Source organism: Melanotaenia boesemani, chromosome 12, assembly GCF_017639745.1.
Source record: "Melanotaenia boesemani isolate fMelBoe1 chromosome 12, fMelBoe1.pri, whole genome shotgun sequence".
Classification (NCBI taxonomy): domain Eukaryota; kingdom Metazoa; phylum Chordata; class Actinopteri; order Atheriniformes; family Melanotaeniidae; genus Melanotaenia; species Melanotaenia boesemani.
In genome coordinates this window covers 24,362,920-24,424,632 of record NC_055693.1, presented here as the reverse complement: position 1 = coordinate 24,424,632, position 61,713 = coordinate 24,362,920, and the positions used below count along the sequence as shown (strand labels likewise).

The window sequence follows — 61,713 nt, the reverse complement described above, 5'->3', positions numbered from 1 at the left end:
TTTTTTTCTGTTGGGTGCAAACTGTCAGGACTTTAAACCAGACTGAACACTAATACCAGGCAACCAGTAACCTTTCACTGCATTTCAGCTATTTAAATAAAGTATTGCAACACAAAGCTGAGTATCACACATCAGTTTCACTGTGAATTCTAGATTAATTCTGTTAAGACATTATACAGTAACCTAATACAGATTAATTCATTTCTAATTTGCTCAGATGGAATATTTCTGACCCAACCTTTTGTTCAAACTCATGTTTCGTGGTTGGGCTAATTACAACCATTTATCCAGCATGAGGCGGGAGTGATTTGGTAATAATAACACTGCACAGAGAGGCACTGTTGGGACACATGGCTCAGCAATCTGTCACGTGTTGTGTTGCTGTGATTAGATCCATGCACCGCCAAAATACTGAACTGGCCTACTGGGCACAGGCTCAAACAGGCATGTAAAATCGAAGAAAAAAATAAAACATAAAAAGAGGCTAATTTAATGCTAAATGAAACATTGAATGACCAAAATGCTACTTATTTTATTATCGGTGATGCTGCTAATGAATGACTGCTGTTTAAGTGTGTTTTAATATTTGGTGATAATAAAGAATCTTCAGTCTTAAACTTTAAAAGTAATTAAAAAAATTACACAAAAAGAAGAAAATGGATTAAATATATGCAAAATATTCACACAGAGAGATAATGACTAAAACTAGACAAACAAGTGAGACACATAGACATGCCAAGAGAAAATACTGCTGCATAGTAAGTATTTAAAGGTATAAAACAACCACAAGCAGGATCTGCATGATTTGAAGTTTTGGGTCAGTAGGTCTTCTGTAGGTCAATTTTGGAGTCTAAATCATACCTGTGCCCACACTTTTTTTTTTACTATTTTAGTACTATTATGTACTATTTTAGAATTTTTTAAGAGTCTGTCAAGTTGTACTCATTGATAATAATACCTTAACAGATTGGTTTAGTGCTGCAGCTGAGCTGGAGTTATATAAGCCTAATGTGCCAGATAGTTTCTATGAATCTAGGGCTTGCATCTGTACAGATTTAATGTGAAATGTACTTCAAGTTAAGTTAGATTAAATTAAGTTAAGATAATGTGTTTTCTTTAAATTATTATTCATTTGCACCCAAATCATTTACCCTACAATCACATCAACCAGCTGACTAAAGTAAATAGTTGTGATTGTTTCCAAAGTATGAGGTGATTCTGCTATTTAACCACATGGTTGTGCTATAGCCTTACAACACCTTCTGAGAACATTCACTCTGCTGCTTTATGGTTTCATTCATCTTCAATCCAAAGGATATCTCCCCGTTTTAGTTTTATCATAGCAAACAGTCTCTAAGCACTGCACCATTTTTATCAGTGTCTATCTGAAATAAGCTTGTCGAATGGAACAAAAAGTAATTTTCTTTCTTCAACAGTCTGACAGGTGCATTTTCTAATTCTTGTTTTGTTAACCACATTTTTTTTACACCTAAACTGATAACAGTGTGGTTACACTTTTGTTAGCCAATTAATCAAAGCTTATCATAATCAAGTGACAGCATTATCAAGTAACCTTATCAACCTTTTAAAAGTGTTGTAAGCTGCTGGCTGAAATCCAGCTCATGTGGAAGGTCAGTGGCAGCCTGATATGTGTTCAGAGTTCAGAACAATGGAAATGATTACCATGCTAGCATACAGCACTATGATTATCATACAGCTCATTCCAACTGTAAAGAACAGATTGATGGATAGGGGTTTTAGTTTACAGATACTTTTCATATCTATGAATACGTGACTAGACAATTTGTGTCCAAAGCAAGTTTTGTGAACTCTGACTCTTTCTTTGTCAAACTGCTTTGCGTCTTAGATCAATTGTGGGTGCGCCTCTCTAGGATGGACATTTATATTGGGGTATAATCAAATCAGTAAAGTCATTGTATTGAACATTGGTTTTCTTATCAGGGTTCCAAAATCAGTGGGGACTAAACAGTGGTGTAAAGTAGCTAAGTACATTTACTTAAGCACGTAATTAAATTTTTTAGGTACTTACATTTACGTTAAGGTGTTTGAATTTTCTTTAACTGTATATTTCCACTCCCTTTCAAAGGCATAGTGTATACTTTCTGCCCTACTACATTTATTTGACAGCTTGAAGTTTCTTAAAAGATGAAGCTGTTACACAATGAATGATGCAACCAGCTTTTCAAATACAAAATATTGTGAAAATCTAACCTTTCTGGCTCTGAAACAAAGACAATGTGGTGGTTTCAGAAAAGCAAAGACATTCCCTACCTGGAACATCCAGGTAATGGATAGTGAGGAAGTGAGCTCTTGTCGGAGCTCAGGTTGTGGTCATCTGTTGGGATTGCTGCAGCATTCTGAATGGCAAGAGGAAAAGACTACAAACTGAGTTGAAAGGCAAGCTCAGTCCTGAGATACCACCTGGAGCTGGTGCAGGTGGAGGGAGACAGAAGACTGCTAAGCTAAGCTAGCAAAGCTTAGAAACAATGTGTCTTACATCATCCATGCCACCCTGATGATGCTAGAAAGCTGCCAGACTACTGTGTGTGACAAAAACCACAGAGACTATATCTGCTTTGCTTTGAATTGTAAAATATTTTCCTATAAATGTGGAATTACTGTTGCAATCTTTTTTGTTGTTGTATCTGCCCATGTTTCTGTCTTCCTGTCCTTAGCTTCTTTTTTTTTCTAGTTTCTTCCTTGTTCTTCCTTACAACTCATTCTTTAATTATATATATATATATATATATATATATATATATATATATATATATATATATAAAGATCAATAAAAAGCCACAAGCAATTCAAAGTGATTCAACTATTGTGTATTACAGCTTTTTTTTCTTTTTCTTTTTTTTCTGTGAAACATTTCACCACCTCACAGATCAACTTCTACATTGTACTGGATGTGAAATTACTGTAAGTAACTAGTGCTGACCTCCTGCACACTATATGAACTATATTTTGCTTGTAATGTGAACCATAAGAACCATAACTTGTAATAGCCTGGATTTATAACTGTACTTAAGGATCTTTTTTCTTCTTCCATCACTAAATCCAACAGAAGCACATGCTGTCATTTAATGAAATTTAAAGAGTAACATGTTTTACAACACATTCAAGGTTAAAAATTAACTGATGTACTCTTTTATTATCCCAAGGAATATTATCACTATCATATGTTTTATCGGAAATAAAAAAAATGTTTTTTCAGTTTACATGCTTAACATGTATACAAGAATATTAGGCCACATTGTGTGTGTGTGGTTATTTAAATAAAATTAACAGCAATGTCAAAAAAATGGGGAAGGACAGTGACTTTATTGACAAAGCTTTGCATGTGTACCAGTAGAATAGGTGCTTAAAAAGTGGAAGTAATTATGCATATTCACAATCTATTGACAAAGTTGGTGTGATTATCTCCACATAAGTAATAAGATGGGAAATCCTACAATTGCCCAAAAGCAGCATCCAGTTAAGTAGCGATGATGTAAATAGTAGGGAAATGTGCTCAGCATAAGTTGCTACAGCCTCAGTGGTTAGCTTTTCAGTTTGACATTTACAGAAATGTTTGGCAATGATCACTTATATTCTTATTTAAACACAAAGAAATGTGTTTTAAACAAAAGGCAAATAGAAAGAAATTGCAGCTTTAAGTAAGTGTTTAGGTCTCAACGCTGCAAACTTGCTGGATCTCTAAAGGCTTTTTGCATAAAGTGAGCCTCTCGGCTGTAACCACATGGTGGCGCAGATGCCACATTGATCCGTTGATACCAGTCTTCTGTAGCAAAAGATTCACCGAACTTACACAGCCATGAGAATAGTGCCAGCACACAGTTTGACCATTTGCTGTGGGTTCCTGCGTGGTCACGTCTGCTCCACCAGTTAATTACCAAATAAATGAAGCAACACTCCCCATCGTGTTTTTGTTAGTAAGCAGCTGTCCTGTCTACAGTATAGGTTTTCAATAGCTAAACTGCTACATAAACAAAAAGTGACAAAGTTCTGATGCAGACCTAAAAGGGATCGGATCACAGCAGCACTGCTTGTATTTACTCTCGTGTTCTCAGACATTTCTGCATTTGCGTGAGATTACCCACCACCACGTTTAAGGGGTTAAAAACCTGGACGTGTTGCTGAATAGAACCGGAACCCAGTGACATCAAGGCTCTCGCTTATCTCTTAAACGAGGAGAGTGAGACTTCAGAGGTAGATGTTTAGGTCCTGACTCTCTGAACGGATGCGCGCCGATCTTGGAGTCTCCAGGCGCGCAGCGAAGGATTTTGCGCACTGAAATTAAACAGAGCGCACTCAGCGAGCGGACTGCTGCCAATCTGACTGCAGTCCTGCTACTGGGATACAGGCGAGAACTCAAAGCTAATATCTTCCCGGATTGAGTCGAAGAAAATAATAGTTTATTGCGGTTTGGCTGGATTTGAAACTTAGAGGAGAGCGCTGTTTGTACCGACTGATTTCAGACGTTTCATCCCGTTGTAGAGTCCCAGCTACTCAGAGGAAATTCTGCCAAGATCCTGAGAGACGGAGACAATTTGAGAGGATTTTAGAAACTGCCGAAAAAGTGGACTGAGAATGATTCCAGCGTGAGGTATTATCTTTGCAAAACAGTAAGGGAAAAAAAGTTAATTATTTCCTCACCACGATAAGAATCAAACGCTATATCCGTAACACTTTTTTTATCTAATATAATGTGGTCTGAAGTGGTTTAACTGGGTTAATATGTCCACTTTTCTCGCAGGTGATCACAGCGATGTTTGAGCGGCACGCGCGTCTTCACCTCTCCAAGTCTCCCAGAGAGGATTTAACCACCGCTCATCTTGAATAAACCAAGAAAGTCCTGGAAGATGAGTGCCCTGCAAACATTCTTGCTGTTTATCCTCCTGCACCAGGTGAGACATGAGATTACCGAATGCGAGGAGAAGTGTGCGTGTGGACGAAGTGCTTTCAACACGCTGTTGTCTCGTACTAAACCCAGAGCCTCTTTTTTAGGGCATGTCATGTTGTTTATGCTCCACTCAAATCCATTTATTATCTTATTAACTAACTTCATCCAGTCTTACAGAGGCTGTAAAACTGAACCATAGTACACAATGGTGATATATATATATATATATATATATATATATATATATATATATATATATATATATATATATATATATATATATATATGTGTGTGTGTGTGTGTGTGTGTGTGTGTGTGTGTGTGTGTAATTCTGAGTTTTTTTCATCCTAAAATGGAACATTTTTTAAAACCTTTCCGATTCTAATATTTAAACCTTTCTGTAGCCATTACAGTATATTTTAGAAAACAAATAATTTGAGAGCAATTGATATGCATAATAGGGTACAATTTTCAGTTAAATGCCTTAATAGCATCAGCTTTATGGTATTTAACTATTTAATTCAGGAAATTAACATATTAGGAGTTAATGAAAGGATTATAATGTTCAGACTTAATAACACTGCAAATTTCTTAATAGAAACGTGGAGCTGATGTAGTTGAGGAGATAAAATCAATGCAGTATTTACTTTTAACGTAGTCCTGAGTGATCGACTGTTTTAGGTTTTTTTTTATAAATTTTATACTTCGGTCTCAGTTTTCTGCCCAGCCAAAAATTACAATCTTCATTTCTTCAACAGTATCAAGTGCACACTGGTGCATGGCGACAAGTATAATTTATTTTGCTTCCAGGCGAGAACAAGGTTTGACCTCCACGTTGAACTGCTAACATCTGTTAAATATATTTGCTCCAACAGAAATGAGGCCAGAACTTTTTTTTTTTTTTCTTTAAGGGACATTAGAACAATAGATGAAAATTGCAGAACCTGCTGATTTATTGTATAACTTATACAATGATTGATGATCATGTCCCTGCAAATATGAAGAGAATTATTTTGTCTGTGCTAGAAAGTGATTGTGTTAAGCTTCTGGACATAATCTTCCTCTGGTGTAATTTTGTTTCTTTTGCGGTAAGCTTTCTAAAGAAAGATTGTAGTCTTTGGGGAAATTTAAAGGTCTTTGTCCGCTTTGATCAACATCTGCTGATGTTGTCCCTCAGTCTTTCTTGTCTTTTTTTTTTTTATACAATGTGGGTTTTATCATGATTATCCCTTTCCATGATCAGACTTGAACTTGAAAAATGCCACGCGATTGAAGAAGTTTTTCACATCTGCAGTCATCAAAAAGGGCTTCTTTAAAGATAGCCTTGAACTGTGCAGCTGCAGCAGCAAAGTGCTGTCTGCTCTGTTGTAATCAGCGGTGTGTCTGTTGGGAGCTTTGCCTCCTGAGAGAAAGAGGCAGGCTGCCTCCCTGGAGAGGCCCTCTTTATATGCCTCAGTGCCTTCCCTCCCAGCACACCCCCCCCCCCCCCCCCCCTCCCTACTGTCTGACTGGGAGACATATCAGCCTTTATCAATATTTTCACACATTCACAGGCTTAAAAAAATGAAAATAAATATTCTGCTGATATTCACTGAAAGCATAAAATGAAAGAGCCAAAACCCTCGTTTTAATTTATTTTCTGTAGACATTCAGAAGATGTATGTGGATGAAACTGGGCAAAGTTGTAGCCAACGGGATATACAGTTTGATAAGAAAGTTCAGATTTTGTGTAGGAAAAATCATAAATTCAAATAAAAACACACCTTTATTGCTCTTCTTTGAGCACAAACATTTAAACTAAAAAAAAAAAAAAAAATAATAATGCTTAGTTCATAAATCAAATGGGGAAAATGTAACCCCAGCTCCAGCATCTGTGCCAAACCCCAGGGACAATAAGGGGGTCAAAGCTATCCTGGGAGAATCCATTCTACCCCATGACATCTGCTGCAGTTATTCTCTGTGCAATGACAGCAGAACAATGTAGATGAAGACAGAACATATTTGACCGCCCTGCTCTCTGCCATCTCCCCTTTGCCTTCCCTGTTCCGAGTTACTCTTCAGATTGCATGCAGGGAAAGTTGGGGGGGGGGGGGGGTACTATGGATTAAAGTGTGAGAAGATGTTTGACAAAGACTATAATGTCTATGGGGTAAGAGTCTTTAGTGATACTATGTGATGACAAAGCATTGATGTGGCCCATGCTGAAAGGATCAGGGGTGGTGTTAAACGTATAGCACCAGAAATTTACCCCCCCCCCAACACGACACAAATGCTCTTTCTGCCCTCCCCAGGATTGGACCAAGCAGAGAAGGAGTAAGCATCTTAATAGAAGGGTGTGCCGCAGTGTGAGACTAAGCTGAGCTGGTTACGAGATGGCAAAGTGTGTTTTGTGCTGGGGATCATGCCGTGCTCAAAGTTTGTCCACGCAAGTTTGATGTGCAGTGATTTAAGGGATTACAAGTGATTTCTCAAAGGATTTGGCATCAACTATTTAAAAATAAATATATATATTTATCAGGAAATTGTTTGACAATAGTTAATCTATTCAGCCAGGGATTTGCAAAAATGACATTTAAGAGAAAAAAAGTCATAAAATTATTGCATTTTATTTTTCTCATAAAATTCCGCCTGAAGATATTTTGCCCCCACTTTTTTTTTCTATGGCAGTGGCAGAAGCTCCATTCAAAGTCAGAAAGGGTTCTGGCAAGGACAACAGTTTTATCCCTGACTTCATAACAAAACACAAATTCTACACAAATTCCCTCTCTAAGGACTCTTTAACCCTTTTCCCCTTCCCCATGCTCAATTAGGTTTGGTTTTATTATTTATTTATTGTATATTTAAAGGCAACTAACACTGGGAAGTGTAATAAAATGTACAGTTGGGGGATTAGGAGCAGCTCTTTAATCTCACGCTCCTGATAATACTGCATGGGCTGATTGATTAGTTTTTCAGGAAGCTTATGTCAGAAAAACCTAATCCGTCTTTGGATTGTGCCAGCCTTGTAAGGTTTTCCGCGCTGCCACTTTATCATGGCGGCGAATTACAGAGCTGCTGGGCTGTGATAAGGTCCGCCGTCTCTTTTACAGACCCCACCACCCAACCCCTCTGCACACACACACACACACACACACACACACACACACACACACACACACACACACACACCCCTTTCCCTCTGGACAATAAAAAAAAATTGTGTTTATATTCTTCACATCCCTGCTCTGCCTGGTCTTCACATCAACCTCTCCCAGGATTTGCCTTGTAAGAAAAGAGAGGAGGAGAAAAAAAGAGAGGAACTTAAGTCTTCAAAAAGCCACCAGAGGAATTGGGTGGAGAGAGAACATATGAGAGAAAATGGCAGGCAGGCCAGTGAAAATTTCTGTAGAAGTGATTAAAACATAGTTTGACGGAGTGAAGGGGGCATGTATGCAAGCGTTGCCTTCCAGGAATCATTTTTGGAGCTTACATGGTGCTGATGTGTATCTGTGCTCATATTGGGGTCACAATCTTTCCAGCCAGAAGGCTTGACTAGATAATCCCTCATAAACAATACTGTCTGTGGCATTTGCGGTCCTCAGACTGTATGTTGTCTCAGACCTCTGAAGGAAAGGTTGTTGTTTCTGCAGGTGAAATCCCTCAAATGCAGCCTGTAGCTAATACAAGTTGTTCTGACTGTACTGAGCCCTGCAAGCTATTCCTTCTCCAATCGTCAGTCATAACTATGTGTATGGGCAATAAATCCATGATAAAGGTCTTGAAATGAAGAAACAGATGCTCCAAATGATTGATTGCTATGGCAGAAATGCCCTTTTGTGTTGACAAAAACCCTAATGTGGATGCTGGATAGTCCATTAAAGACTTAAGTCAAGCAGTTATTAACAGCATGATTACTTTCCCGATTGCTGCTCTGATGATGTGAACGGTTCAGGATGAAGTGGAGTGGTGCCGGTGCAGGAAACATTATGTTAAATATGTTGTTGAGTTTCCTGATCGTGGTCCACAGCTATGAATTTTTATGGCTGTGGTGCGGCCCGAGGGGGTGGTAGATCCAGAGGCTCAGCTACCTTATAGCACCATCATTACCGCTCTGCAATATCAGAAATAACCAGCATGTACAGCTTTGCTGTTTAATAGACTATTAAGTGCATTGCTTTCTCTGTCTTTGCTGCAATAAAATGAAATGTAGCACAGACTTAATATACAACTAAATCTGCTGAAGAGGAACCATTTAATTTCTTATTCAGCTAACTGTTATAAGGCTAAACCAAACTATAATCACAAAGAAAAAAGAAAAAAAAGTTACTGTTTTTTACACTTTAAAACACAAAAGTTATTAATTATCACCTGGTTTGCTCCTGGAGACGGCAATGCCAACACGTGTCAGAGCTCAGGAAATTGATCAACCTTTTTAATTAAAACTGCATGGCTTTCCTGTAAAAGGCAAGTGGTGACAGCTTCAGATTAAGTACAATAAATCTCCTCTCTGATTCTTCTCACTTTTGCATTTCCTCCTGCCTGTGAGCTTTGAGGCCCTTTCTTTTCAGCTTGTCATTTTCAGCTCTAACAAAGCGCTGTCAGCTCCCTTCTGTCTTTGTATATTTCTTGTGATGTACCTGTCTTCAGAGCTACATGGAGAAAAAGGAAGCAACGTTTTGCCAGCTCTTGTTTCTTCTTCAAAGGGAGCTGTTTTCTGTGAAATCAGCCGCGGCGTAATCAGCTTTGAGAATGGAAACATTTGCTCTGTCAAATTTAGTGGATGTATGTTTGAACAAATCAAGCAAAACATTTTTTTCTTTTTCTTTCTCTTTTTTTTTTATCATTTCCAGCATAGATTTAAAAAGAAGAAATTGCTAAATGGTCGCCTTCATACACACTGATGCAAAATAGCTGAGTGAGAGAGGCATTTAGGTAATGCCTTCCAAAGATGAAAGCAAAAAATAAAATAAAAATAACCAAATCCCTATAATGGTCATTAAAGAAAGTCGTGCTATGCTTCTTGCTGTATTAGCCATAGAGCTTTACAAGCATGTTGACTATCGTTGTGAGTCGTTAAAACTGGTCAAGAGAAAGATAATTACACTGAGTCCTGTGTGCTTTGTGGTATTATCCATCCCAATCCCTGCTATCAGAAATCCAGAGGTGTGTGGCAGGTGTCAGGAGCCTGCACAGGAGTTGGTGCTTTGACCATGTAAGGGGATTATGAAAGTGATGATGTGTTGAAAGGTAACGCCTGCCTAAAAGTGAAGTGTGCAGGGCTTTGCTGCTGTCGTATGTGGCAGGTGCAGAGATAACACAAGTATCCAGATTACCTGGAGGCGCTCGTCCCAGAGGATCCTGCTCACTCTCTCTGCTCTCCTGGTGGGATCTTTGTTAACACTTTCCAAACGCCTGACAGCATCGCTGAATTTAAATCTCCCACACTGAGCCATGCTCACTAATGTGCAGTTAATTCACAAATATATGGAAGGAAAGATATCTGTGAGTAGAACTATTATGTTCATCTGTTTCATGGAAGGAGATGATTTTGATCAGCAGTTCAATGTAAAAAAATGTGTTGTCTTTCCTTTTATATGTAGTATTAAGTCAGAATCATTGGTGGTAGTAAATCAAGTCTTAATTTAAATGTGGGGCTCATCCTATAGTTTATTGAATTGATTTAGTAGGTTTCCTAAAGAGCTTAAAACAATTATAAGTAGATAAATGTACTAACTTGTTTCTTTTTTTTTTTTTGCATTCTTTTTTTTACCTTTGAACAACAATAGGAATTAATGTTTTTCTAACAAATGGTTTGACAGTTAATAATAAAGTAACAATAGTAAAATTGTCAGCATTTCAAACAGTAATTAGATAACAAACACTTACTGTTGGCATTGCATACCCAAACCTAGTGATAGAGGTGGCTCTGGTCGGTTTATTTCCATAGACTGCCAAGATAGTCACTACAAATTCTGTTCTACTGAACTGTAAATTAGCTATACTATTTTTTTTCTTTAGTTTTATCCAGTTGTTGCAAGTTTCTTTTGCAGATTAATATGTAGGACTTTAAAACCATGAAACGGATAAATGAAAATTACATGTGGTGGAATAAAACATTATACATTATTCAGGCAGCGACTTACATATTCTAAATAAGCTTCCGCCCTCTTCCGGTGTTAAAATGCAGCTTTGATGTTCATAACTATGTAACAAAAATCCAACAATGCAATAAATGATGAAATACCAATACTGCATAAACCCAACTACAAAACTATAATATATTTAGTCTCACTTGATTCATAGATATTTCTCAACAGACCAAGAGTGAATCTTCTTTATCAATCTTATACAAATTCAATACTCTACAGTAAGAGTGTTTTCAATTTAAATGCAATTTAATGGTCATTTTCTGAAGGATAGATACACTGATGTCAGCTGTGCTTGCTCGTCCTCTCTTCTTTCTGACACAAACACTGCAGTGCCCATGCAGCCCCGCCAGCCCCGCCTCCTCTCACTCCAATGCTGTTTTCTTCTCATCACTTGTCTCATTCGCTCGAGTTGAATAGCAGTTTGTTGTGATGTTAAAAAGATGGTGAGCGCACGGGCCCACGCGATCAGTTCTGTTTGCCAGAGAAAACAACAGCAGTCCTTGTCCAAAACATTTGCATACTGGTATTTTTTGTGGGATTCAACTGTTATTTAATGGTGAAAGTTTTCTGTGAGGCTTCAAAACTTGTTGTGACCTTATTTGAACCTGAGTCCTGGATTGTGGATTAGCTGCATCAGTCTGCTTGCTATGAAGATGGCTGCAGGCTGGTTAACAAGTAGATGAATTGGTTGTCTTGTAAAACAGAAATTTCTGCCCCTGATTGATTTCGCATAATTTCACAAATGGAAATTCTGTAACTTCTCTTGGTAATAATTTCGACAAAATGTTTAACATAAAACAAACGACTCCTTACTTATCTACTTTTAAATAAGAGCAAACAAGTAGCACGCTATAAATTATGCAGGCAGTGACTTACATACAGGTGCACATGTAGGACTCTTGGAAGAAATTCTTTAAGAAAACTGTCATTTGAATCCAAGCCAAGTTCTAAACTAATCAAGAAAAATGTTTTATGTATTTATAGAACACTGAGGTATGTTTGATTCTGCAATAACAGCAAAGGAAATTGTGTATATTTTGTTCTGTTTAGTGTATCACTACATTAAGAGAGGTGCTCTTTAATGACACAGAGGTCCAGAGTTTGTACACTTCAGCCAATTTCAGTAGAAGTGGATCAATGAGTAAATAAGATGAGGTGAGGCTTTGTTTTCTTCACACTGGTCAGAAGCAGAGGAAATGACAGGACTGGGTGATTGAACCAGAGCAAAGCAGCACTGACACTGTAAACATGACTAATGACTCATATCATATGATTTATGTTCACCACAGGAGGGTTAAGATCCATCCCATAATTTATGCTAATCACAAAGCAGCCTGAATGATATCATGAGCTGTCAGGTAGCATTTTACATAAACATGTGTTTATAATCAGCCTGTCTAGAGCAGTCGTTTTCAAACTTTTTGAGCCACGACCCCCAAGATAAGATGCATTGAAGTCCACGCCCCCCACCCCAATGCGACAACATAATTGTGATTAATTGTGGGATTTATCAAATAGGTCATCTAGCAGCCATCCTTTATGTAAGACTAGAAAACTGTCAGAATCGTCACAAATAAGGAGGAGAAAGTGGTTTTTGGTGGTTTAACGCTCTGACAAGGCATCTACATGCCCAAAATCAGCTTCTGTTGCATTCAGATTTTTAGTGTGGCTTGTGTACTAACTTTGTTGTTTATGAGTTAATGTGTTAATGATTAAGCTGCTAATTTCAAAGATTTATCTCTTCATTAATGGTTTATTTTAACAGCCCTTTTAAAAATTCCAAATTTATTAGATAAATGTAGGCTATAGATTTTCAAAATTATCTGGCGACCCCCATGGGGGTCCTGACCCCAGTTTGAAAACTATTAGTCTGGAGTATATTTTTGTTGTACTTTGTGTGTGGCAGGATATAACATAACTTGCAAACTAATAGTCTGTATCTTTAAGAACTTTCCAATACATTTCACTGCAAAGGAATCAGACTAATAATTTAAAGTGTTTTCTGAGAGTCTTTCAAAGTTTTTTCTGCTTTCTGTTCATTTTCAGTTCAGTCCCTGACTATTTTTAGAGGAACTTGTTTGTTTGTTGATCCACTTAACACTGATATACGTCTCATTCAAGCTAGAAAATAAATAAATAAATCTGTATAACGCTTAAAGAACTTCTGTTGAGTCTATACTTGTAAAAAGTATAAATCTTTTCTTAAATCAAAGTGTAAATCTTAAATTTCTTATCATTTCTTAAATTGCATCAAAGAAAATGTTAAAGATTAAAAACAATTTGACAGGTACTAAAAAGTTGTTTTACACCAATAAAACAACACTTTAAAAAAAAAAAGAAAAGAAAATGACAGAAAAAAAACCTGGCAGACTGGGTGCCATAAATATACTGTAAAATAAATTAACAGAAAAATAAAAAGTAATAGCAATGCAGTGTATACCTTTACATTTACCTGGGATTTTATTTTATTATTTTATTTATTTATTTATTTATTTGCTTTTCAATGTTTAATGAAAGATCACATTTGTTTTCAGTCTGGCATCCATCCGTCCTTCCATCTGTCTCTTCGTCCGACCGTCCGTCTGTATGTCTGTCTGTATCAGGCTGCTCTCACAAATGGTTAATAAGATTTCTTACGAAAAATGATGCATGAATATTCGTACGTATCCTGTGAAATCCTGAGGTCATCAGAGCAATGATAAATCAATAGAAGCGCTCCATCGTGTCGTCTGCCGGGCTTTTCTGGTTCTGAAGCAAAAAAAAAAAAAAAAATGGCAGAAGATGCAGAAAATGTTTTCAAAATTTTTAACATCATTTCGCTGATTTGGTACACTATGAAAGTTTCGCTCTCTAATACACAATACAACCCTCTAATGTATAGGTTTCCTTTCTTTCTTTCTTTCTTTCTTTTTTTTTTTGTTTTTGTTTTTTTTATTATTGATTGATTGATTTTCTTGATTTCAGGTCATTTTGAATGAATTCTGACCACTAACTTTTGGATCAAATATTTACATGATTGAAAAGATCATTTAATTATTCTATTATCAATTTACCTCTAATACTGGTAATAACAAGAATGCTGAACTACCAGTTAGCTCTTTGCATTGAATGACATTCTCACTTGATTAAATCAACATTTTCAGTGGTTATCAGCCCATTCATATAAGACAGTGGGCCGTTATCATTTTTCAATGCTGCTGATCAGCAGCACTGATACAGAAAGACCCCAATCCCACCCAAAGGGAATCCAATCCACCGACTGACCTCAGATTTTCAGGAAAAACTATGCAAAATTAAAATATTTAAACTGACTAAGAGCAAAACAACAATGAAAAGGCTGCTTTTTATTCCCAGTAGACTTTAAACATATTAGATTATTGAATAGGAAAACTCAACAGTCTTTTTATACAAAGATTCTCACAAGTCTCGCAAGATTATTGCTAACATGGTTATTTACTTATGTACAACCAAATGTTAAAAATGTTGTTAATCCAGTTTAAAAGCTATATGTTATTGTCTCCTGTTAATGGTTTTTATATTCCAATTTCACTTCAATAAACTTTTGTCGTACCAAACGGGCTAAAGACATGGGACAACCTGTAATAGAGAGCTTGCGACCTGAGCTGTCATGTAATAATTCATGTGTTATACCCACCTACTGGGGATGCTGTCAAATATGGATAAAATACATTTGAACCCTTTTTTCAATTAGATTATTAAGCTCTCAATCCACAGTTGCATTCACTGCCCCTTTAACTCCCCCGGCGTGTTTTTAATTCAATATTTGCAACTTTAAATTCGATACAAAATGCTCCTGTTGTGTAAAAACTACAGTTCTTTAAAACAGCACCATGTACCTGAAAACAAATCAACACAGCCAAACTGTCAGTTACTCAGTAACTAAATGATCTGTGGTGAAAAAGTAAATATGTTGATTTATTTAAGATTTTTTAACCAAATGTTCCATAAATTACAGCTTTCATGACGTCTTGTGGCTAACATGTTTTGCTGATTATGACTGTAAAGTTTGTTTAAAGTATTTAGTATGGGGGGAGTGGCGATATCTGGTTAGGTTGATTGGTAGTGTATCAAAACATTTGCCAGTGCACGATTTTCGGTATACTGATTAAAGCTCGGCTAACAAATTTAGTAACTTTGGAGCTACATTTAGTGAGTTTTCAGACCAAGACGAGCAACAAATCTAGCAACTTTTTCTGGTGTTATTGGAGACTTCTGGAAACTGACGTGAAAGTATGTTTACTTCTTCTCAGTGAGCAGCGCTTCCGCCCCTCCCCCGTCCATTAGCACTGACCGCTGCAGTCAGAGCAGGAGACGTTCACCTCTGCTCCATGACCAGACAGAAAATGAAACTCGTAAGGTTAACACTGGCTCATCCAGCCCGGCTTACCGTCAGATATAAATGCCTATTAATGAAGAATGAGGACAAAACATATAAAAAGTTAAAAGTACTGTAACATGTTGTAGATTTTTAATCAGAGAACAGCCAGAGCTGCTAGGTAAAGTACTTAAAATGGAACTTCAGCTTTAGGTCTGTTCAGTTTTGGGCAGGGACATTTTATATTTCTTTTTCTACTGTTTGGAACTGAAATGCAATTAAATTAATTTTCCCAAATATTACTAGAGATTGAGTTTACAATATTAATATCTGTATATTTTTTATTCAGTCATCCACTAAAATACATTTAAATAAAAAAAAAGTTGCTTCTTTGTGATTAATCAAGATTAATGTGATTAATTAATTAAAGAATAATTAATTACATATTTTTTAATCAAGTCCCACCATATATATATATATATATATATATATATATATATATATATATATATATATATATATATATATATATAATAGCTGGTACACACTTTTTCATGTTATTTTACATTTGACATGTCAGTTTGCTGTATGTATTATTATTGCTATTCCCTATTACTATTTAGAAAAATAATACAGGAAAAAAAAACATAATAAAGCAGGAAATAACATTATGTTTTTTTTTGTAACAGTGTGATTCCTGAAAAGCTTTTTTCCCATAGCTTGTACCCTCTCAGCATGGTGTGCAGTGTGTCCATAAAAAAATGAGGCAGCTATACAAAGGGAAGACAAAATCATCTTCAGCAGATTAACAATGTCTGACCTCATGCAAGACTTGAGAGATGCATCAGGACCTTCAGTTGATCCATTTATTCTTTAATGAAGCCTCACCAGAAAGAGTCTCCGTGGAAGTCTGGCTGTCAAGAAGACAATTTTATGGAAGGAAAACAGGGAGACATGAGACATGTGGGATGACATGAGAACTGGACTGAAAATCAGTGGCAGCAGGACCTGAACCTTAACATTACTGAAGTAGTGTAGGAACATCTCAAGTAATACGTCAGAGGAAAAAGCACGTATGAAATGTTTTTTTTAGAAAGTAAGCTTCATAATGCTTATTAAAGATACACTGTCAAGCTTGCTCTCTAACATTTCCACTATCTCAAAATAGTTTTTATGTGCCTGAATTCTTCTCTGCAGTCACATACGTGTTATATATTTTAATATATATATATATATATATATATATATATATATATATTTTATCTTAGAATTAAAAAAGGTTTGGTCACAGTTTTTAATGCATATTCAACATGCAGCAAGAATTCCAATTTTCACAATTATTATTCAGTGTGCTTTTACACCAGAGTTGAGCAGAGTTTAACAGCTCTTCTTTTTAAAAAGTCATCTTGCTTTTACTTCTTCTTTTTTTTTTAAGTCACTCATTCTCAAAATGCATTTCTCTCCATTCTACCACTCCACTATCTTGATCACATTAGTATTTTTGTTACATAGTAAACTGTAGAAACATGAAACTTTGGGGTCTTTAAATTTTCAATTATAAACTTACACTACATATTTGATAGACATTGTCACTATTATCAAAGTAGGATTTAAAAAATGTTAAGGAGGGGTGTTACAACATGAGAGGCTGTCTCGTTCTTACCGAGGTCAGGCGGTAATGACCTAAGGGATTACACCGGGGGGGAGCACGCACATTCACACATTAGCCATAGCCTTATGTGATTGGTTAGGTGCCCCCTGGTGTGGATTTGCTGTTGCGATCCACCACAGTGCTGAATCACCTGCCATGTTTTTCCCCGGACGGCTTCTGATTAAAAGTGATGGCTCTGGAGCGTGAGGCTGTTCCAGCGATCAGAGTAACAATCTGTTCTTCAGCAGGATATAGACTCTTTGCTGTGGGCTGCTAAAGCACCTTTAGGGCCTCTTCCCCTGGAACCAGCTCTGAATGTGAATCATTGCAAATGATATGCCCCCTAACTTCAGTAGGAAGATGGGCAAGGAAGGTCTTTGGGAGGATAGAGGCTGAAAGCAGTTTTAACGTCAACATAGCTGTTTGTCATGTTGGATGAGAGAAAGACGATGCAGTCAATCTGCGGCGTAATGCTAACAGCACCGGCCGAGCTGCTGACAGGTGTCGTGTTTCAATGGTGCTGGGAAAGTGTTACAAAAGACAGCAGCAAAGGCGGTGTCATTTTGGCAGGGTGTCCAGAGTTTTAGTACGCAGAGACGCATCAAGTTAATGAAGCTTCAGACACAGAAAATTAGCAGAGAAATGAATTGCACCACCAAAGTGAGGTCAATTTGCACAGATAAATCCATGAAGAACAGCGGGGTGCATCATTGGAAGTGCTCTGCTTGCACTGATGAGCGGGTTAATTGCCCATTTTGTTTATTGTGAGAAAGATGCCTGAAACCAATTTTCCCCAGACACATATCTCAGCCGTATGTGGTAGGAAAAAAATCCACTATGAAAAATTCAAGAAGGTTATTTTAGCTTTCTGAAACATTGAAATGAAGATGTTGCAGAGGCAGCATCTTCATTTCCAAAGTAAGTAAAAAAAAAAATCAGGTTCTCAGGTACTGAGTGGGGATGACAATATTAACAGTACCAGGTAGAGAGAGATTTCCATGGTTGCCTTCAGAACAACACTGCAGCAGGATTGCCTGCGGCTGAGGTCCCATCAACGGCGAGCACGATGTCGCCAGCTTCTCATTGCAAATACATTTTAACGGCATCTTTTCAGATGATCCAGAGGCCAGATGTCACTGGCTTCTTAATAACTTTCTAGAGGCTACTTTTGGTCACTGTGGCAATTACCTTTATGTCAGGCCTCTAAAAGATATGTCTACCCACGGGACAAGCAAGCAGCCAGCTCCATAATGCTCATTACAGATGAATGTCCAGACTGATTCAACCTGATTCACTGTGTGGCTTTGCTGCTGCTCAACCTGTGATGATATTTCAGTTTCTCCAACATCTCTAGATTATATTGATTGGCACAACATTACTTGAAATGGTATTTATTACTGAACCAAATTTTGCACATGCTGCACGTATTGATCTTTTAACAAGAAAAAGCCTTATGGTGCAGAAATTGTAGCAAAAACATATAAGTAAAATGTTTTAATTATGTATATTATATAGAGATTTTCATTTCAAAGCCTGCAACATTAAGTGCAAATGGTGAAAAGACCTTCTGCAGAGACATTATTTTGCAGTTAATCCAACAACCAACATGCACTAACAATGAGTTTTATTCAGCTGAGAATGCACTTCTGACTCCCATGAAATAATGTGACAAATAGACCCAGTTCAATAACTGCTTATGAAGTAAGATGAAAGGCTAGAGATGCACATGCAACTCACCCAGCACTGAACCGAGGATAAACAGCGTCTATTTTTCATCCTGAGATACAACAGGAGAGAACCTGTCTTAGTTCTTTACAGATGTTTGTCAGGATGAATTTTCCAAAACTAAGTTAATCCCCATTTGATTGTGACATTTTAAAATTCAAGATATCAGATAAAGTATGAATAGTTCAGCTGACCTGTGTTTTCTCACATGTGTGCTGGTTTTCCTTCATATTATAGAGATGTGTATTTAAGGTTAATTAGTGAATATAAATTGGTCATAGGCTGAAGTGTAAACATGTTATCTGACTGCTTTTGTTAGCCTTCTGATGTACTGGAAACTAAATGAAGTCCCCATAGGCCCCTACAGTGTAAAGCATCTAGCCAGTGGATAGCTGGATTATAGCTTTTAGTAACATTTTGCAGAAATGCAAAACAAAAATTATTGCTTTTGACCTAGATTTTACAAACCTTTGGTATGTAAACACATGCTGAATGGAACTTTTCCCTGTTGCAAAATATAATTTGGAGGGAAAAATGTCTTGCATTTAAATTAAATCAAGAATATTTTTGCTATTTTTATCTTGCACTTTTCTGTTATTTTTAAACATGCAATGATAAATCTGTGCTACATTAAATCTTATTACCAGAGCACTTAATATCATTTATTTTATTTATTGATTAAGGTGCTTTTTCTTTTTAAGCTATCACCACACAGTCTCACTCAAAGTTGTGTATTTGGATGGTTCGCAAGCAAAAGAGGAGTTTCATATTACAAGCTCAAAAAATGTAAAGTAATTACGCTTTCTGAGTTGCAAACTAATTATATATACCTGCTTGTAGAATTGTAACATGCTTACTTCTTACGGTACTTGAAACAGTCTTGAATCTGCACAAAGTGTAAATTTACTACAATTTTAAGGATTAGAAAATACTACATTCCTGTGTTTTCCTGTGCAAAATGTAACCTGCTTATGTTTTGCATGAAGTCAAACTGACACGAGTGTGATTCTGCAGAACTATTGGATGCTCTTACAATGTAGTAGAGTGTGGAGGGTGGTGTTGCATCCCAGATTCTTATGTAAGTTAACTGTGTTTGGTTCGAGGTTGTCCAATGAAATGAACTTCTTACTTTTCTACTTTGCTGTAAGTCAGATAAGCATAAAATATACATACAAGTATAGACATTAATAGAAACATTGTTAGGTTCAGGAATTAAAAGCAATACATAGGTAATGCTTAAATATGTAGTTAAAGGTTTGCTTCATGACCCCATTTCCCTATACAAAACAACAAGCAGTGTTCCTCAAGCAAGTAACTCTGAAAATAATTGTAGAATTGTAAATAATCTTTTTTTTTTCTCCAGTTAAATTCAGTTGTCTGTATAAGTGTATATGGGGAACTCTTCCATCAGTAGAACAAAATATTAATAAAATATGCAGTTTCATGCATACATTAATGTTTATACTTGTTCATTTAAACATCATCATTTACAATATCTAAGAAAATCACAGTAAAGGGTAAATCAGACTGAAAGAGCTTAAAAAATAAAGACATGTTATGTCCCTCACTACAGTAAAAAAAAAAATGTTTATCCAAAATTATATAATGAGAGGAATTAGATTTTTTTTTTCTAAATGAGAAAATATCTGCAAACCATTTGATAATGAATATTATCTGTAAATAAACTGCTGTTAACATGTGTTTGGAAGACTTCACAGCCATTCATTGCACACTATGCTCTTTCATACAAATACTCTTTTAGAATGTAGAAATAACATTGAGAGCGGGTGATGTTTAAGTGTGTACCTCTCCTGTAGTGTATTAGGTTCACATTACTGTGTATTGCTGTGAGACGTACAGGAAAAGGAAGAAGCCAAACCACACAGACGGATATCTGCCAATAGTCCCTTTGCTTTTCGCTGCTGAAATGAAATCTGGTGTTTTCAGCTTCATAAGTCTGCAGTTATTATCATAATAATGTCTTGTTTCAAGTCGCCCTGAAATGCCTCCAGCGCGGCTGTGCCGATTAAGAAATCTTAATTAAGCTTTTGTAGATTCTCCTTCATCAGACCTTGCCTCGTTTTGTGCAAAAACCCATATTCCTTCAGTCTGTTTTTAAGAGGCGGCACTTCCGCCTAAATGAACAAGGTGTTCTTGGCATGTGTGTGTGTGTGTGTGTGTGTGTTGGTGCTGTGTGCATAAAGAAGACAGAGACAGTACCAAAGCTAATGTTTCAGCCTTAGCTTTCAAGTACCCGCTGCTTCATCTCTCTCGGGGCATTTAAGTGTTAGATATCCCTGTGCTGATCCGCATGTTGTCACAGCAATTTCCCCAGTTGCTCATCATACTTAAACTCCTCTCTCATTTCCATTATAATCATCCTAGACAAAGCTCACCTGAGATTTACACCAAAAGACAATTTAGCTTCACCTCTGAAGCTGCGCGGCATGACACCCAATGTGTGATGGATAGAATAGTTTGAGCTAGCGGGAGGACGGGTGTTGTGTCGCCATTGCTCACAGCGGTGAGGAAATGTTCCGTTGGGAAATAGCAGATTTTATGTTCAGTAGCGGCTGTTGCTGTGATGTTGTGAGCGTCCAATCAAATTAACAGCAGCGCTCGCACGAGGGATTACTAAGTGGCAGCATCACCCGGGAATACTGCCACTGGAATTGGTCGATTAAATGGCTGTAGCTGTGATGAACTACACAGAGGGACATTATTACACTGTTGCCTCATTCATCCATGTTTACAGAGAGCAGCCATCTTAATTAAGCATTGTAAGAGCTGATGGATTGGCCAGGCTCACTTTCCATAGGAGACAGATTGATCCCACATCACATATAATCTGGTTCAGGCATTAAGGTGCTACTGTGGTCGGGTTTATAAGCGGTACAGGAAAGGAGCTGCAATTATAAGACATACAGTTGCACAGCCTAGGAAGCATGCAGCCCTTTTACATGTCAGCTGGAAATGTTTGCGAGTGTGTGACTCTGACAAAACAAATAGTGGCAGACGACCTAGTTTGTTAGCTTTGTACACATGTGTTTCAGTTAGGCTTACAGCAAAATTATAATTAGTCTGGGAGTAGTGCTCAGCATCTCAGCAAGAATTCAAACAGCCGCTGCTCTGTACTTTCAACATCTGCTTCTCTCAGTGATCCCTATAACAGGGCCCGGGGAGAGCGAGCACTACTAATTACTAATAAAACTAGCTAAGCTCATTGCTGTGAATTATTGCAGCTTTATCTGAAGTGGACCAGGAATCGCTCCCGAAGCTAAACGGCTTTGAGGTACGAGGAGGGATCACAGTTCATTGGTGCATCTGGATTAACACTATACTTGGCATACTTTTCCATCACTATAGAAAGCTGTTTTATTGTTGAACAACATTCAAGGTTCAAGATTTAAGAAACTTAAGAAACTGACTTGTAATGAATATACAGTAATAGCAATGAATAAATGCAATTGTATTTTTATCACATAACTCTAAGGGCCCGGAGTCACCTGCATGGTTTCAATCCTAACCATAATACATATTTGAAAAACTTCCACAATAAGACCACTCCTTATAAAAATGTACCCACTTATGTATCCTGCAATGTGTCTAACAATTTTAAAGCAGATTACACAAACATTAATATTTAAGTAAACCTTTCTGTCTCAAAATGATTTACTTTTATTCTGGTGGTTGCACACATAAAATCAACTACAGAACAACAATGTAGTTTTCCCTGGGACTTTTTCATGTATAAAACATAGCGCTGATGGACTCTGGGAATCCTATACTTTGGATTATGTATAATAATGATAGGGAGGGATGCCACTCCTGATCTGTCCCAGTGCTCAGACATGCCTGTGACATTTGGCACTTATATTTTTATATATATCTTCTTAACTGGGATGTGTTGCTTCACTGTTTTTATTTATTTATTTTCCATTTCAAGAATGAAATAGACTGTAAAGCAGCCTGAGTCAGATCTGTTAAATATGGTTTATGTATACATTTGCTATTTAAAAAAAATTTTAGTATTTGTGCTATTTAGCACTGATTTATTCACAAATGATGAGCATTTGATGAGCAGCTGACGGCTGTTTGTCAGGACAAGCGGTGGTGTCTCAGCGACTGACACTGCAGCGTTGCACAATTTATAATCCCTGTTATTCTACTGTTTTGGAATTTATTTATTTATTTATTTATTTAGCATTTTCTCAGGAAAGAAAACTTCAATAAAGCCACATACTCAATCACAGGATATTTTTTCCCATCTTTATTGTAGTGCTGAAAGGCTGTTGTTTCATCCAGTCATAAGCTGCTGCTGTTGCAGTATTACGGTGCAGTTATGTAAAATAACAATGTGCACATCTGTCAGCATGGACCGTCTTATATTTCTAACATTTTGCCTAGAAGTATTGTTTAGATTCAAAGATTCAAAGACTTTTATTGTCAATTCACCATATGTCAAAACATACAGAGGAACTGAGATGCTGTTCTCTCTCACCATAGAAATGACATGTAAAAGTAATTTAAAAGACACATGAAGTAAATCAATAAATAATAAAAATAAAAATATATAAATAAAGTGGCAGTGGCAGACAGTTAAGTGTACAAGAAGTATTTACAATATTTACAGTCCAGAGGGAGGGGGCAGATCGGGGAGGTAGTGAACAGAGTTCAGCATCCTGACAGCGCGGTGGATGGAGCTGTTTGACAGTCTTGTGGAGCAGACCCGGATGCTACCTGATGGCAGGAGGCTGAAGTGGGAGTGTGAGGGGTGTGAGGGATCCTCAACAATCCTAATAAATTTGCAGGTGAGAGTGAGAAAATGTTTGAGAGGGAGGGTAGAGGGACACCAGTGACCCTACTGAAAGAAGGTGAAGCAGCCTCTATACCACACCATGATGCAGCCAGTGATAATGCCTTCAATGTTGCCCCTGTAGAAGGAAAGCGTGATTTGGAGGAGTAACTTGTGCTTTTTTAAGTAGCTGAGAAAGTAGAGGCATCTCTGGGCTTTCTTGGCCAGCTGTGTGGTGTGAAATATCCAGCAGAAGTCTTCAGAGATGGGTATTCATAGACACTTAGTGCTACTCACCCTCTCCACAGCAGCACCATTGATGGACAGGTGGGGGATGCTGTAAGGACCTTCTCCTAAAGTCAATGACCATTTCCTTGGTCTTCCCCTCATTGAGGAAGACGTTATTGTCATTGCACCACTGCACCAGCTGGCTCACCTTGTTCCTGTAGCCTCATCGTTGTTGGGAATGAGGCCTACCACAGTCGTTTCATCCAAAAAGTTAATCATGTGGTCAGCAGGGTGAAGAACAGAGGGCTCAGTGTGATGGTCCTGGGTGTGTTGTTTCCAGCCCAAACATTTTGTAGCCTCTGATGTCCAGAATGGGTCCAGAATCCAGTTGCAGAGGGAGGTGGTAAATCCCACTTGATTCATTTTGTGTATCAACTGCTGGAAGATGATGGTGTTAAATGCTGAACTGAAATTCAGAAACAGCATTTGCACATATGAGTCTTTGGAGTCCAGGTGGGTAAGGGCTGGGTGGAGAGCGGCTGAGATGGTATCTTCAGTGGACCGGTTGGTCCTGTATGCAAACTGGAATAGGTCATGGCAGGTGGGGCGGGTGGATTTGATGTCCTGCATGACGAGCTGCTCAAAGCACTTCATTATGATGGATGTCAATGCCAAGGGCCAGTAGTGATTGTAGCTGGATGGGTAGGGCTTCTTGGTACCGGAATTACTGTGGTGGCCACATATGGACAACTGCTTGGCTCAGAGAGCTGTTAAAGATGTCTTTTGCCCACCCCTTGTGCTTAGGGGTGGGCATTATTGGCCAAATTATTGATGTCTTTTGATGTCTTGATGTCAATTGATGTCTTTGGCCAAACAAGAAGTAACAGCTTCGGGAAAATCCTTCCATTGTTGGCCCGACTTGGTATAAGGTGTACAGAAAAATAAAGCCTTGCTTGTAGTGTGTGTGTGCGTGTGTTTGTGAGTGAGAGAGAGAGAGAGAGAGAGAGAGAGGGGGAGAGAGAGAGAGATTTTTGAAAGTTCAAGTTTAAAGTCTTATGACTTAAGTCCAAGTCATAATCGCAAGTCACTTTTGGTTGTATTGAGTAATCTGCCATGCAACTCCTGCCGTTGGGTCTGCTTAGAAGATGCATTATAATATCCAAGGAATTTAGAATCTGTATTCACCCTTTATCTACCAGCATTTAGTAACAGCACTAATCTGTAGCTTAAACTGAAATACTCTTTCCCTCTGCTCTGGACGATTTCTTTGATTTACTAAATTTGAAAGATGGACATGGAAATTTATTCAGATTAGTAAATATGTTCTTCTGAACTTCTAAATCTAGAGAGGAGGGCCAATATGCTGCACCGACTGTCCTTCTAGTTTTAGACATTTTCCTGCAGCAACACACCTGATCCACATCACACCTGATTCATATGATAGCTTGTTTTTAAGTTCTGCACAAGCCTCTAATGACCCATTAATAACTTGACTCAAGTGTCTTGCAACAGGTAAACATGTCAAATCTGCAGGACAGACACTCAACAGGTCCACAGTTGGTGATCCCTGCACTGAAAAATAATACTTACATTCCCAAAACAGCTGGATTTTTCTAATGAACAAACCCAGTAAAACCGCATGACAGTGAGTCTGGTCTCAGTTTAACGTGATCATGGCAAAGTCAGCCATTTATGGAAAAGGTTCAGTAAATGTCTCATTCTTCTTCTGAACAATGGAGCGAAGCCAATCTGATGAGTCAACATTATTTTAGTACAAAAGCAGTATCAAGCTAACGTTTATGTTGCTGCGGCTCTAACCTTGTTGCTAATGTAGATGCTAACATTAGCTTCATATTACAATGACTAACCTCTCCAAGTGTATTTTAAGGTGGATATGGTGGATCCAGCCATAGACCTTCCGGTTTGCTGGTCTTATACTGGTCCCTCTTTATTAAGTTATCAAGTTTTTAATACCCAAAAGTTACAGCATGCTGAAGATGCAGCTGCATTCACCCGTGCTGTTTGACAATATTTTGACTGAGTGTGCGTGCATTGCGGACGCATCTGTTTGTGTGACATTATGTCTAGAGAAATGACAGCAGATAACACAGCCAGTACATAGGAGATCGGGCAGAGATAAGTCTCCTATAAGACCCCAAAAATTGCTGGATTTGTCAGTACTCCTGCTTTAACAAGGAGTTGCTATAAGGGTCTAAATATAGCGTGTGATCGTGTGATATCACAATATTACATTTTCTGCCGGTGTCAAAAACTATACCGGTGTCACCATCAACGGCATGATATTGCCCACCCCTGCTAGTGCTCCTCAGCTCCTCACCTTTAAAACCTGACCAAGTATGTTGTCTGGTCCTCTTGCCTTGGGTTGACCTTAGAATGGGTCTTCCTCACGCTGGCTGGGGACAGACACAGAGCCTGCTCGTCTGGGGGACGTGATGTCTTCTCTGCTGCTGTGTTGTTTAGTGTCTCAAAGCGCCAAAAAATATCATTTAGGTTGTTTAACAGTGAGATATCACTGTTGCAGATAACTGCTGTCACAGTTTTTTGAAAAATATATTGTTTTATTATATAAGAATAATTTACAGTTTGAATAATAATAAATTCCTAAAACAGAAACAATATATAAGATTTTTTTGGATAGTAACTTTATTAATTATGTGACATTAATCAGCTATAATTTGCTGCAAATTTGTGTTTTAATTTCCCTTAAAATTGCTTTTCTCTCTACCTGTGTTCTGCTCTCTATAAAGGTCACATGCAGGAAAGTGGATGGAGGAGCCACGGAACTCATCGAGTGGAGGGACAATGATAATGAACAGAAGACCTCTCCCACGGGGGCCAGTCCACGGATTCTCAACCCCCTGCGTTTGTTTGCCAAGGGCTCCCCCGAGTTTAAGAGCAACATGAGGGAAGTGACATATTTACAGAGCATGGAGGACTTTTGGGACTGGTTATCTAACCAGACAGATGTTCAGGGTCCTCAGCCCAGAACTAAACGCAGACCCATTGTCAAGACTGGTAAGTTCAAAAAGATGTTCGGGTGGGGGGACTTCCACTCCAACATCAAGACCGTCAAACTAAACCTGCTGATCACAGGGAAGATCGTGGACCACGGTAATGGTACTTTTAGTGTGTACTTCCGTCACAACTCCACTGGGATGGGGAATGTGTCGGTCAGCCTGGTGCCACCTTCCAAGGTTGTGGAGTTTGAAATCGCCCAGCAGTCCACACTAGAGACCAAAGACACCAAATCATTCAACTGCCGCATTGAATACGAGAAGACGGACCGCAACAAGAAGACCGCCCTGTGCGGCTATGACCCATCCAAGGTGTGCTATCAGGAGCATACACATAGCCACGTGTCATGGCTGTGCTCAAAACCCTTCAAAGTCATCTGCATCTATATAGCATTTTACAGCGTAGACTATAAACTGGTTCAGAAGGTATGCCCTGACTACAACTACCACAGTGACACACCTTACTCCTCCACAGGATGATCTAGCTGTTTCCAGTTTTCATCAGCCTTTTGTTTTGTCTCCAAAAAATATGTAAATGTTAAGCTCTAAACTCCTTTTCTCAAAATACCTAAATACCTGAGATATGTTGCAGAAACTCACAAAGCCGCACACACTGGAGGGATTTGGCCAAACCTTTGTATATACTGCACATGATTTAAAGGTTTAGCATTTCAGATAGGTGTCCAGGCACTTGGTTTGAGGGGCTGACGTGAGATTCAGAGCTAGCTACCATTGCAACAGCACATGTTTTCTGTAAACCACTGGAATAATTATTGTGTTATCCAGATGGTTTCTTCAAGGCTAGGCCACAGGCAATGAGGCACGCTAGTTTGAAGTGCATAGCTGGCTTCTGCCAAAATGCTAACATTATCCAGCCGTTTCCTCACTTCACTTAACTGCCATGAGATGAAGTACAAGACTTCACAGCATGTTAAAAATGACAGTACCCAAACATTAACTGTTATTCATTGAAGAGAGCAAAAAATTAAAGATCTCAGATATAGAAAAGCTCAACATTTTCAATGATTGATAAAAGCAATGTTTTCATTGCCTTCAATGTGGAGCTGACATCCATTTGAACTCAACCAGGACAGTCTGTTATTTCATTTTAGTTTCATCAATAGGCATATTTTAAGCTTTAATAAATTATCTGGTCCAACAGACATTTTATTTAAAATGTCATCTTTCTCATGAAGGGATTGAAATAAAGGAAACTGATAGATTTAACCAAATTTCAAGTGCCCATGACGAAATAAATTGATCCAAAAAAATCTAATTTAAGAAACTTGAGAGTGTGATTGTAAACGATCACACACCCGAGCAACCATCCATGTGTAACCTGGCTGCTGCCGTGTTTTTCCCCTTAAAAATGTGTTGGTTTCGTGCTATAATCATCATAAGGCATCTGTGTGCTAAACTAGTCTGAAAACCAACATCTGTGTTTGCAGGATGCATTTCGAAGCATCAGACTGCCGAGCGAGTGGCGCTGTGGATTAATGTGTCAGGAGAGGTGGGGAAGAGGAAGCTATAATTGCAGGACAGGTGGATTTAGTGAGTCTGGCAGACAATTATCAGCACTTTGTCACGGTCCTGCCACCAGCCCTGACATTACCTGTCTTTAATAGGCTTTAATTAGCCTGGGAAATTTCATTTACCAAGAGTGGAGAAACAGAAAGGGACAAAAAAAAAGGCATAAGTAGTACAGAATGTGTTGGCTATTTTAATGAGAAGTGGGAATAAATTTGAAATTAAATGTCTCTCCCAACTGTACCGCAAGTCCAAGCTGATTGACTTTTGTGTACAGGTGGATAACATCTAGTATTGTAGTACATGGTGTGTGCTTTGACCTAGCACTCATTAACACCGCTCCTAAAGGTTTTGTTGAAAACCATCTCCACATTAATTGCCATAGATTGTGTTGTTTGTACATATCCCAGGTTTTTAGGCTAGGGCATGTACCACCAATGACTCTGCAATTATTTCTGTCTGTACTACTTCAGTTAATATATCTTATCCCCCCATCAGCTGTAAATGATCTTGTCACCTTGTTCACAGGAGAAGTATATGATAAATCAGAGGTGATCTATGTGGATGTTTTAGTTTCACTCCTTTGTGCAAATGCTGTGTATTAATGTGTAACTAAACCCAAAAGTGTTTAAATTATGGCTTCAGAGTAAATGATGTCATTTTATTCCAATTTTTCCACAGAAATATATAAATCTGTATACTCTTCCTTATTTTTGGTGTTTTATCAGAAATATCAAGTAGATAAATGTCAAATTTATTGCTTACAGTCAAAGATTTTTATTTTCATTTTTGTAATTGCAGATTGTTCTTGTTTTGATTTCCTGCTTGCTTAATCATGTTTAAACGGTTCTCCCTGTAAAATAGGAATAACACCACTTCTGTGTGTAGTGTAATTACACATGCTCATTTTTGGAATATTTGTTTTCACAAGCTCATTTTGTTAAAAATGTAATGGTAAAGATCAGTTTGGGTCTTTATGGCATTAAACCTTATTTGAACTCGGCTCATAGCATATTGTCACACCGAATCAGCCACCATTTATTGATGCTCACTGTTGTCTCGCGTCATTCCTAAAAGGACTTCTCGACCGGATAAACACACCATTTTAAGAGGTACATTTCAGTGTAGCTTTTTAATGGGCAATAAATCTGTGTCCACAGGCGTGGATGATACCAGAGGTACACCTCAGGGAGCACATCCATTTTGCTGTGGCCATCAGAGACAGGGGTCTTTTCATTCGCTTCCATTACTCTTATCTGATCAGGATGAGGCACCTACTCCTTCGGCTTCAAGTCACACCAGGCTTCCCTGCTGCACTCATCCAAATCCTTGAAAAACCACAAGGAATGTTAACATGCATTTCACTTTTCATGGTTCAGTAGTCTCTGAATGAGCTATTACAGAACCAAGCAAATCTTTAGTGTTAGCCCACTCATTACATAATTAATTAATTTGTAAATCAACACCAATCATTTATAGAGAATAAAGAAAATATTAAATATAAGTGATATTCCTTGCAGAGCTTGTTTAATTTGTCACCAGCATTAAATATCTGTGGCATCGTCCACAGTTTATTCTCTACAATCCAATCCAAGTGATGGAGGAATTTTTCCATTTTGACAGCGCCACTGCAGGCATCTTCTCTTTCAAGCATTACAGTTAGTGAAGGAAAGCGAGGCAGGAAGATAAAAGGTTGGAGGCGTCTTAAAGCTGCGATGGTATCAGGCCATTTCCTGGGATCTGTGCTGAGAGGGGCGGACGTGGATCAGCAACCCCTGATGAAGATGTCTCTTCCAACAGGAAACTGCGGCCTCACATTCACTTTAATTAGAGCTAGCGCCAAACATTCACATAAAACAAGAGAAAAGAGTCTTTCATGTGTTGAAAAAAAGGTTCATCATTTAACTATGGCACTATGCTAGCACAGTTTAAGCCCATTTCCTTTTGATTACCACAGTGGAGGAGTTGTTTTTGTAATTATGAGAAAAGAAAAAAAAGAAAAAACAGCAAAGACAAAAGAAAAATCACCTCAGCCTCACATCCACATCCTTTAACACCAGCATTCAAAGAAACGGATAACTAATCACCCTTCTTCAAACTGAAAACTCTACAAATGGAGTTTTAATAAATAAATAATAAAGCCGAGCCACTTCAGACTGCTGGAAAATGTTTTAATGGGTTAATGCAGGCATTCTTGCAGACAACAATTTCATCTATTTTTTCCTTTTTTTCTTTTACTTCCAAAGTATCAACAAGTCAACGTGACGCTGAATGATGAGTAATATCATGTAAAAATGACGCTACTCTTAATTTACAAAATCCTCGGACGTGTCTGTCACACCACACTACATACAAGACGGACTGAATAAACATGACAACCCCCCCCCCCTCCAAAACACAGAATAACATTGCCAGTAGAAGTGATGCTCAGCATCCTACAGATATCCAAGCATGTTAGAGGAAATTCTTTTTTCTTTTTTTTTGCACATACTCAATTAATGTAATTCTGCACAAATATGTCAGATAATCGCAGAAAAATATTGTTAAAAACAAAATTGGTACTTGGACAATTTCTTTTGACAATAACATGACCATGCATTAGTCTTTCCACTTTTAGTTGACCACAATATACTGAGAATATATAATTGCGAGTTGGCAATGCTAAAAGAAAGAGATTCTCAAAATTTCATCTATAACAGTTCACAGATGTATGATCTGGAATATGTTGTTCAAATGGGAGACTGAGTACATACTTCCATATACTTCCAATGTTTTTTATATATTTAGGCCAAAGTATCCAAACTTTTCCGTCTTAAATGGATTGACACTGGACTTAATGGTGGCAGATTACTAGGTTTCCAACACAAATGTGCAATAGAACAGACTTTCTTGTACATTGGTCTTCTGAAGATGGTTTAACTGTCATTTACATAGAAATGGTGCCATCAATATGGGGCATACACATCTTTTAAAAAGTGTAAAGAACTGACCTTGCACTAAGAGTGTTCATGCTTTTTTTTAATGTCTAGTCACAAAACGGGCTAAACATTACAAATATATAATATTTCCCATTTAGTTAAACCTTTGTTACGTTCCTATAGAACTCCATATCAAAATGACTATACATGGGAACTAGTGCAACCTGGAGGAGGCCTGGTCTTTGTGACAAGGCAGGCACAGAGTAAAATAGACGAAGTACTCTGGAGCAGATCCAGAGCAATGGCAGATATATTAAGGCCATTTTGAAAATTATAGGAAAAAAAAAAAGAAAAAGAAATAAAAACTGAAGCAGAGAACTTGGCTTGCTACCCAGGCTGAACAGAATTCAACTGGGGCAGCAAAGCAAGCAAACAAATTCAAATGATTCAAATTTTTTATTCCAATCCATTGATGTCAGCCTTCCACATGCCAGCCTCCCCACATCTCTGGCCAGAAAGCTCCACTCTTCTTTATTCAAGTGTGTTCAGTTTGGTGGAAATAAAGAGTGGTACCCTCACTTGTCCTTCCTTTGTAAACCCATGCTTCGCACCTCCAGTAAAGTCCTAGGGCAAAGTCAAACAGTCAGGACTGTTTTAGGCGCTTCCGTGGAAGACCAAAGGGTGGGCACTGCGCTGAAGCCAGGGCTCGGAAGGCTTCTGCTACCAAGTGAGGATGGGACTGGATCATTGACTTCCAGCCTGCAGTCTCCATTATATCTGTGGCATGACTGTAAGCACAGACAAAATGAAGTCAATGCTCAAGCTTGATAATCTGAACATTAAAATTCAATAAACATAAATGAGGTTGTAATGACAAACCAAATAAGAGGTTTGATTTGTGGGTTGTATGACAAACTTGCAAAGAGCCCATTAGTACTTCCTGAGCAACAGAGCATAAAAACAAAGAATAAACATTTCAAGGTGTCCCGCAACACTGCACTACATCATCTGAAAGAAAAACTTGCCATGGCGACCACTCCCATCTTTTAAAATTGAACAAATATTCCATTTCCGGGGTTTATCCAAGTATGAGTCTATTAATAACTTGGATACAAAGATATGAAGCTTCAAACTGAGAAGGCAAATAGCACTCTGTCTGCCTGGGCTAAAACAATGAATTCTAATGCATCTGGTTGGGAGAAGAGATAAGAGTGTGTTATTAATCTTGTGTCACATATATCAGCTAATTACATACTTGCTATTCCAGTTCTTTCCATCTTTACAGCCCAGCTGTCTCAGGACACTGCACCTATGGCAAGGAGATAAAAAGGTAAGCATTCAGGGCTGGTAAACAGAAATGGCAGCAGGAATTTATCACTGGAGGTTTTTTTTTTCTTTTTTTTTTTTTTGCGATACTTGCCTGTTGATAAAATCTATGGCTTGTGCTTTGAGCTGCTCAGCACTGTGCAAGTCAGCCAGGATGAGGGTGTCAGCCACATTCTCCACTGAAAGGCTGTTGCACAAGGCCTCTTCACACATGACCTTTAAACGCTCCAGAGCATACTGGAGTGGTGGGGTGGGGGGTGGGACGGAGAAAGCAGCAGTTAAAGCCTTGAGGTAAAGTAAATCTCCATGTTTGGGGGCTTCATCTTAGCTATTCTAAACAGTCCATCAAGTTCAGAATTGTCACCATTTACTAAAAGCTCGCATACCAAATCATTCATCAGTACAATGATACAAAAATACCCTGCTTCCTCTGAAAGAGCTTCCTTACTTTTAAATTAGCAAAAGACTAAAAAGGAACCGGCTTCACAACATTATACCCTACAGAAATATTACAACAATAACGATTTGATCTAAGACGTAAATCTACATTTTCTCAATTGTCAGTGACTTGAATTTTCTTTGTTATGAAGTAGGCTTTCCATAGGCCACCACATTACAAACTACTGATTCACTTCTGTTAACTCAGAGCTGTATTTACTTGAATCTATGAAGGGTTACATGTGTACACATCATGTGCAAGCCTGTTCTAAAAAATGAAGGAATGATCAGGAGACTGAAAATAATAAAAATAATAAAAATCTAAACTATTCATACTGAAATGATATCCCATTAGATGCAAGCTAACAGCTGCATAATTACAGAACAGACCACCGTAAGCCTCATTGACTTGCAAACAGTTTCTCTCCCTCTCGACTCTCCGAGCAGTGTAGAGGCTCTGAACAGTAAAACAGTTTACTTTCTGCCCATGGCGATAATACACCCAATTACTGTTTCAGCATTACTGTACCAGTGTTTAAGTGACTGATGTTATTACTCAGTTTATGTGGTATGTTTCTGGTGATGGTTGAATTTGGTGAGGCCAAAAAGAAGATCAAAATAAACAAAATTATATAATGATGTAAATGTATTTAACTTAGAAACTGGCATAATTAAACATAACTAAAAGTGTTACATTCTGAGTAAGACAAAGCAGGTTCATTTGTATAGCACATTCCATGTACAAGACAGTTCAACATGAGTATTTTTCAGCTTTTTTTAAAAAAAAGAAAAACAAGCTTTTATTGATGATTGATCAAATGTTAGCATAACTGTCAACTGAGTTGGTGCTTACTTTATCAGCAGCTGCCAGCAAGTTGTCTGCCATTTTCTCCAAGTTTGGGGCCTTCCCTGTATAGATGAAACCCATCATTTCCCTAAACACATCCGGATCCACATCACTGATGTCAACACGATTCTGCAGGAAATAAAAGGTTTGTTTACTAAGTATAAGGAGAGGGCATCTATCCATATATGTGACAAAAGAAGATAAGTTGTGTCAGGCATTCATTTCAAATGTGACAAAGCATTTTGAGCCATGATGATGCAGCATGTGAAAAGAGAGAAAGGTTTTGTGTAGTGAGGATTCATGATAAACTATCAGAACCTGTTATTCTTACCTTTTTACTTTCTTCCATTTCATGTTCAAACATTGCATTAAAAACTGGTGACCTCGCTGTCAAAACAAATAAACAAATGAGCACATTTGCATTTACAAAAAGGACTAGCAAACATCACCAACAGTAATAATGATAGCAAAGATGATGTCAGAGCAAGGATGTCCCCATCTACCTTCATGAATCTCTTGAAGGCTCATCTCCCAAACCCTCCAACTATTCTCAATCAAGCTTTCAATTTCTTTAAATGTTCTTCTACTCTGTCCTTGAGATTTAGTACCTAATGATGTATGCCTAAGCTTGAATGTTGTTCCTCGCTTGTAAGACCCTTTGGATCAAAGCATCTGGTACATGAGTAAATGCAAATCTGTACCGGTCTATTTCAGTACAAAAATGCAGCAAAATTCACACAACCACCACTATGTCAGCATTTTCAGATGCTGACAAAGATTATTGGTAAACTATTTCCACCACAATTTCCCCCTGAACACTGCAGCAGCAGCCATGTCTAATTGAGATGAGCTGAAGGAGAGAGGCAGCCTCTCAATCTCCTGGATCCTATAGTCATCTAGGTCAAGCAGGGCCAAGCGGGGCCAAGCAGGGGTAGTAGGGTGGATTAGCAACCACTGCAGAACTAGGCCGCTGCACATCAATCCAGGCACACAGACCCTCCTTAGCTTTTCAAAGCCCCTATAACTCTCCACAAAAGCCCATTAAGAAGCAGCACAGATACATCTTCCAACACTCCTCTCCTGATTGTTGCTATACTAAGTTCTGCGAGTTGAGACGTTATACCTGCAAGGATGGATTTGTGGGCTTTGAACTCCTGCCCTCCCACATAGAGGCTGCAGTCTGTGAAACGCGAACACTCCCACAGGTTCCCCAAATCATCAGACAGCTGACACTCTGGTACCTTCAGCATGTTCATGTTGGACTGGCCCGAAATGTTAACAGAGTCCTGGACAACGCTTACCTGTAAAATATTTAGAACAATACACTGTAGCATCTTCAGCAAACACTATATATATCTGCATCAGTACAATTTATGTTAAATTGCTCCTTTTAAAGTAAACCTTCCAGAAATTGGGGAGGGATTTTTCTGCACAAAACAAAACAAAAAAAAAAAACTTAAAAACAAAATTAATTACAATCTCTGCCACACCTAACTGATACAAAAAATATATTTTGTCCTTAATTTAAATGTATTTATCAGGGTGGCAATTTCCCTTACATCTATGGCGTCTTTCTGGAAATGCAGACTGACACACTCTTAATTGATGAAAAAATTCAGGCAATTGCATTTACATCAAAACACACTGACACCTCATTTAACTTGTTCCTTGAAAGAACACCTTTCAAAGACATTTACTCTTTTTTGACAAGTTGAATTCAATTATTTCAAAAACAAGCTCCATTGTAAATGTTAAGACGGTGGAAACATTTCTCTTGCCAAAAGTAAAATGTCATTAGATGCAAATCTCAACATTATGCCACAATTCAGTATTCACTCAGGTGTAATAAAAGAGACTCTTTCCATTAAAGGTTACACTACGGATCATAAATGTTTCAATAAAGTAATAATCATTTCAGCATTCAAGCTACTTGTCACATACAGGATGGAAGCAGCTCCTTACTATGACGGGTATGCACTGATAGAAAATAAAAAAAGATAAAAGCTGAACAGAAACATTTAAATAGCTGCATGTTGGTTTGATTATAACTTTTACAATCAACAGAACAGGCATTCAAATTAGTGAGGAAGGTTTGGCTCTATGTTGGTTGAATTAAAGCAATAAGAAAAACAAAGACAACCATGATTCGTTTAAATATCAAGAAAACAGCCCTGCATCACTGACCTCACAGAACAGAGTGAGCTTGTCATCTGGTAAGAGTCCGTTCGCTTCATCAAGGAGAAAATCTCTCCTTATAAACTTTTTGAAGCCCCAGTCTTTGCCTTGGACAAATCTATATGCTCTTTGGCTTTCTGTAATCGGGAGAGAAATTAAGATAAGCCTCACAATAGTGTTTGTATTTGTAAGTTGGCTGGTTGTGGTATAAAAGCAACAAACTATACAGAAGAGTTGGACATGATGATAACTTTAGATTGCCTGTACTCACCCATTGCTTTTGTCTCCTCTCTTTTAGCATTCAACAAAGAAAATTTAAACTTTGCTCTGACTTCACTTTTTGGACAACTAACAAGAAGTAAATACAACGACAGATAATCTTTGCTTTCATCATCAAGTCCCTTTGGATTGACTCGCAGACACCTGGCAAATAAACAGATAACACCGCACATCAGTTATCTTACAAACCTGAGAAAATAGTACTTCTTTTATCAATTTGGTAGAAAATAAAACACGGCTATTTGTCTTTAGGGGGGATTTTCTCTTTCCTTTAGAGACTTTTTGTAGCTTTAACCAAACAAAGATTGTTAATCGATGTTCATCCTTAGGCAGAACAAATGAACTGGATGTTATTTAAAAAAAAATGTGAGAAAAACTGATAGAGCTAAAACATGTGTTTAAATTTCATGACCATTTAATGACCACAGAAACCTTAAAAATCATATACAACGACTTTGAGTACTGACCACTTCATTTTGTCATTAGGGCCAGAAGAGAAGGTAGAGCTCTTTAACACCTCTCCCATTTCTTCTCTGCAAAAACTAAAGTTGTTTATGGTCCACATGTAGGAAAACTTCACAACTTTCACCTTGGAACCAAAAGAAGAAACAGAGGAACCATGAAAACAAACATATTCTTTTATTAAAAAACAAAAATCCAGTCATGATATTTTGACATTTTCTGATTAAATTATCACTAAATATTAAATATTCTGCAGTTCAACTTTTCCAACACCAAACATCCAATGTTTCTGCTTTCAAAGCAAACATACATCCACCTAAAAATACTGCAATATGGCACAACACAGAAGAGAAAACTGACCCCATCAGGCAATGTGGTGAACATTATTTAGTGTGTTCATTTATGTCCATACCTGTGTGTAACACCAGCTCTCTGCCACAGGTCCACTTGACATCTCCCCAGGAGGAGGAGGGGTGGGAACCCGTGACATCACTGGCTTAGAGATTCCACCCACTCGCTTCCTAAAAGCACTAATAATTCAAGAAAAAAAAAAACATATTACATTTTCCATAGCTTGGTGAAATATCTTTAGGATGACTAAATTCCTCACAAGGTTGCTACCATCAGAGGTTCTGTACTGCTGTGACACCATTTTTTTTCCTTTTTTAAAACTGATTTAACTACAGAACTGGAGGTAACAGATCATTTTATAATCAGTTCTATAATCAATTCAGTTTTATGAGTGAGTGAGTGAGTGGCCAGCATGGCTTATGTCATTTATAACTCCTTGTATTGGGACCACTGCGGTGGAAATACCCATCTGGACTTCCATATTTAAGTAGATGTTTGTTGCTAAATTGTTGTGCATTTGATTTTAAAGTTGAGGATTTGAACACTTGTTTTATTTTAATAATGTAACTACATATCCCTTGACATCCGTAAACATTTTCCCTCAGATGATGTGCACGTGTAACTTTGAGTAAATTTAGCATCTCTTCAGACTTTTCAGATAACTTTCTACCCAGAGACTGAAGTAATATCACTATATTTTCTTAAAATGGGTTTCAAAATGACTTCTGTGTAGCTGTTTAACAGAAATATTAACGCATGGGATTTTGGATGGGGTCAGTAACCAGGTCTCTACCTCTAGCTCTGAACAACCTGGACCTGGCTCTAAGACAAATTAGAAAATGCCAATCAATGGACATTTTTGACAAATGGTAAACTCTTAATATGTTACCATAAGGGAATGTTATGATGGTTTAAAGGTGAATCCAAGTAATAAAAGTATAAACTGAAAGCAAAGCTGGAAAGATGAAGATGCAGTAAAAGTCTGAATTTATCAGAATAGCTTCTCAATGACAAAGTATTCTATTCTAAGCTGAAGGATCAGAAAGTTCAACTTCATCATAACTGCAAGTCAAAAAACAAATTAAGTAAGATAGCCAATAATGGTGAAACAATCATACAATAGAAAAGCTTAATGTGCAGAACTTTAGTACATCATCAGCATCTCTTCTTTTGGTCCCTGTTTAGTACTATTAATCAATTTTCCACCAAAGATAATAAGAGAGTTTAAAAGTGAGCTATACTATCCTAAGACTGTTGTCTCCTATAAAAAAGCTTCTGCCAGAACAGCAGCACAGCTTAAAGCATGTGAATCCTGATATTTAAACAACACATTATGTCAGACTGGGTTGCCCGTTAATTACAAGTAAACATGCTTTTTTTCCCCTCTCTCTCCCAACTTGTCCATTTCCCCTTACTGTAGTGCAGTGGAAGGACACATAAACCACTATATAGATAACGCAACAAGAAACAGAGAAGAAACCACTCTTGCCACAATGCTGACCAAATGATGAGGTGAACTGGTAACTAAGAATCACATTAAGTTAGGATTTCAATATATTGCACATACCGTTGGAAAAACCCATTTGCAAAATGTTGCTTATCTAATAAGTTTTTTTTTTTTTTTTGGCCAAGCAGGCTCGGATGACTAATTTCACTAAACCAGCATTAAAGAGTTATATCATATCAGCATATCGAGCAAAGGCAAAATGACATGCTCAGACAGGTACATGTTTACTGTACATGAATCAAAAAAGTATATTACACAATGGCCTGAAGTGACATTAATGAGTTTGGAGTTTCATGATATTCAACTTATTCTTTCTCACAAAGTCCATATCTAAATTCCAAAGCGTTTAATCATCATCAGCCCTATAAGTGCTTCAACTGTGCTTAAAATTATTCAAGAACACAGCATATATTCTGGAAACTAGCAAATGCACTAATATATATATATATATATATATATATACATATTCTTTTTTTTTTTTTTACTTTTAATGCATATGAATGCACATAAACATTTTACTTTCTGTAAAAATTCCAAAAGAGAAAATGTAACAGCAAGTCAATATGAAATATGGTAAATTATGACACTGATTTAACCATTTTTTTCTTTTGCAAACTCTCTTCCTTGAGAAACTTTCTTTCTGTGCAATGGCCCAGCCTTGTGAATCTCTGCGTCTCAGAGTAAATTGAAATATTCACACATACTATGCCTGGGGTGGTTTTGTGTGTATTCAGTGGGAAACTCAATACCACAAATGTATTTTCCCCATATAAATTTTCCAAATAGGAGCCCTCAAGTTGAGGACTTTACGTGCACACATAAGCTTGCAGTGACTTGTAAGTTCAACTACTTTCTGTGTAGCAAGTTACCTCCAACACCCCTTCCTTAAATGTGAAATCTGAGTCATGCATCATCATCAATACATTTTAGTCATTCCCATCACCTCTTCAGTTCTTGCAATGAAAGGATGGAGTTTGTCTATGTAATCACGAAATACTTCATGGCCCCATCTTCATACTTCACTCTAGAAACATAGAAGAAATAATAATAAAAATATGACTTCGGGTGTTGAAATTTTATTGACTGAAACATCTCTAAATGAAACCATCATGCTTATAAGCTCTCAGGTCACCAAAGGCTATCAACAATTGTACTAACGGCCAAAAAACTTGTCAATAAACCATGTCAGCATGACATGAACATCCAAATCAGTCATAAATATTAAGGTGTTAAAATCCGTACATCAGCTCAGGACAAGATAACCATTTGTTAGCACACATTATTATACCATCTTTAAAGTACTTCCCCCATTATGTGTTTATTGAACCGTTTAAAATTATGGTCAAGCGTATCCTTCGAGTCATGGTTGGTCCCTCAAGTGATTTAGTTGAGCTAACTAAAGATTCACCTGCAACTTTGTTTGGCTAACACATTAGCTGGAGTTGTGCAACATCGCCTATAACACAACAGAGGATGCTATGCAGACAGGCATCAGACTAGCTAGTTTGATTTAGCTTAAAGTTAAACTATCGTTGTTGAATTGAGCGTTAAGGCTCTCATTTAGCTATATTTAATTTAATATGCCCGCAGATGTGATTACCCGTGAGGAAGATAAAAGGCACGAAAAAAGAAGAAGAAAAAAAAAGACAATTGTTAGCAACAGCTCGTTGTTGACGAAACATGAACTGAAGTGTCAATGCCAATTTCCACATCTTCAACATCGCTTCAAGATTTTTCACTATTTATCAGTTAAGCCTGTTTAAATAGAAATCAATAAAAAAGAAAGACTGCTACATGTAACAAGAACACAGTTAAGTGTAAGATGTATCTATCCCAAGCTAATGTTTTCAATAGCACGATTATTGTTAACTTCACTTTAGCCTTTACACCGCAAATACAGTTAACACTTATCAGCTAGCTTCACAACAACACGTTAGCAATCAATCTTTCCGCAAACCTACCAGGCAGCTTTGTATTATTAACCTTACTCCACAGCTGTCACACAATCAAGTTAAGGATACACAAAGTTAAATCGGTAATGTAATGTTTAGACCCCACAGTACCGGGGTAAAACAAAGGGCCTCCACGGTTTCTTATGACAGGATGCTAACTAAGCTAGCTAATGTAAACCCTCACGCTTTCGTACAATCTGCTGGAGGGAAAAACATCAGCTAAATAGCAGCTAGCCAGTGCTAATCTCTGCACTGACTGCTTACAAAAAGTTTAAAAAGACGTGGTAACGGCGTACCTTTCAATTTTATACTCCCATATATATCGAATAACGCATATAGCTTTGTGTTAAACTTGCTCCTTTCACCGTCCGTAACTTTGAACTCTTTTTTCATTCAGTCTCTTCACAGGGTTTCTTTGTCTAATTTATCTGTGCTAGCTTACACAGTTGTCTAGCTGGTTGTAGCTTAACAGGCTAGGAAAATATAGCCACTGCGCACGCGCGAAATTTAGATCGCGTTTATACATCAAACTCTTTTAAACAACACAACCTTAATAATAATAATAATAATAATTATAATAATAATAACAATTATTTTCAGCTCTGTTAGTTTCACTAGTTATTTGAGATTGTTCAGATGTTGATTATTTAGATAAGACACCCAAAGATTGAGGATCTTTTTATTGGTATTTTTATGCCCATGTTGTACAGTTATTTGCCTGTCTGTCTCTTTGTTTGTTTGTTTTTTTTTACTATGGACCACGAGTCTGCAATAAAGTCTATCTATCTCTATCTAAAAATTACCTTTTGCTAACAATACAGTACACCAGTGCCATTTTAAAGAAGAAATGGAGGCTATTTTGGTTTATATGTAATTGTAATATGTAAGGACTAAATAACAAGGTCAACACAAAAGAACTGACTACTCTTCAATAGTGCAATTTTTTCTGTTGTAAAAACTCTTTATGTGTTATGTTAGAAATTTCCTGCCAGACTATTGAAACCAATGTGGGATTATCCTGTTGCTAATAGACTACACAGTGTATAGAGCAGAAATTTTAACCAGGTTTGTGTTTTCTCCCATTGAATATGTCAAACAATACACTCATCAGAAATAAACAAAACATTTGACTACTAACATTTGTTGTACTAGCTGACATATTCTGAAATTATTCACAACTTGCAAGTCACTTATACACCTTTGAACATATATCCTATTCTAAATTGTCTGTAGTAAAGACAACAATTTAATAAACACCAATTAATGTCTTAATAGCTAATACCAAAAAGTTAGCTTTGCAAGCATCTTTTCCTGGAAATCTGTTGGTGGTCATTCCCTGTCCTGGGCATTCTCCTGTTGTAATTTTAATGTTTTATGTAAAACACTTTGAGTTGGCTTGTACATGGAATATGCTATACAAATAAAACTCATTTTGCCATGCGGCCACTTATATATTTGACCACCCTGCTCATTTATGCATGTCTATTTCTTCACTTATTTAGAAAACTAACTTTTTATGTAGCTTTTTTTTTCTATTCTATTCTTTTTTTTTCCTTTCTTTTACCTAAGTACACTATTTCTGTCAATTTTTATATGTATACTTCTATACATTTAGCTTCTAGTTGTTCTTATTATTTTTTGGGTTTATTTGATTTTAGTAGTTTTGCTTTTGGTAAGTAGCTATGCTCAATCTGCAGGGGTGTTACCCTGGTGATGACCCTTACCTTGATGGTTAGGAGACCCTGTAGCACAGCCTTTTGGCTGCGATGTGCACCCCAGTTTGCCCTGATTTGGGTGGGTTCTGTGGCAATGCCGTCAGTGGTTGTAGAGGCAGTGGCTCTTGGTGAGGACGTACCCCTTAGATAACATATCATTTCCCCACCTGGTTTAGCAGTGCCAAGTCATATGTGCAAAATGGGGGGTGCGCATGGGTGTCATGTGTTTGTGTGTGCAAATGATAGTGTTTGTTTCTAAATATAACATGTGACATACTTGTGTGTGTGTGTGTGTGAATGCATGTGTTTGGGTTTTGTGTTTAATTATTTAGATTTGTTTAATTAAACAATCGTTCATGAACTTGTTCATATTTTGGGCTGAATGTACTGTATTTCTGACTGATGAACGTTATTGTGAGCACGCTCATTCTGGCATTCACAAATGCCAGAGAGGTTCTCTCACAGTTGGGCTTTGTTCAAGAGGGTGCCAGATTTCCATGGAGCCTTCCAAGCCAAATCCCGACTAAAACACATCGTAAACAGGCTTTAATATATAGGTGAAAAACACCAAATCTGACAACACCAGCCACCACAGCACTGCACCGTGCATGCGTCATGAAATTGTGAAACATGGAGACAAAATCCAACGAAGGCAGCAGCACCACCTCTGCCTCAATGATCACTACAGCATCTTCGTATGATCACTTAAATTATTTTTTGAAAAGGTCAGTGATGATCCAGGAGGGAAAAATCTAGTCTTTTTTTGTAAACTTTGCCTGCCGGGTGTCAAAAAGCAACTCTGGTCATCAACAACGTCAACAGCCAACCTGAAACAGCATATTGAAATTAAGCACACGGCTAGCCTTCCAATATGTGAACTAAATGTCACTAAAAACATTTTAAAGACTTGGCAACGGCATGCTAAGGCAGATCCTCTACCACCCAAAACTAAATAATAGCATACAGTGGCAGCAGCTCCGTTATCCTCATCTCCCACATGCAGGTGAAAACTTTTTGCAGTATTTTGTCGGAGACCTGCAGCTTTTGAGGAAAGAGGAACCCCCAGCTTTCATAAACTTGATAAATGCAAGACATATATGGTCTTTCATGTCTTCTTTTGTTTTGTTTTTTGCTTATTTATTTGGGCTGAATGTTGCACTTATATGACCCAAGTTCTACAACTTTTCTTTGGACAAACAAGTCAGAAAAAACACATTCACAAAAGACTGAAAAGTGACTTAATGAAAAGATAAATAATGGTTAAATGTTTTGCACTTTAAATGTAGCACTTTGAGGTACATAATTTGTTTCCTGCATCAGCCTGGTTCCCAACTCAGATAGTTTAATAATTCCTCATTAAAAAAAGACAATTTAAGAATTTAAGCAAGTTTTTCCTCATGTGTTTATACTGTAGGGGTGAACGCTGTAGCTGGCTATGAGCATGGACTGAATGGATGGCAACAATAGGAAAATTTTATCTAACACACTCTACACTGTCAGACTCGCAATGATTTTTGTTTGTTTTTCAGGTATAGCAGCACATTGAATTGATGCTGAATCTGTTGATGGAGATCATTCTGATTGGTTCCTCAGCATAAATAGAGAAAGCTCAATTTCAAAACTCATATTCCTTTTTTTTTATTCTTTATTTCTGATTTCTATCCCCTCTTATATTCTTCCACAACCAACAAACCAAGTGCTGCCAACACCCTTTCCTCAACAAAGTTCTCACTAGTCTAAAACTGCACAAAAACCTCCAATAATAAGTGAATGAAAATAGAATGATAATGAGAAAGCACTGCATTTTGATGTTTTTTTTTTTTTATTTATTTATTTATTTTTATTTTAATTCTACACAGTTTTCTGGTTTCTCCTGCTGTGTCCTCTAGTGCAGATGTATGTCTTAGCTTGAAGTTGGGCATTGTCTTTGCAACATTTTCATGTGCTATTTTGCACAGACGGTGGTGACAGGATGAGACCCAGCAGGGGGGTTTCATACTTGCTAGCTAATGATGTTGATTTAATATAATATAGATATATATATATATATATATGAGAGAGAGAGAGAGCGAGAGAGCGAGAGAGAGGAGAAACTTTGTGACCAGGAATCAGGAAAAGGTCAGCCTGCATTAGCAAGAGTAGTCTGTTGGTAATTACATAACAGGATATTATAACAGGACTGCTGTGCATGATGTTGTCATTTCAAAGAGAAATTTAAGAATACAGCAGTTAAACAAACAATAGACTGATTTTTAAGATGGTCGTCTGATGCTGAACATCCCTCACAATGTTTTTGACAACTAAAGAGCGTTCATGTGTGGTACACACCAAGAGATTAATCATAAATGCTTGACCCCACTGTGAGAACTCTGAGGAATCAGGCTATATCAGCAGCTGCTGATCTCATAGCTTTGCCCCACTGGGAGCATTCTGACTCATTGGATCCTGGTACGATACAAAGACAGCTTCACAGCTGACAATAAAACCCTGCATAAAGTTATGAAATCTGCAGAGAAAATCACAAACACACATCTCCCTGGAAGACATCTACACCTCTTGTTGCACCCAGAAAGCATCCATCTTAAAGGGCCAATCTCACCCAACCAAAAAACTGTTTGAACATCTGCCCTCAAGGAGAGTATACACATCCATTATAGCACGCAGCCTAAGTTTTTACCCCAAAGCCATTATCACATTAAACATTACAGTGAAATAGCACATATTTTAGATAAAAATATGGGACTCAATTATGGTGTAATATTTTAAACTTTACTGTGCATAATTTATTAACCTCTTCCACAGATAAATGATTTATTTTTCCACATTTTCACTCGCAGGTGTTGTCCATGCTGAAATCCATGTAAGATATTTGAGTCTTATGTGTTGAGTGCTGCTGCATGCAGTGCACCAAAATTGTTCCTGTTTATATAATGGAATAACGATTAAATAATTTTAAGGGGGGTCTGTTGGTGCTGTTGTTTTGAGGGCTGCATATTCTGTTATCATATTTTAGGTCCATTTCTATCATGAAAGGAAGGGTCACTCCAAACCAATACAATAAGGATGCATTCAGTTTTGTTGCTTACATAAGGTCAATATTTTTCTGGTATGTAGTGACATCAAGTCTGCAGAGCATTACTATCTGAAGCAAGACAGTAAATTTTTTTTTTTATTCATAGACTATTCAGTCAAACTCAATAAATGTGAGCTTTAGGTTATTATATGTTAGCACAATTAAATAGGCTGTAAGTACAGAAAATGCGAAAAAAAAAAAAGATAACTTGATATATCTAAATTAAAGGAAAATGAAATTCCAAACTGCAGCTCATCATCTCAGATTCTTCTGTCTGCTTCTAATGTCAAACACAACGCAGCTTCTGGGTAGTCATTCTCTGAAACAATGCCCCATGAAGGGATCCCTGTAGGCCTCTGATAACCAATTCCCTTTCAGATGGATGGACACTCCCTCTGTAGAATGAGTAATAAATAGCTGTTTCTGGACCAGCTTTGATTCACTTGCAATGTATAGAGCAGCCTTTGATTTCTTCTTCTTTTTTTTTTTGTCTTTTTCTTTCTTTTTTTCATGCTGCACTGTATAGTGATAACAAACACCTAGCATATTTCCTTCTGGTCAAATTTAAAATGATAAAATGTCACATTTTGCTGAACATATCAAATATCTTCAAAATCCCAGCAGAGATCCATCTTGAAGTTTAAGGGTCTGTTGATATGATCACATTTAGAGATACACAGAGATGCTTATCACAAATCTGAACCAGTCTGACTTAAGGGCAGGAAAATAAGGCCGCCGGCAACATTTTCCAACACACTTTTAATACTCTGAGAAAGTTCAGCAATGATAATTTTGCTGTATTTATCTGCTATTCTATTAAAAAATCTCAACACAGAATTAACGGGTTTAGAGCACATTGTGTGCTTTACAGTTTTCTTTCCAGCAAACTCAGATCACTTAAAGTTTGGTTACCCAGGTTATTCTGGGTCCAGACACAACCTTTTATAATATATTTTTTATAATATCTTTTTTTAAGCTAATAACAAAATGATCCAAGATTAATTCATTTTTCTTTAACTGACATTCTTAAAAAAAAGATAATAATATATATATATATATATATATATATATATATATATATATATATATATATATATATATAGTACTTTTTACAAAGTAGATTGTTCTCAGTACTTCACCTTGTTAAATAAAGAAAATCATAATAAATAGAGGTGTGTTAGGGCATGTTTAACTTCAGAATGATTTGCTCTGAATACTTCTTTCATCTCTTTGTTATTTGACGTATTCATCAGGTATGAATAGCCCTCCGCATGAATATCTCCTTGAGCAATGAGTGTGACAGTCGTCTACCTCTAATGTACAATACTCTAATTAAGAGAATCTTAAACCACCGCTGATATTATTCCTGACAAGCATTCAACGCCTTAAGTGATGGAGACTGATCGAGACAGAACTTATGAGCATGAAAAAAGAGCTGCAGTGACAAGACGAACCCGAGTGACCTCATCAGAAAATGGCCATACAGATGTCGAGAGAAAAATTGATTTAGACATTAGTCACACTTTTTCCCCCACTATCTAGGAAATAAAGTCATAACACTGAACAATGAGGTTGGGAACAAAGCAGAAAAATCCACTTTAATCTAATTTGATAAAATCTAAGTAATAACCCTTATGTGCATCCATAAATATTCATTAGATGGATTTGAAAAATTGTAGATCAAATCATAAATAGTTCTCTAGAAAGTTCTTCATGCACTACTGCTAGTTTACTTAAAAAAAAAAGAATATGTAAAATGTACTGGAACATTACTTCTTTTTGAAGAGATCTGAGCATCTTTATGTATATACGGTATTAATTCTGAATGCACTGTATTATAGTTTATTATGAGGAACCAGGGCTGGACCGGAACAATAAATCGGCCCGGGAATTTTGAGCCAAACCTGGTCCAGCAGGTATTGATGGAAGGATGAAGCCTATGAATGAAAAGAGACGTTCTTGCAACAGTGCTTGAACGCTGTTCTTGATAGTGTATATGGACTTGTCTAGTAAACTTAGACAACCTACACCATCCTTCCAGCCCTGTTAATCTATACAGTAGCGGAAACCAACAGGGTGCTTGGTCTAGTTAACCTCCTGAACAATGTACAACGTATGATGGGATGCTGATAGAGGAAGGACAAAGAGGAAAAGAGGTGAGACATGATCATTAATGGACATTAAAATGAATAAATGACAGATTTAGTGATATTTTCATTGACTTTTCACTACATCAATGAACAGCACAGCAGCACAGAACATTTGCTCAGACATGGCAACCTTTAAAAAGTGAACAGAGAGAGACAGAAAGGTGAGAAAGAATAACGCTTGATGGACTTACTTATATGATCATAGTACTGGTATCTGGAAAAATGTGTGAAAATAGTTGCATCATATACTCTGTACAGTACTTACTTAGAGGAACCTCCTGACAAAAAATGAACAACGTATGATGGGATCCTTAAAAATAGGACAGAAAAACAGAGATGAGATGAATATTAAAATGTATCTGTGACAAATTGTGACTGAGTGATATTTTTAGATTATGAAGTCACCACAGCAATAAAAAGTCACCTCAGACCTCCACAGCAGCAACACTGAACATTTCTTCAAACATGAAAACCTTTAAAAAGTGAAGGGGGACAGACGGAGAAAGGTGAGGAAGAAAGACACTTGGACTTACTCAGATGGTCACAGTACTGGTGTCTTTACTCTAGAAAAATTGTTTAATCATATATTCTAGACAGTAATCAGAGGAAACCACGGCAGGCTTCCAAAAATGAGTGACAGCATCCTGTAAGAGACAATGAGAGGTTCAGGCTGGAAGGAAACTGCTGTTGATGTAAACACAATACCTCATTCTCATATTTATTCCACCTAGTGTCTTATGCATTAAGACCTATTAAGGTGCACTAATTCTAATTAATTTTAAGAAGCATTTTCTCAGCACTTTACTTGTTTGCACTCAAGTTAGATGCAAAACTGCTTCTTCAGATTGTACTACAGAGGATATTTATGTCTAAAAGACAATTAACATAGTTACTTTGAACTCCATAGAACTTTTATATTAATGGGCAGCATCACATATCCTGGAAAATAGAGATGAGATGAAGTGTCCTATAACATCTTTACAGCTGTTTAGTTTTTCTGTTTAGCTGTGATTGTAGTTGTTGTGAATTGTTTTCTACCTTTTGTTTTGTTTTCTCTCTTTTTCTACCTTTTCTCTTCCTATTTCTTCTCTATCCACCTGTTTCTCCAGTCTGGTCCAGCAATTATAAGCAAAACCAAAATTTAAAATAATAATTAAAAACAACATTTCAGATTCAAGGGGAGTCAGACATCCAAACGGCTCCTCTTGGCAGAGTAAATTTGTTCAGCACAGTACGACAGCCAGACCATCATTCTGCTGTCATGATGCTGGACAGGAGAGGTTAAAAAAGAAAAAAGGAACATCTGTGTAAATGGCCTTTTTTTTTTTAATCAAACTGCATTGTAACAGTGTGGTTCTGTGCCGAGCTGCAGTCATAAAAAGCTCAGAATCACTGCCTGCTTCATTATTCACCTGGTACTTTTACAGTCTTTTACCAGATACAGCCGGGATTAACAGATCCGTCGATACACTGCTGCCACTCCAAGACTGATGTCTCTCACTCTTCTGCTGGCAAAGCTGCACCAGTGTATGTCTGCAGAATCCTTCCAGAAAAATCTTGAGAAAAGTTTGTTCCCAAAACGATATTATATCAGTTTAATTGTAAATGATTAATTGTTTGCTGATATCACAAGTTCTGCCACAATGCAATCTTGATTTAATTCAGGAGCCACTGATTGACGTGAGATGACATCACATGCTAATTTAATCCAGTCACCTCTATTCATAATACACCACAAAACAGATTCTAACCTTAAAGAGTAGGAGATCCTGGATAAACCATTCAAACAAACCGCACTGGGAAAATACACAATTCAAAAGTCCAAACCCCTTTTTTCAGACTTCCCCCTGAAGCCACGTCTCCAAAGTGCAGAAACGTGCAATGCTTGTTCCTGAAGGTTCACGTGCACTGGCCGATTCGCTAACACTCTGCTCTTTCTCCACTCTCCTTCAGCTTTTTCTTGGAAGTAGCCTTCTCCAAAACAGTTTTTCTTTCTGACTCGATATCGGCCCCTTTTCTGCCACAATGTTCCTTACTAAGTGTGTACAGTAATTTGGTGTAGTAGTGAGTTAGCCAAGCTCTGTAGCCAAATCTTAAATTCCTGATTTCATGTTTTGCTGAGTCAAATTTTTCTTTGAAGTTATAAACTCAGAACACAAGAGTTAATTCTGTTTTACTCTGACTTTGATGGAACAAAATCTTCATGTGGTCCCATTGATTAATAGTTTTAGCTCCATTTTTTACCACAGCAAATGAGAATAAGTAAAAGTGACTTAATCATGCAAACTACTGCTTTAGTTGATCCAAGATTATCCAAATAATTATCAGCCCTCTTAATGATGCTACATAATCAAACCTAGCATGAAATAGTGCACCAAAAATAATATTAGCAACTCTTGGTTTAATACAGGAGAAACTTGGACTACTTTCCAGCTTTTTTCATTTTAAACGAATGTAGCGATGCCACTTTTCACTTTCAGCATTTTGTTAACTCTTGTTTGCAGAGCACAATCTGTAGATTTTATGAAATATTAAACCACTGAAATTATGCCGTTGTGTAGAAAACATTTCATCCACCAGTAAAATATTTCAGAGAAATGCCTTCATACTAACAATTATCCTTTACTTCCTTTTAATTCACAATAAGAAAAGGATGACAATGTGATTTGTTAAATGAATTTTTATGATAAAAACAGCTCCTTAATACGCATCCAGAGAGCAGATAGATCACTTTTTAACCACAAGTCAATGACGACATCTCAGCTGATGATAACTGATTTCAAACACTATGTAGAGCATCAGTTCCAAGATGTCTAGAAATTTAAACTGATTTTACCTGCCATTCCCTAAACAAGTTGTAATCCTTGGTAACTAATCTAAAAACCTTGATATCATGAATCATGAAGTCTGAAGTACAATTGCTTTTTGGTATGATAACTATTATCTGTTTGTCACAATTATGATTTTTTTTATTATTATTTTCCATATTTCATATATTTGATTCACTGAATGACATAAATGAAAAATATGCTTTTAGAATAGAATAGAATAGAAATACTTTATTAATCCCTTTGGAGAGTCCTCAGGGAAATTTGGGTAATTTAGGTTTTGGGTAATTTGGGTTTTAGGAGTTCAAACGTGGTTTCTTTAAATAACACATAGCAGTAAGTCTTTACTGTGATTTCCTTTTCAGTAAATGAATTTAGAGAAGCCTTTCATGCTGAAAAACTCACAAAATGCAACACGCACTGCTGATTCCTCGAGATAACTGGTAACATTTACCTATTGATGTTTTATTTATGGGAAAAGGAAACATGCCAAACAGGAAACTAAGATCTTAGATTGCAAGAATCTTTATTTGCTTGATTATTATTATTATTTTAATGTGGTCTTGAATCCTGATTGAACTGATCTAAACTCCAAGAATGTTCTTAACTCTGTGTACTATCTAACCTTGAAACACCTTGCCAAACTAATCACGATGGCTGAGAGAAAATATGGATTACTCCATGAAAAATATGCAAAACAGCAAATGAATCTTTTCTTACACTAAAGAGCGTTTTTGTGTGTGTCACTCCCAAGGTGTCCTTTACTTCATGTCAGTGAGCATCAGAATATGATACAGGGCTTTACTCTTGAAATATGCACACCTCATACCAATTGCCCACATTAATAGAAACACATGAGACATATTAATCAGCTGGTAGGAAGTTACTGTAATATTTGGCATTGTGGTCCTATGATATGTTTGTCAAACTTTGCGAGATGAAACAATTAAACTGAGCCATCTGTGATTGTAAAATGGCCAGAGAGTTAAAAATGTATTAAAAGTTCTGAGTAACTAGATATCTCCAGCCTCAAAATGCTCGAGTTCAACCTCAGAGTTGGCATAATAGTGTGAGGGGGAGTGCAGGGGAGTGCAAGCGACATTATGCAAGCTCAAATTAAGCTTGTGTCCATCTTTTTTCTTCTTAATTAAGTGTTTTCCATGTTTTCTTTCTCTGTAGTCTTTGAGCCTTTTTCAGTTTTTGACAGGGCTGATTATGTAGCATGAAGCAGATGCTCCATCGCCAAAATGTCCATTGACAATTATTGCTATTCTTCATAGCTCATTTCCCATGGAACTCGGAAAAATTGAACAGTGGCTCTGTGTTATTAATAGTGTCGCTTGATATGGAAATTAGATACTGATTTAACCAAAATGAGCATTTTTTTTCTTCTGGTTTCATTATCACATGAACTATGACATTTTTGAAAATGAATTTCAGTTATTAGTTTTGATAATAACATATTTTTGCCACATTCTGCCATCTTCCACTTGATTAAAGAGAACAAATCTAATGTGATAACTTGACAAGCTGATTTGGGACTGTACTACTTGTGCATGTTTGCTTGTTTGTGTGGTTGTGTTGCTCATATTGAGGAATAAAATTGCATCTTATTATGGGGCGCCGGCTCAGGTGGCGCAAATGAAAAGCTCATTTTTGGCTTTAGAAGCAGTGAAAAGACATTTTGGCAAGTATTCCTCAGCAAAATGCACTTTTTGCACACATCTAGTGTGTCCTTGTAAAAAATAAATATAAATAACCAGCCTTGTTGCAAAAAGAAACTAAACTTTAATTTAAGTTCTGTTATGTTTTGGATTCTAAGAACATTGGTACATTTAATCATGTTCTTCAGTTTTTGTTAAGTCTTTTGTTTCTTGTCTTGTTTCCTGTTTCAGAAGTTATCCTCTTGTCTGTTCAGTCAACCTCCTGTTCAGGTCACACCTGGTCATCAGCTATTGATTGCCAGAGCTGATCCTTATTTGTATGCCCCCCCCCCCCCCCCCCCCCCACACACACACACACACCCCTTATATAAATAAATCCCAGGCTTCTCTTGTACCTCTCTAGCTCCTCGTTGCTCCTGTCCTGGTTGCCCTTGTGTCTTCAAAGTGTTACTTTGTCCTGCTGTCAGTGTTAAGTTTTGTCATTTGGTTTTGGTTTAAGAAATAGTTTATCCTGCCATCACAGGACCTTTTGTTCCTTTAAGAGAACCTTAAGTCCTAAATCCTCCTGCCTTGTCATGGGCTGTTCTTCCACAATCTGGTGTGAAACTGCATTGAAATAATTCTGCTAAAAGTATTACTGAGAATCCTGAACATTATAATAATATTCCACATATATATATATATATATATATATATATATATATATATATATATATATATATATATATATACATATATATATTTGAATAAAAACTTTAATGGATAAAAACTCTGATGTAAAGTATGTTGAAACAACTTCAGAGAAGTCCCACATATTCATTCATTCCTTCCATATCATTTATGCTTTTCATCTTTGCTGATAAAAAGCATAAATGATATGGAAGCATTGTTGAATATGTTTCAATAATGATGAAATGACCAGGTTTAATAAAAAAAAGTCAAACTGGGTAATTTCTATATTGAAGTCAAAGATGTCATTTGAACATAATGGGGTTTTGTTGCAAAGTGAAAATAATTAAATGATGTACATTTTTCCTGAACTTCAACAACTTAATAGTCGTTAGATTCAGTCATGTTGAAGTTATGATTTAATCCAGCCAGACTGGTCACATACATGTAGATCTGTTAGGAAATTCTTTTGATATCATGAGATCCTGCAAGATCTCAAGCCACCCTGGTGGTTTGTCTAAATGAAAGCTAAATTATGAGCACAAAGTCTTCATCAGTTGGTTTATTATTTTTGGTGAAATGTGTTTACACTGTTTTTGCAGTGTTACGTAAAACACATGTGAGCCGGAGAAACATTTTATACACTTTTAAACAAAGTAAGACTTTGAATGAGCATACAGTTAAATTGTAGATTGGCTGTCATATAACAAACAATCAAATCAGGACTAGCCTGTTAAGTTGAATCACGGGAGAAAATCTTCACTTTTGAGGCAGGAAAGTTTTTCTCCTTGTCTGCAGGACTCTGATACTGCTCAGTCTTTACACAGATTTTTAATTTAAACTCAATTTTTTAATATCTGGAATCCTTGACTAGTGCGACATTGTTTTATCACTTTTAACACCACTACACTTTTGATTTAGCTGTTGCACTTTGACAAATTATTTTAGTAGAAAAAAGTACGTAAGAGATTTTTTTTTTTTGTCCCAATATTTAACGCTGTGTTAAAACAGAGACAAAATGAGGCTGTAAAGATTGAAGCAGGCAAGGTGTGCAGTCAGCTTCTCATGTTTGTAAACAACACGCCGTCTGTCATGTCGGAAAGTGAGGATGATTGGGTAGAAGAGCAGAGGGAAAATAAGACATCATGATTTGATGACGAGGCGTCTTATTTCACTGGCAGGGAGCTGATGATAACCTGTCGTTCTTCTGGTCTGCTACACCTGCACGCTAACAGGCTGCTGGATTTGGCTTCTTCCTGACAAGCTCCTGTCTTCTCTTGTCTCTCCTGCCCTTTCATCTCCTCGCTCCACAAAAGAGAGTTTAGAAGTCTTTTATCTTTGCCTGGGGGTATAGTTTCTTGTCTGCCAAGAGAGGAATTCAACCAATTAAGCCGATGGTTCTATGCTTATGAAGCATGCATCAGAGGAGGGGCTCTAAATGTTTTTCAATATTTCAGTCTGCGGTGCATAATTGGCGAGTGTCTTTTCAGCCAACGAAAAATAATCTAATTTTATAACAACCTGTTGTTTTCCATACAGGTTTCATTGTCTCAATGTTCGCTCCATACTGTCAGGGTGATTTATTTACTTTTAATTGTTTACTTCCAGTTTGGATTTAAGTTTTAATCACAACACCAGAACTCCAAATTAACAATGAGAAATTTTCCTGCCTGACTTTGTTGATCAGACTGATGAATGCATAACTACATAACTATCTTGCAAACAGAACCCTCTATTTACTAAGTACATCTTTGTTACTTTGCATTTTCCTTTCAGACTCTGCAAACAGTTAAATGAGGGTGTTTTTACTTCTTTGCTGTAAAGTTTAATATGCCTCTTCAAGATGTTACTTGAAATGCTCTCCACTCCTGTTCTCCTTTGTATTCACTCCTCGCTTGTGTATTGCATTTGCAAAGCACATAGTCGTGCGCCGAAGAGATACAGCATGGCATCACTGAGAGACTGTCGGTGAGGAATTGCTGATCCCGGGGAGTGATAAAGAGAGCCTGGGCTGTCTGAAACATGAAAAAAGAGGCTGGCGAGAGCCATGGAGCATATAGACCAAGAAGGTCACCTGCTGCCACAGAAGGGCTACAACATCACCAGTATGTTCTCAGCTTTTCCTCGATTTCCTGGCACTAATGACATTGTGCACCTGCAGTGTTGGCGTGTACCAGAAAGAGGAGAAAAGTATGTTTAGGACAAAACAAAAACTGCGCTTTGACAAAAGGAACATTAGGTGAGGGACTTTTGTGACCTTAAAAAAAAGAACAAATGTGATCGGTTTGAAATCATGACAGAGTGATCTTGGCCTTTACACGTAAATGCAGATTGAAAGTGGATTGATTAGAAGATATGCAAATGTGAAAAATCCGCTGGACACACTCACTATCGCTACCTTTGCATATGGTCATTTTAAGGACGCCCTTATCTCTGGCGCCATGCTAATAGATTTATTTCCTTGACAATCGTTCCCCTCCCTCATACATTTGCATTTGTTTGGGGATGTATGCCTAAAAGTCACTTCACTGAGCCAAGTGTTTTACATCTCTCTGTTCTCATATGAAGCTTAGCAGCTTACTGTGAGCACCCAGCATTTCTTTCTAAAGAATGATGTTTTCAAAAGTGTTTCATGCTCCTCATTCTTTGCCATGTGCCAGACAATTGAATCTGATTTTGGATCTCTAGTTCCAGATTGCAGTAGTGTTTAGTCACTTATTTATCTCCAGGCTTCCCCAATCACATTTCTGGGCAGGTGCATGACTGCCCTGCACAAATTACATCCAGGATAATTTCATATTGATTAATGCAGATGCGTTCCTCTTGGCTCTCGTACTCTACCTGCAGTCTATTTGGTATAAATTACTGGAGCTATTTTGCCGCACAAAGCTAACCCTCTCCAATAAGGTGCTGGCTCATGTGTCGACTGGGGCCCCCAAACTACCCCTCTGCCTGCAGGAACCACTAAAGCTTTTAATTGCCTTCTGTGCAAATGGTCCTTATGCACTTGATAAAGTATCTGGGAAGTCTGGCATGGGCTGGTGGAGGCTTAGGGGAGTCTGTACAATTTCAGTATGTGTGTGAAAGAGACAGAAAATGTGTGTGAGAGATAGGGAGGGAGAGAAAAACAGAGTGAAACAAGTATATAGATAGTGTGACTTAGTGAGGGCTGCATGGTGAATCTTATCCATGATATTACAACCTTTTATGAGTATGGTGTTAAAGTTACCCCTTTATGAGTGCAGCCACCACTCAGCAAAATGCTTGAATAGCCCTGCTTGTGGCACACAGGATTATTTCCCTCTGTGTACATTCACTACAGTAGAGTGGCTGATAACCCTGGGTAAAGCGATAAACAATCAAAGTGCGGCTTCAGTGGAAATGATTGCATTCTGTACCCTGCCCCAGAGATGGGGGCCATTATTAACGTGGGTCCTGCCCTGACAATGCTATTTTCTGGAAGGTAATTGCAGATTCAGATCTCTGAGAGGGCCCGACTGAGAGTAAATGCCACCTCTTTAATTATGGTCTCCTCCACGTCTCCTCTATTGAGCTGTGGAGATGTCTATCGCTCCATGGGATCCTGGGGAAAATGACTCTAATGGGAAATGACCAGTGTCTGGGAAGCTGGCTCAGATTAGAAGCGACGTTTCTAATTGATGGCTAAAGAAATCCCTGGCTGGATGACTGGGAAAAGTCACTTTGGAGCACATGTAATTGGAGGGATTGCAGTTCTAACAAGAATCAGTGGATGATCTCTCCTGATTTAAGCCTGAGCTTGTACAGACAACAAGCTCAACGAGAGCCTGTACTATGTTAGAAATTCAAAAAGGCCAAAGATTGATACCCTTATGCTTTATATAGTCAAGGTGAAATACAAAATTTAAATTCTATTTAGTAAAAATCTTGGGCTCCCTGTGATCACGATTCAGTGGAAATCTAATAGCAGTGTTAGATTTAAATGATCTACAAAAGAACCAAATCTCTTCAGTTGTGTTGTGAAACTGTTTGCATTAATTGTCACTGGTAATTAAACTTCTTATTGCTAACAGGACACCACTATGGAAGTTGCGCTCAGTCACAGTGTTTTTAATGAGTTTGTTCAGATGATGGACCCTGAATGAAGTCAGAGTTTTTCTTCTCCTGCTACTCAGCATGAAAGACTGAAAACTTCATCCCTCCCTGATTAGCGCTGATATAAAACAGTCACACAAGGATGTAGAGACAAACACTTCAATCTTTAATCTTCTTTAATTAGGCATCTTGGTATGGGAGCCAACTTTACATATACTCAGTCATTCCCCTCAAACTATTTCAGATATAAGTTGTTTTCATCTAGTCAAATTATTTAATTTAAATGATCTATGTGTAGTATCAGCTTGTCAGGTTGGCCTTGTAGGTCTGCCTGGCACTTGTAATTAAATGTTAAATAATTTAATTATTTAATTAATGTAATAAAATTAAATGCTTTCGCCTGGCCTGGTAGTCTGCTATGAAAAGGGTAGGGCCATGATCAGAGACTACCAAACCTGCAGCACATACAGGTTGACTTTGTCTTCAGCAAGCACATTTCCTGGAAAGGTGACTAGGAGGGGATTGAAATCCAAGCAGAACTGGTCAGCCTGCTCCCATTTTTTTCTCATTACTTTTAGAATTTTGGGCTTCCCCGTCTTCCATATTTTAGAACTAACTGTGGTTCTGCCTCTGATGACGTTTTAGTTAATAACTGTGGACCACTGGTGGGGATCTGGCCCTTCATTTATTTGTGATTTACCTTCTTTTATTATCACTTTGGGGTTTTGTGTATGTGTGTTTAAGTGCGGGGCAGCATATGGTGGTTTTCTTTTGGATTTTGGCTACAATAGGGCTCGCTCCCTACCAGTAGGTCTTTTTCTTTTTTTAAAAATATTTTTAACCCTTTTGTCTCTTTGTTTTAGAGCATCTGGAGATGGCACCAGGGCTAGTGCAATGTTTTTCTTAGGAGTAAAAATTGATTTTGTCTAAATTAAACACTTATATTGGATGCTACCCCTCCGCTCGTATTTGTTGGACTACCTCGTGTCACATATGTCACATCCTTAATCAACACTATAATATAGGATATAACTGTTAAAAGCCTGATGAGAAAAGGTGGTCAAAATAGAATAGCCTTTGACATTTGGCTTCATTGTTGATTTTTATCCTTCTTTGCAATTAGGGTTACACAAATATATCAGCCTAACATCACTATCAGCCTCTACCTAGTTTGTTGTAACCATAAGAATTCGACGGCTATTTATCTGCTGTGTCCTGGTTGTGCTGCACTAATTTTGCCCAAAAAGTTGACAAGGCTGATTCATATTTAACCCCGATCGAGTAGACTTTAGTTTTGTTACCATTATGGAAGCCCCACCTGAACCTGAACTGTCTGTACTACAACCCCTCTAATTCATCAGAGTTGCCTTTGCATAGATAATCTTCACATACTATGATTTGATTGATGTTTAGAGCTACAGCTGCATCATTCCAAGTGTTGAACTTATTTTCATTTGAACTTCGTGTCATCTTAATTTATTCTTTACTAGGACCAAATGTTGATATGTACACATCTTAACAAATCTCTCAAATGTTCCCTTTACTATGACACCATAAACATTTATATAGATCTTTGCATAGTTGTACTTATTTCATAACAGGTATGTAGTTTTTTTTTTTTTTTTTTTATCAGAGGCCTAAAAAATAGACTCAAAGGTTCATTTTATTGGGTACTAGAGCTGAACAATTAATTTTTAAATCAAAGTAGCAATTTTAAACATTGCAATTAAAAAATAACAAGAGAAAGCATGTAATTTTTATGTCACATGCACCTAATCCAGGTTTCAAACCTGCAGAATCCACAGTTTTACAAATCCATTGGTTGTCATTTAAACATCACGTGACAACTACACTCAGCTGTTTAGACATGTTGCATTTTCAAAAGTCATTGTGGACTAATTTTCCATAAATGACTGAAACACTGTGACTAAAAACATAGAGGACAGATAAAAGTCCAACTTCTGAAGGGTCCTGATGAATAAAGATGGAGTGGAGTTGCTCTAGAAATGCTTTAAGTTCAGATCTCAGATAACGTGTTAATGCAAATAAAACCTACAAAGAAAACTGGATCCATTTTGAAATAATTTACTACAACAAAGACTAATTCAGCTTGTTCAGCTGCGTCTCGTCTCCGCAATGGAAATGAGGTTCTCAGCATAATATGAGTGTTTCCATCTTCACCTCCTTGAGAGAGTTTAGAAAAGTACATTTTTATCTAAGATTCAGGTGGCTGAAGCCACGTTTTCTGTCATGCGCTGTACATTTGGTGGTTAGAAATGAGGTGCTGTGGTGTAAATATGAAAGCCTAAACAACAACAGACTGTTTAGCTCTTAATACAAGGACAAAGTATAAACATGTTGTAGAGGAGATATGACCTGACATGACCAGGCGTCAGTGTTTTGGCCACAGGTTGCACAGGTTGCACCTTACAGTTGGTAAGTGAAGTTATTCATATCTAAACTTGGCTTTCTAAGAATACAGAGCAGCTCATATTTTGATGTCATCTCATGTTTAATCCTCCATTTAATATATATATATATATATATATATATATATATATATATATAGATAGATATATAGATATATATAAACAAAATATTTTCATTATGTAGTAACTTCTAGTAGTAGAAGTAGTAGCAGTAAAAATGTCTCTATCTGCTTTAAAGATTCACCTTTAAAGTCATAAATGTAAAGGATTTCTGTGGTTATTTGATGACTACGGTGGTGTGGTGGTTAGCGCCGCAGCCTCACAGCAAGAAGGTTGCTGGTTCAAATCTCAGCTGGGGGGAGGTTTGAACCTTGAGGGCAGTGGCCTTTCTGTGTGGAGTTTGCATGTTCTCCCCGTGTATGCGTGGTTTTTCTCTGGCTTCCTCCCACCATCCAAAGACATGCATGTTAGTTTAATTGATTACTCTAAATTCTCCCTAGGAGTGTATGCATGTGTGAATGGTTGTTTGTCCCCTATGTGTCGGCCCAGCGATGAACTGGTGACCTGTCCAGGGTGTACCCTGCCTCTCACCTGTTAATGCTGGGATAGGCTCCAGCTTACCTGCGACCCGTAGTGGACCAAGCGGTACAGAGAATGAACAATTTTTAAACAGACTAAAAGATGGCTTTTGTATCTGCAGTAATACCCAGCGCCGCTGCTGACTGTCTGCAGCCTGCTGTTTTGTAGATGCTCACTCGTGAATCCATCACTGCTTTCTGTCAGTGGTAACAAATCTGCTGCTCTTTTCCGGCTGTCCGGTCATTAGTTGACATTCTGGTGCAGGGCAAAGGGATCTCAGAGGTTCTCCAACTGGAGCAAAACAGTTGAAATGACAAAATAATAACAACATTTGTCTTCTCTCCAGCGGTATTGACATAGCATTACAGGTATCAAATTGTTTGTGTTGTGAAGTGTGTCTGGATGATACCTCAAACTTATGACTCACAGCTCCAGACTGCATGAAGGTTTACAAGAACTGATGGCTGATGGTTGGCAGACAAATATGTGATGGTGTAACTGCTTTTGGCCGAATGGATTTAATAAGGTGCCCTTAAGGGAACAATTTGTGTTCTTTTTATCTGGCTCCCTTGGCAGTAACCTTTGCAAGATCTTTATGTAAAAATATCAAAGTAGAGAAGAGACCGTCAGAGTGCAGTTTCCCCCCACTGAGCACCACTGCATCCTGAGCGCTACATCAGAGTGTCGTTAGCGACTCTGTCAAGCTCTTTATTGGATTTGTTGGAAGTTCACGCTCCAACAGCCACAGAAAACCTGTTGTCTTGGACAATATTACAACTGTCAAACACATGCCTAAAATACTTTTACTTGCATGCCTGTGCGAGTAAAGTATAAAGGATCAGTGCTTAAAAACATGAACAAATTTAAGTCTATCTTCAGTTTAACCTTAATCTAAACTGAGTGAGTGACCTAACCACTGCAGGATGGAATGAAGCACCATTTTTTTTTCTTTTTTTTTAAACTACAGGAATATTGCTGGACACCAAATTAAGTCCAGTGTTAAATTTGAGGACATACCAAGGAGAGCTAGTCTCATTTTGGTGTTCTTCTTCTATTATTTCTCTATTGTTCTCCTTCATTCACATTGCTATGACAATATCTCAAACTGTACAGTTGAAGTGACATCTGACTTTTTTTGCCTGTCTAATGCACAAGTTATTCAATTTTACACAATTTTCCAATGTTTGATCCACTATTATCAGCATTAATGATATTGATATCAAAATATCAACAAGAAACTTAAGAATGTCATCAGATTAATTAAGATGAGGAACTTTTAAAATGATACAAAAAATATTTCTGTCGAAATTTATCTATTTTTATCAGCTAAGATCAAATCACACTTTTCTAAATCACATTATGTCTATTGTTAACACATAATGATATTGATATTCAAATCTTTTAATTCTTTAAGCCCAACCGCCCCTTATTAAGGCTGAAAAAGAAATCCAGGCATAACCACCCACTACAAAAATGTACTATTTCCAGCTACTTTTTAAAAAGGTTTTAGATCTTAATCTTCAGAAAATAAGACAAAATGCAAACATTAATATATAGAAATTATTTTGTTACTGAGGGGTGATCAATGGCATTTGTGTACTTGGAATTATTGTTTCACATATGGTGTTATCCGTCAAATAGGGTGACAAAACACCCAAGGATAAAAATTTTAACATTTCTCCTCTGTTTTATTGTAATTTGCACAGTAATAGACATTGCCAATGGGAATCCATTCTCTAAAGTCCCTAATTTCCTTGATATCAAGAACATGCATATGAACTTTATTGTTGCGAAGCATTTTTTTTTATTTATTATGGGTATGTTTTTAGGCACTTTTTTTTTTTTTTGACTGAAAATAGGGCCAGGCTTTAACATCTTCCATATCAACATATTCCTTACCTTGGAGAAAAAGAAGTTGTTTAATT

General features: G+C 37.4%; 2 protein-coding genes across 5 annotated transcripts; one reads left to right on the top strand and one right to left on the bottom strand.

Annotated features, from left to right (window-relative positions):
* Positions 1 to 4,110: 4,110 nt before the first annotated feature.
* On the top strand, positions 4,111 to 29,355 carry nxph2a (neurexophilin 2a). Of its 2 annotated transcripts, none has more exons than XM_042001160.1 (3): positions 4,111 to 4,630; positions 4,781 to 4,931; positions 26,559 to 29,355. In XM_042001160.1, the coding sequence occupies exons 2-3, from the start codon at positions 4,887 to 4,889 to the stop codon at positions 27,303 to 27,305; spliced, it is 792 nt and encodes a 263-aa protein (XP_041857094.1). In that variant the 5' UTR covers positions 4,111 to 4,630; positions 4,781 to 4,886; the 3' UTR covers positions 27,306 to 29,355. The 2 variants fall into 2 exon arrangements, with proteins under 2 accessions (XP_041857094.1, XP_041857093.1); XM_042001159.1 differs by having other exon boundaries at positions 4,111 to 4,649.
* Positions 29,356 to 30,509: 1,154 nt separating this feature from the next.
* On the bottom strand, positions 30,510 to 41,088 carry spopla (speckle type BTB/POZ protein like a). Of its 3 annotated transcripts, none has more exons than XM_042002030.1 (12): positions 40,904 to 41,088; positions 39,599 to 39,679; positions 37,210 to 37,327; positions 36,803 to 36,924; positions 36,328 to 36,479; positions 36,066 to 36,193; positions 35,005 to 35,182; positions 34,213 to 34,268; positions 33,888 to 34,010; positions 32,691 to 32,833; positions 32,526 to 32,579; positions 30,510 to 32,058 (listed from the first exon to the last, which is right to left on the bottom strand). In XM_042002030.1, the coding sequence occupies exons 3-12, from the start codon at positions 37,285 to 37,287 to the stop codon at positions 31,914 to 31,916; spliced, it is 1,179 nt and encodes a 392-aa protein (XP_041857964.1). In that variant the 5' UTR covers positions 37,288 to 37,327; positions 39,599 to 39,679; positions 40,904 to 41,088; the 3' UTR covers positions 30,510 to 31,913. The 3 variants fall into 3 exon arrangements, with proteins under 3 accessions (XP_041857964.1, XP_041857965.1, XP_041857966.1); XM_042002031.1 differs by lacking the exon at positions 40,904 to 41,088 and adding an exon at positions 40,617 to 40,749; XM_042002032.1 differs by lacking the exon at positions 39,599 to 39,679.
* Between the last annotated feature and the right edge of the window lie 20,625 nt (positions 41,089 to 61,713).

What these genes read in the sequence shown, in the direction of transcription:
- nxph2a (XM_042001160.1), top strand. Translation starts at nt 4,887, where the DNA reads ATGAGTGCCCTGCAAACATTCTTGCTGTTTATCCTCCTGCACCAG. An exon ending in TGTTTATCCTCCTGCACCAG is followed by an intron (nt 4,932 to 26,558) that starts GTGAGACATGAG and finishes CTCTCTATAAAG; the next exon opens with GTCACATGCAGGAAAGTGGA.
- spopla (XM_042002030.1), bottom strand. Translation starts at nt 37,287, where the DNA reads ATGTCACGGGTTCCCACCCCTCCTCCTCCTGGGGAGATGTCAAGTGGA. An exon ending in CCACAAATCCATCCTTGCAG is followed by an intron (nt 34,269 to 35,004) that starts GTATAACGTCTC and finishes TTGTTTTGACAG; the next exon opens with CGAGGTCACCAGTTTTTAAT. An exon ending in GGAAAGAACTGGAATAGCAA is followed by an intron (nt 32,059 to 32,525) that starts GTATGTAATTAG and finishes CTGTGCTTACAG; the next exon opens with TCATGCCACAGATATAATGG.